The following is a 69,213-nucleotide window of genomic DNA, read 5'->3' as shown; positions in this document are numbered from 1 at the left end:
TTCTTAATTTTAAACAAATAAAAATAAAAATATTTACATTAATCACCAAATGGGCTTTCTAAATGTGTTTTTTTACCAAACAGCATTTATCTCAAAGTTGCTTTTCAAAGTATAATTTACCAAACAGTCTTTGCATTCCCTCCAAAGCCCTTTAGGCTAACTGCTTTGCATTTTCCCAAGGGGCTTTCCAAATGCCGAACCAAACGCACCCTTAAGTGTCCCCCCGTGCCAAGTTATAGCATTTGGGCTGTTCTTCTGCCCCTAAGCTTAGAATCTAATTCTTAAATGCCATATTGAGATGCCTCAAGCTACTTAGACATAATCACACCATATTTTAAGGCTTGGTGATCAAGTAAGACCCCTCTTAAATGCTTCTCAACCTAGTTTATTTGAGATAAATAATGGAGCTTCATTAAATGACCTAAGGGGAAACCGTTCATTAATTAAAGGCCGTTACGGTAGGCTAGGTGAACCAATCGGAAGCTGGCTACTTTGTCCTCACACTTTCCACCTAAGCTGCAATAATTAATGACCCATTAAGACCATTCTTGTGGGAAAGCCTTATAAATAGGAGTAAAACTCATTCACCCCAACACAAACCTCACCGAAGCCCATCCTCCTCTCCTTCTCTTTTACCATCAACCAACCTCCCTCCCTTATCTCAAAGTCGGCCTCCTCTCCCCTTAGGTGTCCTTGTCGTCGTGCTTGTCGTTGCCGTCGTTTCAAGGCTGTCAACTTAGAAAGTTGTAAGTGGAACTTACTAATATTTAGTTAGGACATTGTGTTAAGTTAATCCAAGCATGTAGCAAGTCATTGATTGAAATTATTTGAGACTTGTTCTTCTTTGCTTGAGGTTCAGTTTGTGTTTGTTTGGATTGGTTTAGATTTTGTTCTTTGATTGAGTTCAGTTCTTGCTTATTGGGCTTTGGCTTGAATTGACTTGGAGATGACCCAGTTCTCGTGCTTGATTATTATGGGCAAAAGTACTGCAAAAATTTGGCACGATGTCAACTTTTTATTGATTTTACTCACTTACGTGGCTCACCAGAAAGTTAACTCAGCAAAGAAACGCAAAAACAACGTCATTTTGGCGTAGATTTGGATTTTAATATTAAAAAAATAATTAAATTATTTTTTTATTTAAAAAAAAAAAGAATGAAAAAGACTAATAGTGTAGGCGGTTGAGGGCTCAGCTCTCATCATCGTCGTCTCCCTACCCTCGCCGGGAAGGGCTAACGAGAATGGGAGAAGGTCGGCCGAGATCTTCCTAGCGAGCGGCAACCCTTGGCCTGACCGAGCGAGGGCCGGTGACCCTCGCCCTAGATCTGGGTGAGGGCCCTACGAGCCCTCGCCTTAGGTCGGCCGGGGTCACCAAACCCCGGTCCTCCCCCACCATCACCAGCCCTTCCTAGTGATGGGTGGGAGGCTGCTGCGTGGCAAAGGCCGAGCCCTTGGCCACTTGCAACTGTTCATCATCTTCCTTTTTTTTTTTTTCAATTTTTTTAGTTTGGTATTAAATTTAATTTAATTAATTTTTATATTAATTATTTACCCATGTCGGTAACAAAACAACGTTGTTTTTGCATTTGTCTAGCTACGTCAACGTGCAAAACGACGTTGTTTTGCATTTGCCTCGTTGGAAAATCATCACATCAGCAATTTGGCCGGATTTTCTTGCTGTTGGCACTTAAAGACCTATTTGTTATAAAAAATTATGTTCCCCGGAACAAAAATTTCTATCCGTTTGTTTAAACGAAAAAGAATAAAAATGTGTTTGGTAAAACTTTTGTTCAGGGAACAAAAATATATTCAGGGAATAGATTTAGAACAGAAACAAGAAGTAGAAAAAAATAGCTTCTTGTTCTCGAGAATAATTTTTATAATCAAGTTTTCTCTCTTCTTTTTTCGTCTCTTTTCTTCTTCTCTTTATTTTCTTCTTCTTCTTCTTCCTTTTACCTATTGCCGGCCTTGGCCATGGCTGGCGTTGGTGACCAGCTAGACAAGGGCCGGCGACCTTGCCGGAGCATCACTAGCCCTCTGAGACGACGAGCCATGGCGAGGCTCGTTGGCCTGAGCCTCACCATGGCCGTGCAAGGCTCGGCCTAACCTAGGCTGGGCAAGGTCAACCTCACCTAGATCTGGCAAGGCCGAGCTTGTCCAGCCACTAAGCCTCACCAGGCCACCTTCAGGACGACATTGCCTAGCGGTGGCCCAATGAGGCCAAGCCTCACGAGGCCACAGCGAGGCTCGGCCTCCCTAGCCGGCACAAGGCTCGTGTGGCCACTAGTGAGACTCGGCCTCACCTAGATTTGGCGAGGCCGAGGCTCGGCGGGGCGGGTTGGCCTCCGGCAAGCATGTCGGACATCACCCGGCCGGTCGGGGCACAATGCTTCTTAGCTAGAGAAGAGTTTTTTTTGAAATAGTTATTTTCTATTTCTATTCCTATGAACAATTTCGAGTAAAAGAACCCGTTTGGTAACTACACAAAATTTCTACTCTTGGAATAGAAAAAGAATAGAAATGTGTTTGGTAATAGTTTCTTTTTGTATTTATTAGTTTTTATTATTGTTCATGGATCGCGGCCGTTGCCACCTGCCGCTCACCGGTCTCCACCGCTGCCACCACCCGCCCGCCCGCCGCTGCACGACTGCCGGCCGCTAAAGGCGAACGGGCGACCGATGGGCTATGCGGTAGCGGTCGCAAGTGGTGACGATCGACGGCCAACGGACTAGTGGCGACAGGCAGCGGCGGCGTCAACGGGCAACAGTGGCCGGCGATCAGCGGCCGACGGTCGTGCAGTGGCGAACGAGCAGGCGGCGACGGGCGGCAACGGCCGACGATCGGCAGCGGCCGAGTCGTGCGGCCGCCACGGCGGCGAGCGACCAGCAGTAGTAGCGGCAGCAACGGTAGCGACCGGCGGCGGCGGGCGGTGGCGGCAGCAGCGGTGGCGGCGGGCAACCGGCGGTAGCAGCGACCGCGACCAACGGCAGGCGGCGACAACGACGACGACGACAACCGGCGGCGACTGCGAAGGCGATCGGTGGCGACGGCCGATAGTCGGCGGTGGCTTCGAGCGGTTGAAGGTGGCCGCGGCAAGAGAGAAGAATAAAAGAAAAAAAAATTGACTTATTTCTAGAAATTGTTCTCAAGAAGAGAAGCAATTTTTTTTTTGTTTTCGTTTACGCTCCAAATCTATTCATTGGCTAACTTTCTATTCCCCGGAATAGAAAAACAATTTGGTGTTACCAAACGGGTTTCTGTTCTTTTTTTGTTCCGGGGAATAAAAGAATAGAAATTCTAAGAAACAGAAATGTTACCACCGGCCTCACCGGCCACGGCGATGGCCCACGACCGGCCAAAGAGAGAAAAGAAAAAGGAAAAAAATTAAAAAAATTAAAAAAAATTAAAAGAAATAAAAAAATCTAAGAATTTTACCAAACGCATTTCTATCATTGGAATAGAAATTTTGGTAAGTTACCAAACACGTTCTTTTGCTCAAAAAAATTTTCGCAAGAATAGAAACAGAAAAAATCATTTCTCATTAAAAATTGTTTCCCGAAACAGAATGGTTACCAAATATGCCTTAACTAACCAATTTTACTCAGAGTTTGGACTTAAGTGTCACTTTCCAAACTTTTGACATAAGGCAGCGCATGGTAACGTTTCTATTCCTCTGAATTTCTGTTCTTTTGTTTCCCGGAACAAAAAAAAAAAGAACATAAATCCGTTTGGTAACGCTAAGTTGTTTTTCTATTCCTTGGAATAGAAAGTTAGCCTGGGAATAGATTTGGAGCAAAAACAAGAAGCAAAAAAAAGTTTCTTCTTGTTCCCAAGAACAATTCCTAGAAATAAGCCAATTTTCTTTTTTATTTTTCTTTTATTCGTCTCTCTTGCCACGGCTACCTCCAGCTGCTCGGAGCCACGCCAACCGCCACCCGTGGCCACCGCCTGCCGTCGCTGACCGCCGCAGCGGGCGGCGGGCGGTTGGCGGTCGGCGATCCATGAGCAAGAATAAAAAACGAATAAATACAAAAAAAGAAACTGTTGCGTTACCAAATGCATTTCTATTATCTATTCCAATAGTAGAAATTTTGTGTAGTTATCAAACGAGTTCTTTTATTCAGAAATTATTCCTCGGAATAGAAATAGAAAAGAACTATTTTTGAAAAAAAAAAACTCTTCCCCAACCAAGAAGTGTTGTCATGCACAGCCTAAGTGTCCCCCCATGCCAAATTTTGGCACTTCAAGTGTCCGGCACTCAATTATTATGCCTTGGCTTGCCCTTTGGTTTGAGTTGAATTTGATGTGGCTTAGTTCTTATGATTGTTTTATTATGCATTGACTTTACCTCAATCCTAACCATTTTTAAAGATGTTTAGTAAAAGCTCATTAGTGTTTTATAAAACCACTTTAAACCAATTTCTACAAGCGCATGTTCTATTTCATGCCTTGAGCTCTAAAAATGGGTTTCATAATCCTTGAACGCACATGAGATCATGACAGATCAGTCCTCTCTTAGTCTCGATGCGATTTTGAGGCATATTGTTACCAAACCAATTTTGGTACTAGATTGGTGAACATATCATGACAAGTCGGTCTTTTCATGGTCTCAATGCGATATTGATGTGCATTCCCGAGACAAGTCTGGTATTAGGTCGGTGATCATGTCATGACAAGCTAGTCCTATCATGGTCTCAGTGTGATATTAAGACGTATAGTTCCCGAGTCAAGCTGGGTTCTAAATCAGTGCTCAAATGTGTCAGATCAAGTCGCAACCCTTGATTCGCACTTAGCATGATCAACATCTCTGTTTTGGTAAGTCGTTTCACATACTTATGCATGACATGCCTTCGGACGTTTGAACTAAAAGTGAAGATAAGAATCAAATTGTGATGCTTGATACATAGTCACATAAGGGAGTAATGTCTAGTTGTCGACCAACAGATTTTGGCGGCGTTGCCCGACATACTTATTGTCAAAAGATTGCCATCACCCTCGAATTAAGGGATATTGCTCGATTAAGTTTGGATGCATAGTTGGAGGATCGTTGTCACCCTTAGATTAAGTAACGTATCCTAATAGATTTCAGATGCCCGATGGATTCCGGAAGAGTGAATGGATTTTGGCTATCAATTAATGAATCCAGTATGCATGAATTCCTTATGCTTACATATTATTGAGTGAGACATGAGTTCCTCATGTTGTGAGATGAATTTTAATTTATGCTTGCATATTATTAAGTGGGGAATGAGTTCCTCATATTATGTAAAGGATCTTGTTAATGTTTGCATATTATAGAATGAGGATTTCTCATATTACTTACTAATACATAGCTTTTGTTTTGCTATTAATCTGCTATCGACACATGTTTGGGATAAGTTATGTGCTTGTTAACGGGTGAGGCATCTTTCCACCCAAAAAGTAGTGGGTTTTACTTATTGAGTTTATAACTCATCCTATTTATTTTCAAAATTATAGGTATAGAGGTCACACACTAGTTCAGAAGTTGCAGTCTTGCTAGAGTAACTAAGGTTTAACCCCGCCTTTTAAGCATAAAAGATGTAATGGTTGTAAATATAATGGTCCGTGATAGAAATGCTTGTAAATGTAATTGATGTAATTATGTGTTTGCAAATTATTGTTTTCCTGGCTACTTATTGTTGTCTGGGTATTATATGTACGTTTTCGCTTTTTTTTTTATGACCTAGGGAAGCCCCGTACACCACGGGCAGCTGGAGTAAACCCTAGAGCCCTATGGGAGGACCCACCACCCCCGTAGAATGGATAAGACGCCAAGCGTCTCTGCGGCGAGTCGAACCCTCACCCTCCGAGAAGGGGTCAATGGGTCCCCCCATGATGGAGAAGACTTACCAGCGAAGCCACCGCGGCCGGTGGTCATATTCTTAATGAAAAGATTAAAAAAAAAAAAAAGGGAGGGGGGGACGGCAACGCGCCCCAGATGTTGCGAAAATAACACCGGTCGCTCGTGACTCTAAAGATGTAGTTGGGGTCGCTACAGCATGAATAGCTAAATTACATGGAAAGCTTAGTGATTTCCCTGTTACTACGGCCCCATTTGGTTCGGCATTCCAAATGAACTCTAAAATCCTTTGGACAAATGTAAATAATGTTTGGTTCATTTTTTGCTCAACTTTAAGGAAATGCAATTTATTCCCAAAGGCCTCTAAAGGCTTTTAGCCCAAAATTGATCCAAAGGTTTTCTGGGAAGTAACATTCTCGAAATGCAAATCTTGGCCATATTCCCTATTCACGTTCATTGTTCATCTTCTCCACGGTTTGCATGGAGGAGCCGAATAGAGGACAATGATTGTCGCCTGAGGTCACATGACCCCAGCAACTGCCACTTGAGTCACAAGACCTAGGTTAACATTGGCCTAAGTATCTTGTGACCCAAGCATCGCTTGAGATCACCCAACCTCAGGTGAGGTTATCCAACAGCTATTTTGGCCCACTAATGGTAGCTCCACTAGAAACAGTTTGAAACTTTTATTTAAAAAAAAAAAAACAAAAGTCCTTTACAAAATGTAGTTTTTACCGAACGGCATTTAAGATAAAGTTGCTTTCTAATGCACTTTACAATTATAATTTATCAAACAATATTTGCATTTCGAAAAACTTCCTTAGCTTAAAAGTATTTGTATTTTCTTAAGAACATTTTCCCAAATCTCAACCAAATAGGCTCTAATGTTTCCTTCTTAATCTCTAACAATGAAATCCCAAGCTCCTCGTTTCTTCTCTGATAAATAAGCCCCATCTACATTTCTCCAAGTTTTGCTGCTTTTCCATCCGTTTGATTGGGATGTTGAATTGTAGTGCCTTCTCGAGTGCAACTGTTCTTGGGCTTTGTTAAAAACCACCAAGATTGAGGATGCAAGCTTGAATCACCCCATAAGAGAACCGTTTCACATGACAAGAGATGAGATCTATTAAGATCTATTAAGTTCCTTCCAAATTTGCCAGAAGATTCTAGAATTTCTTCTTTGAGTCGGCAATTATTAGTGTTTTGACTGATTGATTATATCTTGGGAACCGATCTTCTACTCTTGTTAATATGACCGACACGTCTCGGCTATATTTCTCTCAGTCTTGACCAAGCAACTATCATTAGGGGTTAATTTCCACCTTTTGAAGAGTGCAGCAGGAAAAACTTCGCTATTCTCCATGATTCAATGGACGTTATTAGCGCACACCTCATTACTCGGGCAGTATAGAAACAATTAAAAAATGTAAAACTAACGGAAAGAGTACGAGAATAAAGCGTTTCACGTGATATAGTGAGTGTAGAGTAGGCATAGAGTAGGACTGACCAAAAAAAAAAAAAAACAAAAAAGCGAAGGGCAGTACTTATGAGTTATGAGGGAATCAGAAATAATGTCTAAATTGAGAAATTATCTAAAATTAAATGAGAAAAATGGCTACCTAAATTCAAACGTTAAATCAGATCCCGAAAAAACAAAAACTCCATACGTTGACAGAACAGAGTTCAATGGACTGGTTTTACTAACTTGGCGATGGATAATAAAGAAAAATTAACGAAAACAGCCTATAATTTTTTTTTTTCTACAACAAATTCTGTCGTGGTCTTTACTCTTAAAAAAAAAAAAAGGACAGACGCAGGAGCGGTGCGTTCTAGATCCTTCTGGAATCGGAGCTCATAAACGAGCGCTTGCTCTACCGATAACACCGTGGACACGAGCTCCTCGCGACTGTGCCCGAACCCCCGCGACCTCCTCCCGAACCCCCAAGTCCTCTCTCGGCACGACTCGCCCACGCGCCGCCGCGCCGCCCCGCCGTCGCCCCGCCGCGTCGTTTCCTCCCGGCGATCGGGATCGGGGAACTCCCGCCTCGTCTCTTTCTCCTCCGTCTCCCCCGCAAGATCGGCGCCTCCTCTCGCCGGACGTGGTTCTCTCCAGGTACGGTTCACGTCCGCCTGCGCGTTTTTTTTTTTTTTTTGTGCGATTCGGATTCCGTTCGATGGTGCTACCGTGAGGGGTTTCTCGGAGCATTGATTCGGGAGAAGAAATGTTTGTCATTTTCTGGTTGTTGATCGGTCGATCGAGGTGTTTAAGCATGGTCCAGCGGAGAAATGGTGTATCGGCTTTGCATGAGGGAATTTGCTGGCTTCAGTTTCGTGAGGTTTTAGTCGGAACGAAGCCCTAGTTCTGGCTTGATCGGTTTTAAGGGGTTTTTTGTACGGCCATCCCGAGCGAGGCTATTGGCTTTAGGCGTCGGAATCGATTGTGGCCAGTTTTAGTATGGCATTGGCCGAGAATGAAGTCCTCAAAAGCAACCGATTTCGATCATTTCCGCAACTAGTGTACAGTCATTTAATGATTGGGGGATTGCAACACGTTAACACTGTTTGATTATTGATGTCCACTGTAAGATTTTGGGCCACACGGAATGCTTTTTGCTTTTTCTTTATGTGCGTAGCCAGTGCTTGGGATGCGCTATATACGTTATGTCAATTCTCGTGGTTTATTGAAAGAAATTATCGTTGAGCTATCCTTTCGAGGCGGAGATTTTTTATTGTCTGCATTGTCAAGCTTCATAAACTTTTCGGCATAGATTGCTTTGTATTATGCATTAAAGATACTGCCTTCCCTTCTCTTTCCTTGTCACTCTCTTAATACTTACGTGGGTTTTGCTCTCCATTTATGGTATCTTCATTACTTTGGCACAGTTCAATTTTTCATCAAACGACTTCTTGCCATCATTACTTTTTGTGAGTGACTAGGAGTACACTAATTAATTATTATTAATCCACTCATACCCATTAGTTTCTCTATTCTCGCTGGCTGTTGTCCATAGCATGACGTAACTCCCGTATTAATTTCTTGTTACTCTGGTGACGTTTTGTCCTTGTGGAATTTCTTGTTATGCTGTTTGTGATTGGGTTCTGTTGCTTCACAGGTAGCATGGCTGAACAATTCAGTGGTGAGGGTTCCTCCAGCACCAGTTTTTCCTCAGGGGAAAGTTCGGATTCAAATATTGAGCTGAACATAAAGACTCTAGATTCACGAATCTTCAAATTTCAGGTGGACAGAAATGTAAGCGACCAAAGATCAACTCTGTCTGCTTTCACTGACTTGTTTTGTGTGACGATATGCTAGTTGCACTTGCTGTTAAACTTCTGTTCTCGACATTATGTATATACGCAATTTAATCATAGCGCAAAAACACGATTTAAGGTTTTGACCCATGGTCAATGTAGGACTTAAGGTTTTTTATTTCTGATCAACTGAAGACTTAAGTTTTTCAAAAAGCCACAAGCAGATCTCTAGTTTGCTGTTGGTGGAGTTCAGCTATCAGAAGTGACTCATGGCAAATGATCAAATATTCCATGTGGAAGGCATGCCAAATTTCCAACGCCTGAAATCTAGCGATGGCGAGCTCAAGACCTGATTTGGGATATTTTTACCTTAAGTCTTCGATTGACTAAAATAAATCCTTAATTGCTGGATTGACAAACGACCTAAACCTTATGTTCTGTACTTATCCCATTTTCAAGTGGACATTGTCTGCTTCACTAGGTTTTTTTGTGTGACAATATGCTAGTTGCATCTTGCTTATACACTTCCAATCTTGAGGTTATGCATTTATGTAATTTGATTAAGTTTTCCATGTATGCATTTTTCATAACCAAAATTTGGCCTGAAAACACTCTGATAACTGCCTGGTGTGAGAGTTGTATGGTTCATCCATCATCTCATGATAATTATTGTGGAGCTGTTCCAGGTGCCGGTTTCAGCATTCAAGGAAAAAATAGCCAATGCAATGGACATCTCGGTAGGTCAGCAGAGGTTGATTTTCAGGGGAAAGGTTTTGAAGGATGAGCATCCTCTTTCTGAGTACCGTATCCTACTTTGCATCAAACTTAAATGACGCTCATTTAAGTTCCATATATCTCAGTATACATTAGGCATTACTTCTCATGCAATAGCAAGCAGTAGTTGGCTCATTTATTGGAAAATTGAATGTGATAGCTGCATTCATCTCGATCTGTGACAGAAGTGTTTTGGTTAAACTGTATTAGCAATAGTCTGTAACTTTTCTTCTTTACAATGGTAATGTTTATGTTTATGCTACTGTGGTTTCTGCATTTGCAATATCATGAAACTAGCTGCTGGATTTGAGTAAATACTGTTGATTCAAATGCATAGATTATTGTCAACATACCCACTTCCTCTTTTATATGGAGAATGCTGTTATGTTAGTCCTTAACACATACAAGATGTGGAAAATGGTGACACATTGCATTTAGTTGAAAGGCACCCAACACAGTCACAGCCTTCTTCTGCATCCGGGGGTGTTGAGCCTAGTGGTGGTAATGTCAACCAAGGTACTTATTTTTCATCCTTTTCTTATACATTTACGTTTGGCAAGATTCTGGAAGCTTTGTTTGCATTTCTGGGGTGCGTTTAGGTTATAATCCAAGACTTGTATCATTTGACGAGGCCGTGTAAATAGCTAAACATGTGAGGTCTGTCGCTAACCTGTTACTAAAGTGTCATGAGGGAACTGGAGCGGGTTTCCATGAGATAGAAGATCTTCTTTCTATTTTATGTGATTCTTTTTCTTTAGATACTTCTACCTGAGTGCGATTGATAGACATGTGCTTGATTTTACTAAACTTTTAAATTCAGTATGGGTTTCTCATACATCTCAAATAACAGTATGGATTTTAGAAGGGGTTGCCTTCATGGCCTCTTGTACTTAGAAATTTAGAGTATACTACTCTTACTAGAATCTTTACCAGGAGTGAGATTAGTCTGGATGGCTCTCTGATGACATAAGATGATATGTAAGCTTTTCACATTTGCCTCCCTTCTTCTCTCTTTAGTATTGATGTGATCTAGAGAAACTAGTACATTGCCAAGGTTGTAAAAATGTTAGAAGTACAAAGATAACAGCGAAGCTATTTTCCAACTCAAACCATGAGTGATAGGTGAAAAGCAGTAGAAACAAATAAATAGGTATAGGTTGATGTAGAATGTCCATAAGTACCCTAATAAGTACAGCAGTTCTATATTCTTTTCAGAATTTCTAGTGATAAGTTGAATGTTTTCCTTAATCTTAACGTCTATGTTAATGTATACCTGAAACTTCATTTTGTATCATTGAACTTGTCTTCGGATCTTTTAGTGTCATAGAGGCATTTAAGTTGTGGTTTTTCCTAAAGTATGTTAAGATCATCACAGTTACTATGCCACCTTATAGCCTATCCAGTCATTATCTGCTTGTATTCTAATACTCTTGACTTAATGTTTGTGAGCATTGTAACACGTGCCTTAATTTGTCTTTAGACGGTTGTGGAGAGCAAGATTAGAAGTATGTGTAAAGAAAGGGAACCTGACAAAAGAAAAGAAGAGAGAGGGAAAATGGATAAGAAAATGGAAAGGAAGACGAGAGAGTACTTATGGTTACAAGAAAGTATTAGCTCACTAGAGATCTGCGCTTTGCTACACACATTCTGTTTTATGGTACAGTGGTGATTTGGTAGACTTAAATGAGTGTTCCCAATGTTCCGATACAAATAATTATGTTACTTTCACATGAAATCTATTTTATGCTTAAATTTAGTATTGCAATTTCTGTTTAAAATGTTTTGTTTGATTGTGCGACTTATTGACTTAGATATGTTTGAAGTATATGATACTATCTTATTTTTCAACTAAAATATCATTTCTTATTTTAACATATAATCATAAGAAGCCTACCCCTATCATACGACACTTTGACATGTTGATGTTCCACTTCGTTTTTTTTCCATTCTGCATACTAGTGATCCATGCCTAATGTAACTTCTCAACCTATGGCATCTAGGATCCATTGTTTGGAGTATGGATGTAGATGTCTCACTGCTGAGTCATGTTGTTAGGTAGCTGTCAATAGTGATAATCACAATTTCACTAATTTCATGCACCACTTACTGCTTCATTTATTCTTGCGGACTTTAGTGTGCCCTTTTAACACAATATTTTATGCAGAGAAAATTTGGTTTGCTGTGATTTTTAGGACCTAATCTTTCTTTCAAAGTCTGCCCTTGGTTGTATAATCAAATCTTATTTCATCAACCATAGTTTTACCTAGTTCCAACTTTTTAAAACATTGTTTTAAGGAGCTTCACGTGTTTGTTACTTTTAACTGTCTTAAGACTGTCTGGACATATTTTTATGAAGAAGGGCATGAATTTACTAAGCATTTCCTGAAAATGCTACTGTGGAAAAAGTTGTTGAACTTACAAAACATTGGGTATTGTAGTATATATAGAATGTATCAAGTGAAATCAAGTGGTAAAATTTAACTTGTTGTTTGATGGGAATTTACAGGGAATGATGCAAATGCTGGTCCCCCCAGGAGTCGTATTGGGCAAATCTCCCACAGTGTAGTTCTCGGGACCTTCAATGTTGGGGATCAAGGTGAAGGTGTTGTCCCGGACGTCTCTCGGGTAAATATCTTCTTTATTTTTATTTTTTATTATTTCATCGTAGTTCATTTGTGAGAGTTTATCCTGAATTTTGTTCTTGGTTCCAATTCTTTGTATTCTTTTTGGTTTAAACTTTCAGGTCATTGGTGCTGTTCTCAATTCTATTGGACTTGGTGGTCTAAGTGCTGCAAATGGTAGCGGCAACATTCAGTCCCCGATGTCGGTGGGTAACAATTGCCTCTCTCTCTCTGTTTTTTTTTTTTTTTTCACTAACCTTATGCTGCATCAGCTATTCTCTTTGGATGGGGTGAACACGTGTGTGGATGTGAAAGTGACCAAGCATTTTATTGCTGGTGTGCTACAGAAACACTTTCCTTTCTCATGGGCTTGTTTTATGACCTTTGTAACCATCCTCGACAGCTCTTCACATTCCTTAATCATACAAGTCTTGACTGAGACAGAGCTGTGTAAAGATCCACATATTTTTTAGCCTTTTCTGTGATTCCTCTGAGGTGCTGTACATTTTTAGCATTCCTGATTCTGCACGAGTCTGTTTTCAGTGAAAATTTGTGTTGATTACCCTGGGACAGAATTCTTTATTTGGTCATTACAGCTTCCTCTTCCTTTTAGGCCAAGTCTCATTTTTTGGGTTCTAGAGCAATTTCTTTTATGCATTTTGTGGTAACTACTGCTTCCAGCTGGAAGCAAGTTAAAGAACTTGTCTTACCGTTAAAGAAAAATGTGAAGAACTAATAGAAGCGGTTTGTTTATGAGTATTCGGTGCTATAGTTTGCTTGCTGATTCTGACCATGGAACTTGATAAATCAGGTCTCTTGGGGAATATTCAATCAATGAGTAATAATCCTGCTTCTTTAAATATTTGGTTGCTCACAGTTCAATGTTCCTGGTCGAGGTCCCCATGGAAATGAGTCTGAGGCAACTGGTGCTGGCGGTCGAAACCAAGCTGGAAATCAGCCATCAAGTGGACAATCATTTTCCAATCAACCAATCCAGTCTACACCTCAAGTTGTACAAATTCCCTTAGCAGCAGCAACAGCGGCAATACCTATTCCTTCACTCAATGCGGTAATACATAAAATTTAGTTTCATTTCACGGTAGATGATTTATTTGAATGTTCTTTCTTTTTGAATTGCAGCCACTTCCTGATTCTTTGAACACGCTTTCAGAGTTCATGTCCCGCATGGAGCAGTCATTCACCCAAAATGGTATCTCTAGGACAGCCTTTCTCTCTTCTTCTTCTTGTGTTTTTTTTTTTTTTTTTTTTTTTTTTTTTTTTTTGGGTCTTTTCAAGTAAATTCAGAGTCCATAGTGAATAATTATCTGCTTTATCAGGGTATCAGCCGAATTCACCCTCTCCCAATCTGGAAGAACTAGGGCCCAATGCTCGGGGATTGCCTTCTCAAGAAGCGTTAAGCAATGTTCTGCGTCATGCTGAGCGGCTTCTTGGTGGCCAGTCCGTTGCTGCAATCTCTGTAAGCTCTTATTCAGAGCATTATCTCTTGCACTTTATTCGTGCTCATTTTGTATGAGTGGTGTTGTTGGCAATAATTTTCCATGCAATTGCCAACTGTTGCTTTGGTTGTTAGCTAGGATGTCTTACAGTTCTCTGCTCGTGTGTTATTTGGTTTCACATTCTTCCACATGTGCATGCTTTGTACATATCAATTTTTGAAGTATGTCTTTTTGCTTGTTGGCTTGAGAGGAGGAAAATATATTCTACTCAGATCTGAGGCTTATTGCTACACTGATTGGTGACCATCATTGCTTTTCGGTCATTCTTTTCACAGGCTGATGTGTGAGTTTTCATTTAGCTGACCAACAATATTAAAAAAAAAAAAAACTCTTTGGGGAAAGAGTTTCCCTTCCCTTTCCCTAGCTTTTATTCAAAGTCTTACACTGATTCTATTTTTTTCCCAACGGACATGTTTATATGTGCTCAAGGGAGGCGGCAAGATATGTGCTGTGGAGATAATGTCTCCAGATGAACTTCTTTCATTTCTCACTGAAATGCACATGAATCAATTGCATGTTGTGCCTGAATTGGCCAGTGCCTCTCAATTTCATGAAAGATTATGTAGTTTATGATAATTTGACTGAATGGGGTTTAAATGTGATTATAGTCTGTTCTATTTCTTGATGGAGATAACTTATTGTATGCTAACACTTTTGAGATGATTTAATGGATATGAGATTCCTGTTCACTTTTGTCCGCTTTTCTGATTGTGGTACTTTTAATGCTGCAACTTTGTAGCACATTGCAGGGCGCTTGGAGCAAGAGGGAGGATCTTCGGATACCTCAGTAAGGGGGCAAATACAAGCAGAGGCATCTCAAACTGGGATGGCAATGCAACATTTAGGTGCTCTTTTTCTGGAGCTTGGGCGAACTATGCTGACTCTGCGTATGGGACAATCTCCTGTATGAACTTTAAAATGCTTCATTTTATTGGATTAGTTCATTTATTAAGTTTGTCTAGAATGCCTTTTACTTTTGTCTTTTGCATAGTCAAAATCTTGTGAACTGCACACTCTGATTTTTTTTTTTTTTTAAATTCAAAACCCTTGAAACTTTCATAAAATGCAAATATTGACAAGTAGATTCCTGTTTAACTTTCTTGATCTTTAGAAATTTGAATATTATTCTAAATTTTGGTAGGAAGGAAAAGATACTTTTTGCCTTGTTTAAGCTGAAAGAAACAGGCCCTGATGTTCTATATTCTTTTCTTTTCACAGGGGCAAGCAGTTGTGAATGCTGGGCCTGCAGTGTACATCAGTCCTTCGGGTCCTAACCCTATTATGGTCCAGGTCTGGGAGTGTTGTTGGCTATATATTGTTTTGTTTAGATGTCCAGCCTGATGATTTGACATACTTTGCATCTATCAGTCCAGTTGCTGCAGTAATTAGATCTTTCAGGTTTAGGGGTAGGATTAGGAGTAAATATCTTTTCTGGCTAGTGTAGCTATTCTTCAGAAGCTCATGACTGTATTATAGCTACATTTGATTGGATGTAGTTTAAGAATGAAGTATGATGCGAAAGACTTCTAATTGTTTGACTTTCACTTTGATCAAATCGGAAAGGAAATATAAGTTGCGCTTGATGATGCTTATAGCTAGTTAAATCTTGAACAAACAGAAACAGTACAATTTAAGGAATTCCAAAATATTGTGGCAGTCCTGTCGCTGTAGCTATTCCATTTCAGTGTAGGGCTTTTGCATGCATGAATAGGAAATATGGATTCTTTCTTGTACACGAATTAAGATTTGGAAGCATAGGCACAGAGATATGCAAGTAGCATTCAAGTTCCCCTTGAATGATTATAATGCTCATGTAGTCTTGACTTTCGAAAGTTTTCTTTCAGCCTTTTTCCCTCCAGACCAACTCTCTTTTTGGGGGTCCAGTTCCCCCATCAAACCCGGTGGCCTTTGGTCCTGTTGGCATTGGGAGTCCTCCAAGGCACATAAACATTCATATTCATGCTGGTGGTAATAGTCATAAACTAGTGTTATTTGTTGCTTTTCCCATCCAACAGTCAAAGTTATTTTATGTCTTGGTTCCCAGGCTCCTCGCTTGCTCCAATTGTTTCAGCTCTTGGTAGCAGGGCGAGTAATTCAGAAGGAATGCTGGGTCAACGTGGAGATACTACTGGTTCTGGTGGTTCAGGGCCATCACATCCTGCTAGTAGTGTTGCTGCAGCATCTTTTCTTGCACGGCCTAGTGGTCTTGGAGGCTCACATGCACCAATATCCAATGTAGCTGTTTCTATGACACAGCCAAATTCTGAATCTGCTCCAGCATCATCTCTCATATCTGAAATTAACTCCCGCCTTAGAAACTTAGCTGGCAATTTACAGGAAGGGAGGAACCAGATGCAGTCAGGTAGTTTCCTGGTGATTATTTACAATTGAGGGTCATAAGACATTCAATTTCTTGAAAAGTACTGAACCTCTTTGGGTTACCTTTTGGGTCAGCGGCTCAAGCAGAGTTGAATGTGGAGAATCCAGCTGTTGGATCTGCTGAGGCTACTGTACAGTCAGATAATGTGGCAGTCGATCGAGTTGGGGAACCCACTGTTTCCTCAGGTGCATCACGTGAGGAAAGTGAACACAAGGTACAGACAACCGAAAGTTCCGCTGCAAGTATGCCCTTGTACAGGAAACTCCTTTTAGTTGTCTTGGATAGTTTTAAAGCGTTTTAATTATAAAAAAAAAAAAAAAAAAAATGTTTAGCCTTGTTACTAACATGGGACAAATCTTAAGGAGTCGATGGATGTGACTTCACGAGGTGAACCTAGCTGTCCATCAGGAAGCTCTCCGACGTGTTCAAGTGAAGATGCCATTATTGTAAAGGAAGGTGCTGCGAGCCACAATGAAGAGCCTGATGTTTGTGGGGAGTCACATGTCCCAAAGGGATTAGGGCTTGGAAGTTTGGAGAGGAAGGTTAGAATGACTTTTGACGTACATTGTCTATGATATCTTCTTGCTTATAAACAGTTCCCATCAATCCCGCTGGATGGCCTGTGATTTTTGTTCATACAAAGGACTTATCTCATAACTTTTTCTTTAAGCACAGCCCTAGATTGGTAGATGCTGATAAGTTAGATATATTTATAAGTGTCTTTTTATAGGGTCTGCACCCCCTAGGCACCATAATTGTTTTTGCTGATCAAAATTACTTGCTTGTTTGGCTGAAGGGATCATCATTTTGGGAACATTGGTTTTGCAGCATTTTGATGTCCTTGAGTCTTCTTTTGGTGGGAGGCCAATGATTGTTCATATATTTAGATCTGAAAAATATGCATGTTCAATTGGTTGAAATGTCTTAAAAATTTCTTCTTCATGTGAAAATCATCCTTTTTATTCCGTTGCAAGAAATTGTTCACACACATTCTCTGTAAACTGATATGGTGAAACACTGAACCAGCGGCGGGGGAGGCAATCAAAACCACCAGCCAAGGAAGATAGTGGATCATCAAGTGCTTCTCTTGATCAAAATCAGCTGATCAGGACAAGTGGACAACAGATTTTGCAGTCTCTGTTATCTCAAGGTTTGTCTGCAGACAGAGCAGAGGCAAATAATCAACCATTGGGAGCATCAGCTGTTGCCTCCGCGCAAGTTACGGAAAGCTTATCACAAGGACAACAAGGTCCTGATGGCCAGGTTGATATGGGTGGTCTTATGTCACAGGTTCTGCATAGTCCTGCATTAAATGGTTTGCTAGCAGGGGTTTCGGAGCAAACTGGGGTTGGTTCTCCTGATGCCTTGCGAAATATGATGCAACAGCTCACTCAGAGTCCTGTAATGATGAATGCTGTAAATCAGATTGCTCGACAGGTTGACCCCCAAGATCTCGGTAGTATGTTTGGCGGGATGGGAGGCCAAGGTGGTAGAATTGATCTGTCTAGGATGGTCCAACAGATGATGCCCATGGTATCTCAAGCTTTAGGTGGTGTCTCAAATGGCAGTTCACTGTTCCCGGAATTCGAATCTGATTTCCCGAGGCCTTCCAATGAGAATAGACCTAACAGAGACTACATGACTGGTGATTCTGTTGATCAGGTTTGTACATTGCACCTAAAGAACTAGCAACTGGGGTTAGAATGCTCTGTCTTGTTCACTCTTGATGCTCTTGTCACAGAGAGTGACGATTGTAGATAAATACCCTCCTCAGGTTTTCTCTCATAATGTTTGCTTCGATATATGCTATAGGGCTGGGGAAATTTGTTTCTTGAATTTGCCTATTTGATGGTTAGTGATTTTGCCAATGTAGACATATCATGAATCAGTCTCATGTATGTGTCACCAGAACATATTTTGTCTGTCGGTAAGGATGCTGAGTTCATGTTCCATATAGAGTTTGTCTGTCATAGTCTTACGGTTAGTTGAAGTGTGGTGTTTTGGCTGCCCTAAAACATATTTTATTTCCTGGTTACTAGAAGTCTATATAACTCATCAAGGCAGTGGACAGCCATTTACATTTAAATTAAAGGCCAAAAGTTTCAACAGAATCTAAAAGGATTTTTCCATTTGTAACAAATTAACCTCCTCCTCACCAGATTTTGGTGTCTAATTTGTCTAATATATAGTTGGAGAGCTTTTTTTGGTCTCACTTCTTCCCTTCCAAAGTTACTTTTCATAAAATAATAAGCAAAAGTTAACAAATGAACTCCATCTGCCGTGCATCAGCCACTTCCTCCACCAATCCTTTTTTGAAGTACGTCTCCCCCTTTTTTAGCCAAAGACCATCTACATGGTCAACTCTGGTATTCATTTCACTTCTAATGCTTTCAACAGATAGGCAACTCTATCTTTTTAATGACGAAATTCCAGATTCCATGTTCTTGGTCATGTCTTGTATGTTAACATGTCGTTTGCATTGGGTTCTATGTAGGTCAACATGGAACATGTAATTAGGAACATTGAAGACTTACATCCTCTGTCAGATGTATTTAACTCAATGGTTGAAAATGCAAATCGGGTGTATGGCAGCGGAAATGATTCTGAAGACATTGTAGTCGCACTTCGTGGGGATGAGAATTTAGCAAGGGTAAGTACTCTTCTGATAAGATCTGATCTTGATGCATGTACAGATCTCTGTTCTATGTTTCGTTGAGAGGATTGCCCTTGGTGAAAGGCATGCATATTTGTCCAAGCTCAAACGTTAAATACGATGGCGCATTTTGCAGGATTATATTGAGTTGCTGCGTCATGATGTGCAGCAGCGGCTGCAGGGCAGCTCAAGGCAATTGTAGGTACTGGCAATTGCTGTCAAGATCTTCAAACCTTTTGCGGATTTGATGGATTTGTGCTAGTTTTGAGGCCACCGTGGATTGTTCATGAGCTTCCATTAAAAAGACTTTGTACAGATATGTTTCAGGCTTTGTAGGAAAATACAATGTAGTCATATATAGGTGTCAGTGGACCTGACCATCTGCTTTTCTGATGTATATCTTAATTATTACGGTGGCCTTTTTCTGTTGTGCATCTTTATACATTTCCGGCATTTCATGGTTCCCTTTCGCTTTAGTTTTGTCTGTGCGAGGTTTTGGTGGGGCTTTAGATGCGTTTGGCTCTAGTTGCTCCTCTTCTCTGTTACTTCTCACGATGTTGTCTCTCTGTCGTTGGATTGGTGCTGCTAATAGGCAGTTTCGCATATGGCGCGGTAGTAGATTATGCAACATGTGGAGAATACATGCTGACATTGTCGGCATGAATTCTGCGTGCCATCTGACAGCTTCTCTTTATTGATCTCATTCGAAAGAATCGTGGGAGATGGCGCTATATAGATGGTAAAAGTATGATGTATCTGATGGGGTGTTCACTGTTACGGTCCATTGCGCTTCAGCTCCTGGTGAGTGTAGTAAACGGAGCAGTGAATTTGCAAATGATGGTCGTGCGCGCGTTCGAGATTACTTTCCTGTATTCGTTTCTGAACTCGTGGTTTGAACTGCCGATCTGGAGCCTTAGGAGATTTTGAAAGTCAAGTGCCGGAATGGAGATCCCCGAAGAGGCAGGATGCTTGATATTGTCTTCAATTGTAGGCAGGGGATTCTTGAACTGTGGAAGTCAGCTTAAGGTGCGTTTGTTTGTGTTTTTGTTCAAAAATTGTTCTCGGGAATAAAAGAGAACCGAAACACGTTTGCTAAATTTGTGTTTTTTTTTTTTTTTTCATTTAATTTTTTAATATTTTTCCTTTTTTTCTTTCTTTTTTTTTTTTTTCTTCTTTTGGCCGGTCGTCGGCCTCAACCATGGTTAGCAACCGGCCAATAAGGGCTGGTGGTCTCGCCTAGCCACGGCGAGGCCGAGCCTCACCATGGTTGGGCGAGGCTTGGCCTTGCCTTGGCTCAGTGAGCTCGGGCTTGCCTAGATCCGGCGAGGCCAAGCTCGCGCAGCCACCGGTCGCCTGGCAGTGGCCCGACGAGGCCAAGCCTCGTCAAGGGCCAGCGTGTCGCCAGCCCTCAACAGCTAGTCGCCGATCGCCGATCGCCGATCATGGCCGAGGCTGATGACCAACCAAAGAAAAAAGAAGAATAAAAGAAAAAGAAAAGAAAGAAGAGAGGGAAAATTGATTTCTCCAAATTGTTCTAGAAACAAGTTTTTTTTTATTTTTGTTCCAAATTTGTTCTCGGGAACAAAAATATATATTTGAAATGAAAATGCAAATAAATGCGTTTTGTTTCTATTCTTTCTTTATTCTCTGGAACAAAAAAACAAGAATTCTGATCATGAAAAAAAATAAGAATACAAACAAACACTAACTTAGCTTTGGTGTCTTGTGTCTTGTGTTATTGAACAAGTAACCGGTGTCTTGCACGGCGGTGTCATGAATATCTGGATCTTGTACTGTTAACAGCTTCTTAGGCAGTTAAATCTTGCTTCGACAGAGGAAATAATCATCCCTCGTGATGATGGTCAGCCGCCGTACCTCATTACTCGCATACAGGTAGTCGGTGGAAAGCAAATGCGTCGGCCGCATTGATTTCTTTTTCTAGATGAAGGCAGAATATGGTCACGAAGCATGTCGATGTCCATTAGAAGCCAGTAAATGGAGGAACGTACTGGCCTCTGGTTCCTCCTGGTTAAGTCGATGGCCGTCTGCATGGTCGCAGAGAGAGAGAGAGAGAGAGAGAAATCGAGCCTGTAGCAGCACAGCGGCAGCTGACCGAGTGGCTAGAAACTCACTCCGATTGATCGAGAGAAGTCAGGTTCCAAATTTCGAACCCTCGATTGCCTCGTGGTCTCACAAATGAGTTCCTACGGCAAAGATACGGGGTTGGTTCATCAAAGGACCCAACGCCTGATTTTGTTGCCCATCTCGTAGCTTTCGCCATGCGCATGCCGGGTCCGTTCGGGCATCAACGAGGCCCGCTAATTCCGCACGAAAGCGGGACCCTCCCCCTCGATCCAAGTACGACGAGCGGTTTTGGCGGTATATGGACGCAACATCGACGAAAGATGGGGACTCAGAAAGCGCGTCGAAGGTCGTAACATGGAAGGTTTGCTTTTGGTTTTGGTTTTTGTTCATCTGAGCACGTGGTGCGTTCGGCGTTGCCGCGTTGCGAGGGTTGGTCGTAATAACGTGGCATCGTCTGGTCCAGCAGGCGGTGCGATTATTGAGGAGACCGGATTCATGCACACTCCTTCCATGCTTCATGATGCCGCCTCAGGCTCTCAGCTCTCGCTCATCAAGTCGCATCATGGGAAAACGCGACTTTAAGTCGATTGGCTGCTTCGTGCAGTTGACCTTGTCATCGTTATTTTCTTTATTCCTTTCCCCCTGTATTAGCTTCATTTTCCTAATGGCAAATTGCACCGCCGTCTTGAGGACACTAGTGGATCGTCTGAAAACATCCTAAATCAATTGTATGTTAGGCCAATTTAATCCTAAATTTTTTATTATATTGATTTAACTCTGAAATTTTTAATAATTTATCATCAATTCAATCCTAATTGTTCTAAGGAGTTGTCAATTTAATTCTAATTTTTTATTGATTTTTTATTCCTTCTTTTCTTTTTCTTTTTTCTTTTCCAGGGCTACCGGTCACTGGCCGAGGGCCGCAAAGCCCAACCCTCCCCCCAGCCCTATGAAGAAAAAAAAAAATTAATAAAAAAATCGGAAAATTTTCTTAAAGCTAAAAAAAAATGTCTATATCGGTGCAGTTCACACCATATCAATTTTCAATCAAAATTAGCTAAAATGATTACATTAGCAAATTTTCGAGAGGGTTAAAACTAAATTGATATAATTAAAATGTTTAGAATTGAATTACCGCATGAAATAAGTTGACTTTTTGGAAAAATTTCCCCATGTATCATGGCTACACAAAATTATCATACCACATGTCGACGCATTTCGAGAACCAAACAATAAGGCCCTCTTTAGTAACCATCCAAACATGGTCAAATTTTGATTCTTTGTTCCTGGGAGTAGTTTGGGAATAAAATCATGTTTGGTAAAAATTTTGTTCCGGTAACAGATTTAGAGTAAAAAAAAAAAAATGATTCTTGTTCTGGGAACAAAAAAAAGAATTAAAAAAAGTGGAAGCCTTCTCTCCCCTCCTCTATTGACGTTCGCCACTATTTGCCACTGCTCGTCACCGCCGTCCGCCATTGCCCGTCACTGCCATTTGCCGTCCACCGCCGTCCGCCAATTTCCAGCGGCCAAGCGAGCCTCACCCAACCCCGCTGGTGGCCAGGCAAACCTCGCCTAGCTGCCAGCGAGGCTCAACCAACGAGGGCCGGCCTCACTGAGGGCCGGCGATGCTTGGTGAGGTCGCCGGCCCTTGTCTAGCCGATCGCCAATCCAGTGACCGGCTTGAAGAAGAAGAAGAATAGGAGAAAAAAGGAAAAAAGTATAAAAATTATTTATAAATTAAAAGAAATTAATTTGGAACATAAGTAATGAGCACGGTACCAAATGCAATTTTATTCTATAATCAAAAGTTTTCGATAGTTACCAAACGGCTTAAAATGCTTAGAATGTGTTCCTGGGAACATAATAAAAAAAAAATCATTTCTGATCAAAATATACTTTCGGAAATAAAATCGTTACCAAACGTGCCCTAACACATTTACAAAAAGGATTGAGCATTTCCTCCCGACCTCCCCATAACCGATGGGTTACGACCTCTAACATCGCACGCCCTTACATTTAATCAATTTTCCATGCGGCAGGGGTCCATAACTTGTCGTCCATGGATAGGAAGGGTGGTTGAACTTGAAGAATTAATGACTTCTAGCAAGTGGCTTAAGCTAACTTGTTAACATGTTTTTCCGAGTAAATCATTCTTTCCGAGTGTATCGTTATTAGTGAACCTAAACTGTAATATTAAATTATCTCAAATCTCAAGGGCCCCAATTAAGTACCTGGCTTGTCAATCAATATTTGTGTTTACCTTGAGCCACATGGAGTGGAACGTGAATAATCTATAATAAGTCATGGTGTCAGGTGAATTACAAAGGAAAAAGACTAAGGATTGTCCGACCGTGAGCAACCTCGTCATCATCACTATTTTCTAATGGCCAGATTCTCTCGGACGGCACAAGGGAAAGACCGTCTTTTGCGTGCAATCTTGTCATGATATCATTAAAATTGATCATTTCATCTAGCAATAGCCCGTTTTATTTTAAACCCGTCACACGACTCACCATTCTAATCACGCAAGACCATCGGATACAACGAGCCTCGAATGATCGTCACCTAAAATAGAGATTTAAATGACATCAATCTCTCGAATTGTGTGCAAAGATTGTCCCTAAACTAGCAAGATTGCAATGAAGATAATATGGCTGTCGTACTCTTTATATGGTAGGAGGACGATTCGAGTTACCATACATCAAAAATAGACAGAGAATCGAGAGAGATTTACTTCTGTTTATGCACCTACTTGCCCTTTAATTTTGAACTGGTTGCCACAAAATGAACGTGACTTACCTAATTAGCAAGGGGAAATATTCAACAATGGCGCATTTGATGGGCGCAAAATCCAAAGAAAGGAAAATTCATCACCTACTTTCCAATCATCTCAAAAAGGGGAAATTACTTTTTTTCCAGTCATATCTATCTCTCTCTCTCTCTCTCTCTCTCTACATCCCCAGAAAATCCAAAAAAATGGAAAAATCGCCACTTTCCCATCATCTCAAAAAAGGAAATTACCATTTTCCAGTCATCTCTCTCTCTCTCTCTCTCTCAAGAAAACAGCAGAGGACAGCCCACACCCATGTGGAAGACAAAGCGGGCGGAGTTCTAATGGCGACCTTCGCTTTTAATATAATCCCGCCTTCGCTTTGACCCCACCACCGACACGTCTTTCCCTCCTTAATTATTCATCACGAGCTTGCCCCATTTCCTCCTCCTTCCTTCCTTCCTTCCTTTGCGGCTCACCAATTGGGCTCTCCTTTCTCTTTTCGTTCGTCCTCGGTGAATCCACTCGCTTCCCCTACCCACTCCCACTCTTTTTATATCTCTCCCCCTAAGCCACGACCCTGTCACCCAGACTTAAGTACCCCCCTAGAGAGAGAGAGAGAGAGAGAGAGAGAGAGTGAGAGTGAGAGAAGGGGAAAACAGAGGGCAGAAAACAGAGGAGTGTTTTTCGTAGCTTTGGCTTTGAGTGAAAAGAGAGGATGAGGCAGGGACTGGAGGGTGCGGGCGCCCTCTTCCTGTGCGCGTGCGTCGCTTTTCTCGCCATTGCAGGAGCCGAGGACCCCTACAGGTTCTTCAACTGGAATGTCACTTACGGCGACATTTACCCGCTCGGCGTTCGCCAGCAGGTGACTCTTCAATCTCTCTCTCTCTCTCTATCATGCTGATGTGCACGCGAACCAGGAAGAAGAGGAAGAAGGAAACCGCTTCGGATCTTGAAAATGAACGACCCTATCAATCCGTGCGACGTGTAGCGATGATGGGTAGTGATGTTCTCTCTGTTTTTTTGTTCCGCAGGGCATACTCATCAATGGACAATTCCCGGGTCCCGACATCTACTCCGTCACCAACGACAACCTTATCATCAACGTCATCAACAGCCTGAACGAGCCTTTCCTCCTCTCATGGTCCGTCTCCCTCTCCCTCGTGAATTTCCCTTCTAAACGAATTTACTGAATCTGGAAAGAAATCGATGCAGAACCTTCATGAATCTATAAAAATATTCTCCCTCGACAAGGGAATGTGTGCACATTAACGGGGTTCATGTGATTAGATCCTTGTTTTTCTTTTTCTCTTGGCACATGTCAATTTCAAGAATTAAATGCAATCCAGGTGTTCCAGACATGGGACATCAAACTCCATTCTCTCCCTAGGGAGGTTGTAGATTCTCTCTGTAGATCAGATCCATTTTCCTTTCAGGGTTCTCGTTTCACACTGCCTAGATTTCAATTCAGACAGTTTTGCGTGTGAATTATCGATTTGCAAAAAGCTTTTTGCTGCTCCATTTCGGTTCACATCACGTGGATTGGCGGGATCAGCGGTGGGCCCCGCGGACCGAAACCTCACCTAAAACGCACGAATTACACCATGATTGATTCGCACTGTGGTTGGGCCTAGGCCCATTTTAAGTGAGAGAGGAGAGTCCACTCCATTCTGCTATCCGTCTCTTCACAGTGACCGGTCCCTCCAATCAGATTAAAAAGTAACGATTTTTATGGGCTGGAAGAGGAATATGTTCTATTTTCTCTTTTCCTATCTTTATGAAAAGCCGGCACTAAATGATGTGATATCACCAACCAAATCGGTGTTTTTGCAATTGGGGTCGTGTATTAATTGTCATGTTAGGGGCTGTCGGTAGCTGCTTCGTCAAACTCGTACCTCGGACAGCTTCTCCAATCTTTTTCCACATTCAAATTTGTGGTCCAGCTTCAGTTTTAGGTCTCCTCCCACTGCTACATTTCACGACAGACGAGTGGGAACTACCCCACTAACTTGCTTTCATAGCGTAGCTCACATGGTGTTCCAATTCAATAGTCATCCAATTGCAACAGCTTGTACTTTGAGCAGACAATAATGATAAGATGACTTCTATTGGAGTTTTGTCTTTTCTGTAGGAGGAAATCAAAGTTACCCAATTAGGGGATTGGACTTACAATTGAAGGAAAACTAATTGTGGTGCTGTAAAAAACATGAATGTGCAGGAATGGAATCCAGCAGAGGAGGAATTCCTTTGAGGATGGAGTCTATGGAACCACCTGCCCAATCCCTCCAGGCAAGAACTTCACCTACATCCTTCAAGTCAAGGACCAGATCGGAAGCTTCTATTACTTCCCCTCCCTCGCATTCCACAAGGCTGCCGGTGGGTTCGGGGGCATCAGGATCCTCAGCCGGCCACTGATACCGGTCCCATTCCCGCCCCCTGCTGGCGATTACACCGTCCTCATCGGAGATTGGTACAAGGCCAATCACACGGTATGTACACCTATGAACTAATCACTGTCGTCTGGAGTGTATTAGCTTATCCTTTCGATAACTCGGACAAGTCAGTAAAGTGGCTTGGTTGAGTTACTATCGGGTGGATTTAATTTGATTAAATGGTTTGTAAAGGCGACCGGTACCTACTTTTGAAGGTCATAATGGTTGTTAGTGTAACTTTTAAAAACACAAGTAGCTTTCTAGTTAAATATCCACTGTTCATGGTAATTTTTCTCCGTGGTTCCAACTCCTCTTTAAGTGAAAAGTGAGATGGGGGTTCACTGTTTGACTTGTTGATGGTATTGCAGAAGTCTATTTCAATTGAAGCTATCTTTCTTGACTCCGTCTTAATTGTCGATATGCTATTACGCCATAATCAGCGGGAATTGGTGGGGGTAGAGGATGAACAATGGAGACAAATTTAAGTTCGGATTATAGCAGCAATTTGCAAGACTTAGGAAATGAATGGTGATCCATTGATTTACTCCACGGGTCCCTGTAATAATGAAAAACATTGTTCTGTTCTTGTTGTCTTTTCCATTTCCACATCCGATGTGAGATGACTTTCACGCCACGCCGGTCACGTCCCTAGGGCAATTAGTATTCTAAATGATGGCAGTATACGAGTGTATTGAAGTAACTTCTGTACTGAGAGCATGCACTTGAACTACGAAGATAACTTTCTCGCGTGTGCAATTGCAGGATTTGAGGGCCATTCTTGACAATGGTAAGGTGCTGCCATTCCCTGACGGTATACTCATCAATGGCCGTGGAAGCGGAGCTTCTTTCACTGTGGAACAAGGTATGTTAAAGGTCTTGTCCAATGTGCTCTTTCTTTCTGATATTTCAGTGCTTTTTCCTCGAGAATGAAACAGGTTTGAATTTCTAAGGCGACATATTATCATTAGACGTCGAAGACATTGTACCTTGAGTTCTCTCAGTTTGCATGTGGTTCGGCGCATTTGGTATTCTAAGCTTGATTCCTCTGTATCTATTGCAGGAAAGACCTACAGGCTTAGGATATCTAACGTGGGGTTGATGAATTCCCTCAACTTCCGCATCCAAGGCCACAAAATGGTGCTCGCCGAGGTAGAGGGTACACATACGGTTCAAAACACTTACGAGTCGCTCGACGTGCACGTGGGCCAATCGCTGTCAGTCCTCGTAACAGCTGACCAGCCAGGAAAAGACTATTACATCGTGGTCTCCTCTCGCTTCACCACACAAGTTTTGACCACAACAGGCGTCCTCCATTACAGCAACTCTGCCGGCCCCGTCTCAGGTCCTGTTCCTGGTGGTCCGACAACCCAGATCGACTGGTCCTTGAACCAGGCACGCTCTATCCGGTAAAGCTGTGTTTCCAGGCCTATTTGTGTTGACGAAAGAATTGTCGAAAGATCTTGCCAAATCCGTCCTTCTTATCATCGCATTTGAATGGGTATGTTTCAGGACGAATCTTACGGCGAGTGGACCGAGGCCGAATCCACAAGGCTCATACCACTATGGCATGATCAACACGACGAGAACCATCAGACTTGCCAATTCTGCTGGTCCTGTCAATGGGAAACAGAGATACGCGGTCAACAGCGTGTCCTTCATCCCAGCGGATACTCCTCTAAAGCTCGCCGACTACTTCAAGATCGATGGAGTTTTTCGTGTCGGGAGCATCTCTGACAACCCTACAGGCAGCGGGATATACCTCGACACGTCGGTGATGAGAGTTGACTACAGAGCCTATATCGAGATCGTCTTCGAAAACAGTGAGGACACCATACAAAGCTGGCACCTCAATGGCTATGCTTTCTTTGTAGTCGGGTAAGAATTCCACCTATGTTTTCCTTCTGGATTGATCGGTCTATGATCATTCAACCGTCTGTTGCTTATGTCGGACTGCGATTTGCCTGATATTACAGTATGGATGGAGGACAATGGACGCCGGCCAGCAGGAACCAGTACAATCTTCGAGATGGCGTCTCTCGTTGCACCATTCAGGTGAGAAAATTCTCATGAAGCTGTTGGACTCGACCGAGTGCTTATGCGCGCGGCGAAAACCGAAAATGAAGTCTCTTTTGCAGTTCTGCGTAGTGTTTCGCCATTCCTAGACATTAACTTCAACACTCTCCTGTGCTTGCTGAATGCAGGTGTACCCCAAGTCCTGGTCGGCTATTTACATTCCGCTCGACAACGTCGGAATGTGGAACCTGCGATCGGAGTCCTGGGCGAGACAGTACCTCGGGCAGCAATTCTATATGCAAGTCTACACCACCTCGACTTCGCTGAGGGACGAGTACCCGATTCCTAAGAACGCCATTCTGTGCGGCAGGGCGAGCGGGCGGCACACGCGACCCCTCTGAGCAGCAGCATAACGACATCAGCAACATAGAAAGATAGTCCATCATTCTTCGGAGTCATTCATTATGGACCTTAGATCATTCTAAACTTCAGAACGACCTCAGCTTAAGGTCGCATTCTTTTTCATGATGGAATCATTTGTTCAAACTTTTTTATGCCAATAAATTAAATCATGGGAAAATTCCAAATTAGGGATTTAAGTGCCTTCATTTTCTCCAAAGATGGCCTAAAATTTCAATAGATCATTCTTTATTGATTGCAACAAGCGTGAATGCCTGACCAGCTAAAACCGCACCTGCAAATGGGCAAAATCCAGCATACGAAGAATTGCTTTTCCCGTGTCGTGCCAGTAGTTCACTTTCAACCACCCAAATGCGTTCCCCGGGTTCATTGCCGGCCTCGGTTTAGCGCGGCCCCACTACCAACAGCCCCATCGTTGCCATCGACGGTAGCCATTACCAGCAAGCTCGTGAGCTCCACCTTCTCCGCCTTTAATCGCACGCGCCTCCCATGCCGCCGCCATCGCCCTGGCGATCGGCGTGCTCGATCTAGGGGTTGGATCAACCCCGCACAAACCAAACAAGTTTACTACCCTTTTAGTATCTTTACTTTCTTGTACTCTATTCTCCTATTGTAGCTTTGAATTCGGGTCGTCAACTAAATTCCGGAATACTTATCTTTCCCCAGTATTGTGTTGTCCTTTAAATTCCAGCGTAACATCTTTATGTTTTCAAACTATGTTGTTAATTAAATTCCAACATAATTTGTTTGACATGGTTTGTATATGTGCAGCTCTATTCCATATAAAGTTGTAAGTTATGTTTAGTCGCAGGAGAAATTCTAGCGAAACACATGCAAAATTGGATAATATCGGTGACTTTTCAATTATTGTCAGCTTAGTACATCACTAGTCACTACGGGCTCCTAGTTGATATGTATCAACCAATGCATATTTCTATTGTTTTATCCTCCGGATTATAAGATAAACAGAATCGTTTAGTAACATTTTTGTTCAATAGAATCAAAAGTTAAAAAAAAAAATTACTTTTTAATTTCTGAAAACAATTCTAAAATCAAGTTTTTTTTTTTACTCTTCTTCTTCCTCTAACTAGTCGTTAGAGCCTTGCTACCCGGCGGCCGAGGCGAGGCTCATGCTCACCCAACCACCTTGAGGTTGAGGTTTCCAAGTTTGACAATTGACTAGAGAAGGAAGAAGAATGAAAGATGAAAAAGAGAAAATGTAATAAAATTGTTTAATTTATTAAAAAATTATAAAATTTTAAGTCGTATCAAATACATTTTTATTCCTAAAATAAAAATTTTGTATAATTAACAAATACCTTCGAATGCTTAGAAATTCATTTAGTGAATAGAATCAAGCAAAATATTTATAAGCAAAAATTATTTTCAAGAATAAAATAATTGTCAAACACGTCATACGATTACGTACGCCATCGAAGAAAAAAATCGTTCGAAACATCGGATCGCGGATCGCGCACGAAAACCGGTCTAATTTCCTCCGATTCGGCCCGGCCCCCATGCTGAACCGCTCGGCTCGCTACGGAACCGACCGGACCCCTCCAGCGCCTTCGCGACTCTTCGCCACTGCTTTCTTCGCACTGTCTCGTCGGCCGATTTCGTTCCTTTTTTTCCCTCCCGATCGCTCCGTTCGCGTCACAGCAGATTCGCCACTTCAGCTTCGAGCTGGTCTTCCAATGGCGGTACGTCGGCGCCTCAGAGCTCGACTCTATATCCGTTCGCCTTCCGGCATGGGAGTCGGTTCTGTCTTTCTACTGACTCTCGGCGGATGTTGCAGGTCCACAGAATTCTCAAGGATGAAGCGAGCGAGGAGAAAGGCGAGCGCGCCAGGATGGTGGGTTTTTTCCCGCTTTTTTTTTTTTTTTTTGGGCGTTGCTTTCTCGCTGAGAACGTGCTTTCATGCTTGTCGCGAGTGAGTGGGAATTCGGAGGATGCTTGATAACCAAGCAACCCCTGTTCCGACGAGTGAATCCCTTCTACTTTGGCTTCCCATCTCGTGTCTTCTGCTGTCGATGGTGTTTGAATGAAAAACGATTGAATTTTGATGGGAGTTCGCTTCGTTTTTGACGCAGGCCTCCTTCGTCGGAGCCATGGCTATAGCGGACCTGGTGAAGACCACGTTGGGGCCGAAGGGAATGGTAGGCACTAGTTGTTGCTTAGGTGTGTCGTTCGATGTCGGCGAGGAATTCTCGTTTGCTAAGTGAATTATTCGTCTCGAGTTGACTATGTGCCGCCTGTTTGGAGCAGGATAAAATTCTGCAATCGACTGGTCGAGGGCATCAAGTTACTGTCACTAATGACGGCGCGACGATCCTGAAATCTCTTCACGTAGACAATCCGGCTGCTAAAGTGTTGGTTGGTATCCTTGAAGTTGTAGATATTTATCGGCGGTATAGATATTTCTTCAAGAAAAGTAAAGGATGTCCTCATTTCGTAGCCAAAGATGAGATTTTGTTTTGTATAATGTGATCATCGTCCTTAATATAAATACTAGATATCTCCAAAGCGCAAGATGATGAAGTGGGTGATGGGACAACTTCGGTCGTCGTTCTGGCTGGGGAACTTTTGAGGGAGGCAGAGAAATTGGTTGCAACCAAGATCCATCCCATGACGATAATATCCGGTTCGTGTCTTTCTGTGATTTTACATTTTTTGGGGGGCCTCTATTGTCTTATTTAAATGCGCATATGCAACATGTGGTCGGTTGTCTCAAAAGTTTTGCCTGCAGTATGCAGGAAGTTCATCATGGTTGTAATTAATTGCAGTGGTATTTTTGTTCGTATAAAATTGGTGAAAATTTTATTTGTCATGTTATCTCTTTTAAATTTTGTTGAGATTCTCCTAAATTTTCAGTCGATTGGTTAATTGGTAATAGTTGATCTCCATTCTAAAAGAATTCACTTTTTACTAGTCAAAAATATAAGTTTTTGAAAATATTTACAATCTCTGTTTCTCTAGTATTGTTCTGTGAATGTGAAATCTATGTGTTTTCAAATAATGATGGTGGTTGTTCACTTTTCAATTTTAGGCTTTCGGATGGCAGCTGAATGTGCTCGTAATGCTTTGTTGCAAAAGGTTATGGATAATAAAGCGGATGCAGGTATGCCTGTCGCCTCTTGTTCTGTTTGCTTTCTTGTGTCTCTTGCATTTTTTTTGATCCATTGGCTCACCTAAGGAAGTTTTTTCCCATATTTTTATTTTAGAATTTGCTTAGTGCACACTGAATGCATGAATGAAAGTGATGATTGGTAAACAGTTTACTAGCCTGTTTATCCTTACCCCATGCAATATCCTACATCCTAGGTAGTGGATGCTTATATCTTTGAGGGATGCAGGTCACCAGTTATTTGCACCCCTTTCTGATACTATTTGTTGCCTGATGCGTTGCATGATGCAGAGAAATTTATGTCGGACTTGATGAAAATTGCAATGACTACTTTGAGTTCCAAAATTCTGTCACAAGACAAGGAACATTTTGCTAAGTTGGCTGTGGATGCCGTTATGAGGTTAAAGGTGAGCAATGTGTTTTGTCCTTAATGATAAAGGTAAAAACCAACAGTAAGCTATAATTTAAGATCCTAGTCTCTTCTTCTCTCGTGTGAATATTTTTGCATTTTTGTTTTCCTGTTTGATTTATCTGTGCATCAAAGTAATTTTGCACATATGGACTTTAGGTAGAGCCTTTTGATTGAGTTGGAAAAATCCCCTTCAAACTAGGGGCCCAAAACTGGATCGGCGAGGTTAGAGTGCAGTTAATTTCCCTATAGTTTGGGATACTAGCGATGCTTTATCAGGGATTTTCCTAAAAAAATTTGGATTTAATTTTGTTAATGGATACTCTCAAATTTATAAAATTTTGTATTTTCGGAAGCTTTTCAAACCATAGCCGTGAAAAAAGAGGATTTGTGTGCTCTCTTGATTGGGTTATTTGTATATTCACTCACTCAGTTCATTATGAGTTTCAAGCGGGTAGACATGGATATTATCAGGAATGCCCGTTCTTAACATCTGTAGGATTTCTTAAACTTAAACCACAAGATCTTAAATGTAGCAGTGTGATGAATGTTATGTTGCCCTCAGATGCTCCCTTCATAGTTAACTTTTATGATGATGAGATCGGTGATACAACATATGGATTGTTGTCTTGGTTCCACCATCTGATGCCACTTTTCTGTTGGCACTTGCAGGGTAGTACTGACTTAGAAGCTATTCAGATAATCAAGAAACCAGGAGGATCTTTGAAGGATTCTTTTCTGGATGAAGGGTGAGATTACCAAATATTCCCTTTTTTGCTTAGTTCTCATGGGGGCTCTATCAACCACACATCTAATACAGTAGGCAATAAGTTGATGAATAACTCCCTCATTTTGATGCACACATATTTGGCATTTTCTTTGGTATTGGAATGTTCCATCAAAATTCTACTGTGTATTCCAACCATCATGATCGACACTCAATCGCTGTCGTATATGGTTTAGTAACATCTTCTGTTGTTTATTTTGCATAGTACAGCCAAACCTGACATCTAAGAATGCTTAACAAAACTGATTGAGCGCTATACCTTTGTGCAGATTTATTCTTGACAAGAAGATAGGTATTGGACAACCAAGGCGCATAGAAAATGCTAAGATTTTGGTGGCAAATACTGCAATGGACACTGACAAAGTGAAGATCTATGGGGCTCGTGTTCGTGTCGATTCTATGTCTAAGGTCGCTGAGATTGAGGGGGCTGAGAAAGAGAAGATGAGGGAAAAGGTGCAGAAAATCATAGCACATGGGATTAACTGCTTTGTCAATAGACAGTTGATATACAATTTTCCAGAGGAGCTGTTTGCAGATGCAGGAATACTTGCAATTGAGCATGCTGATTTTGAAGGTATTGAGCGCCTGGCCTTGGTGACTGGTGGTGAGATTGCATCAACCTTTGACAATCCAGAGTCAGTTAAGCTTGGACACTGCAAGCTCATTGAGGAAATTATGATTGGCGAGGACAAGCTGATTCACTTTTCTGGTGTTGAAATGGGTCAGGCATGTACAATCGTATTGCGAGGCGCAAGGTATGGCATTGTACTTTTTCTGCCTTGTCTTACGAAATTCTTTCTTCCTCCTTCTCTTGTCATGTTGAGAGCTGCAAGGTGTTTCATTAAATTCCTCGGCCAATGAGTTACTTTCAAGTTATAAAACCATGCGTGACATACATAATCTTTTGTAGCTGGATTTTTCAGAATACATGATCTAGAGAAAATGTGGTGAAAATTCTGTGATTCCTTAGCTGGCTATTTCACAAATCAGAATATATATCGCTACATTCAGTGTCAAATTTCTAACTTCTAGGTTGGCATTAACTGTTCTTCTAAACTGATAGGTACTTCGAAAACAAAACTCTCTTTATGAAGTATCTTTAACAAATGTCCTAGGGACACTTGTTGGTAAGACCCTTATTTAGATTAACTTGATTTATATTACAAAATGCCTCACTTTATTCATTTCTTCGGCGAGCTTCTCATGGTGCTTGTCTGCATGTCCAAGTGAAGTGGGATGCTGTTTTACTTTGATTATTTTGACGTAACAATGTAAAATGCACATGGTTTGTGTGTATGTGTAGTCTCATATTAATTGTCTCCTACTTAGCCTGTGAAAATTACATTTGCAGTAATGTTAGGTATATAAAGTGTTGACAACGATTGGTGTACAAACTCTTATGTCATGCACGATTATTTGTTATCTGTGTAAAAATGACTGTTGTCTAGGAGAAGCGATTGCTAGAAACTTGTATAAAAATTGTATGCCTATTAGTACTTTTAGATATGTTGACAATGCTAGGTATAACAAGAATCGTATAGTATTTGGGTATATTCGGCGATGTGATAGTCTTTTTGAATGTGCAATACAATCCACATGTTTAAAGGTGCATTGGTAGTCTGTTACATCACTTCGTTGCTTACTGGTTTTAGTACACACAGCATTACTATATATGTTAATTAAGAGGATGAAATTGCAGTCACTTCTTTTCTTGACTTGTTTTTTAATTCATGTCTTCAACTGTATGGCAGCCATCATGTGCTGGATGAGGCTGAGAGATCTTTGCATGATGCCTTGTGCGTGCTCTCTCAGACAGTAAATGATAGTAGGGTTATACTTGGAGGGGGATGGCCTGAGATGGTTATGGCAAAGGACATTGATGAGCTGGCTCGTAGGACTCCTGGAAAGAAATCCCATGCTATTGAAGCATTTTCAAGGGCACTTTTGGCCATTCCAACAATCATTGCAGATAATGCCGGTCTGGATAGTGCCGAGCTGATTTCTCAGCTTCGTGCAGAGCACCACAAGGAAGGATGCACTGCAGGGATTGATGTCATTTCCGGTTCTGTAAGTTGCAGTTGCGAATTTCTGTTTCATTCTTTGACCTTTGTTTTGGATATTCTCTTGTGATGATAGGAGTTGTGCTTTACCCTTCTTATGTGGAGAAGATGGTGTAGAAATGTTTGCCAAATGAACTAGAAATTAGGCCTTAAAATGTTGTGGCTTTTTTTAGTACAGGGAGACATGTATGACATGTCTACATCATGTTTTCACCCGTTTTTTGTCCATTTAACTAATGAATGAACTCACCGACTGTCAACACATTTGGCTCCGGAATACTGAACACTCTGATCTTAACCTGCGGCAGGTGGGAGATATGGTGGAACGGGGGATCTCCGAGTCATTTAAAGTAAAGCAGGCCATACTGCTCTCTGCGACTGAGGCTGCCGAGATGATTTTGAGGGTTGATGAAATCATTACTTGTGCTCCACGTAAGAGAGAAGACAGAATGTGAAGATGGGTAAAGTTAATTTGAGAATCTACACTATGTATCTTGGTCAATTTCTGCGAATCATGTGCTGTACCAACAAGATGAAGGGGACCAAAAAGAAAGGAATGGCTAGTGACGTCTCTCATTGTGAAGGGGCGATTGTTTAATTTGATGGTATGAAGTCGCGACGCCTGGCTTCGCTTTTTGCGACATCTCATCCTGATTCCAGGCTCTCCTTGTGTAGTTTTGGAGACTAGCATGCTCGTTTCAGTACCTTGAGAACTGTTTCACGGTAAGGTCAGTTTTGGGAGCTGTTTGTAGTTTTGTCTGTACAAAACCTTGCGGTGCCGCTTTTTTGCGCATGGTCTCTTATTTTACGTACCTATAAATGTCTTGGTGGTTTAAGAGCACGGTGATGCAGCCTACCATAATTTCTTTGGTGACGTGTTGATTTTATTTTTTCGAGGTGCTTTTTTTGGTTTTTTGGGGAAACAGAAGTGAGCCTCTCTATGATAAGATCCATGCTTCTGTCGCGATCGTATGTTTCCAAAAGCTAGGCACTTGACGTGGATAATCGTATTACGAAGTCATGTTAGATCTATGTACCTTTGGAATCCTCTTCTCGCGCGATGGATCCTCGGTTGTCCTGTTGCTGGCCCGTCACAAACAAAGAATGAGGAACTCTTGCAAGGACGTGAGAAAGAAACATTAGCTAAAACGCGAAGGCGATGAGAATGTGAACGTGTTTTTCTGGGGGTAATGTTGCTGGCTTTCGTATTGGACGCTCTGGCAAAATGTCCTATCGGACTGCTAATCAGACGCCGGAATGCCAGAATGTCGAATGCGATGAGTCGGGGCGTGCTGCATTCTTGTCGGCACATATGCAGTGTTGACCTGGCTCATCGGGGCTAAGCACTGCAACATGCGATGTTGCCGTCACCAAAGCCCACGACCATCAAGCCAAAAGCCCACCACTCGCCGTGCCCGCCTTTGCACTCGCTGTTCCCGAAGCTCCGCTCGCATCCGCGAAGGCCCATCGCCATCGCCGTGGCCATCACAGTCCACGCCGCCGGGTCGCGGGTGATGGGGGACCATCACATTCGCCCTTAGCTTTTGGCCAGCAGCTCCTCCTGAGGTTATGCAAAACGGATTATCCAAACTGAAAATCACCCAAATTGGACTAGATTGGACCGATTAAATATAATTTTAAAATTTATTATTTTTTCAAAAGAATTAATATAATGTGAACTAAACACTGTATTGTTCCTATTCCAAATATTGAGAAAAAAGATAATAAAAAAAAGGTAGTGAAAAAAAAATAAATGATCAGTTCCATTTGACCAAATTAGACCTGAATTAAATTAGTGTAGTTTGGTTCTTGGTCCTAGGACCAATATAATGTGAACTAAACATTATCGATCTGATTTCAAGTATTGGGCATAAAAAAAAGGTAATGAAAAAGGTAGTGAAAAAAATAAGCGATTGATTAGTCCAAGACTTTCCTTGGACGTTTAGCCTCACTCGTTTTCAGGTCACGGTCGGTCGCAGGCTAAGCTTACCCTCAAGTCTGGGTCGTCGCATTTGGGAGTTGAATTCAGGAGCTTAAGAGGCTGCGTCGTTTGGATAGAAAGACGTGCCGTTTCGCTCCTCGTTCCGGAAGAAGAATCCAGCCGAAGCTTCTGACCGGCGGCGGCTCCTCCGAGATGGCGGAAGCCGGCTCCGAGACCGATCCTCAGCTTATACTCTCGCACAGGTTCCCCGAGGTAAGCTGCCTCCTCCCTCGTCGCCCTTTCGATTCCCGTCGCTCGACCCGTTCGCGCGCGCGCGGCTGATCGGTTCTGTTTTCCGGCCGCTCTGTCGCTGCTGCTGCTGCTGCTGCTCCTCTCTACGGCGACGGACTGCAGACGGCGTTCGCGTATACGGAGAGGTAGGCTCACGTCTCGTCCACGATCAAACATGTCGGATTCTCGACCTTTTTTTTTTTTTTTTTTTTTTTGGTCGGTAAGTTCGCGATTCGTTGAAGAACTGTGTGCTGGCCCCGTGCAGGGACGCGGCTCTATACGCCTTGGGCATCGGAGCTTGTGGACGCGATCCGCTGGATGCGGACGAGCTCAAGTACGTTTACCATGAAAACGGACAGCAGTTCATTAAGGTATTGTGCCTTGGAGGGAGAGAGGTCCAGTGTTCTATAGGTGATGAGAATTAGATTATCTTAGTTTCGCATTTTTCGGTGTCGAAACGATTTAGTTTCTGTATTACTAATCGCCTCGTGTATGTGATTCGTCCTTTATCGCTTGTGTTTCGTTTTTTTTTTTTTTTTTTTTTAAATTTCGCAGGTGTTGCCGACGTTTGCTGCTCTTTTCTCTCTGCAGGCTTTGCCGGAAGGATTGCGTTTCCCAGGTTTGCAGTAAGTGTTCTATTGTTGAGGATCTTTTTCTGTTTGGTAGAATGCGTGATCTTATGGCACCATAGGAATCTCTCTCATTGTCTTTCCAATTTTGGTTTCCCTCATTCTGGTTACTGCTTCCATTTTTCACAGATATGATCCGCGGCTTTTGTTGCATGGACAGCAATACATAGAACTGTACAAGCCATTTCCTTCCAGTGCACGTGTAAGAATCTTGCTAAAGGTCAACTGGTAATTTTCTCCAGGTGGATTGAATTGAGCCTGCTTCGTGATGAATATGGACAATCAGTTCGTCCCTGGGAATTATATTACTGAAAAGAGTCTGAGATGTCATCATTGAAGACAAAAACTTTTGGGATGAATGTGTAAGGATACTCAGCCGGCGGACCTAGAGCTCCAGTTCATTCATGAACCAAGAGCATATCTACCATAATAAAATCCTATAAATTGATCATTGTATAATTGGTTATCTGGATAGTGAGAATTGCTATCAACAAACAAAGGTGTTTGGAAGACATGGAGGTGAAATGTAGAATGCTTGCTATATGAAGAGTGAATGGATTTAGGAAACAAATATGCTGAATAATTTTTTTGAGACAAGAATGATGTGAATGCTTTTTGATTGCTGGGTTGAGTCTAACACTAGTTTCCAGATCTTCTGGGTTTGATACTTTTGAGTGTGAATTGGTTGAACGTGTCTGAACTTGATTATTCTTCGAAGGCTTCTGTTGCACTGTTATGCAAACCGATAAAGTTGATAAGGACATGCTTGCTGTTATTCCATTCATTGTGATTGTTGTCTTTTGTATACAGTTAGATGTGCAATTTCACTCTTGCTTATAATAGAACTTGGTTAATTTGTGCTTTGCAGTTACAACATAAGGTAAGTCTCGCCGGCTTGCATGATAAAGGTAGGTCTTACTAGCAGAAATACATCTTATGTAGGTGGAGTTAGGGTGATCCGAAAGTAGTGCTAGCAATCTATGTTTTGGTGTCAGTATTGGGTTGTGTCAATTTTAGATTTATCCCAAACATCATACATTATTTAATTGTGTCATAACTTTCAAATCTTGACATGACAAAGACCCATTTGTTTGTATTACATGGCACAATACGTGTAGCTCCTTAAAAATATGAACTCTCATACATAAATCTGTAGGAAACAAATGTGTTTAAATGTATCTATGTATGTTGCGTTACCAATAATAACATGTTAACCCAAATAGTTTAACATGTTTAAGCATAAGTAGGTTAAAAGGGTTACTCTTACACAGCTGTTTGTCACAAAACCGGAGTTAAGTTTAATTTGAACACACTTCACCTGTCAAAAGTTGCAAGCCCTATTTGAAAGCGTTGTCGCCCCACTAATCAGTTATAGGAATGGACTCTCTTACTAGGGACTATAGATTTAGAATTAGGACAATGGCATTTCAATGAGTGAACACAGTTTGGACTTCTGTTCTAGTGCTAGGATGACTTTAAGAACATATCAGAAGGCTCTTCTTATTAACAAGTAAAACGGTACTTTGTGAAGATATTGGGTTATTGGTCATGTGAGTGTAAAAATCTGAGTAATCTCAGCAAGTTGACAATTCATGTAAGCGCTCATTAAAGGGAAGCGCAGCTTATACTTCTCTTTATTATTTTGGTTTATACATATTTTCCCAAAATTGAGTCCAAAATTTTCGTATCTTTTTCTTTTTTTCAGCTTTCTCCAGCCTTGCAGAGAAATGATTGTTATCTTCCTTCTGTTTCTGTGCTGTAATTCGTTTTCCAGGTAAGGCAGCTGTTTTGGAGGTAGAAACCAAAAGTTTTGATCAAGCTTCGGGCGAGTTATTATGCATGAACAGGTCAGGTTTTTATTTCTCTCAAAATTCCACATATGCTGTAGCACTTCAAGCCATCTGTTCAAGTTAGGCCAGTACAAGATTTGAGTTTTCTGACTGGACAATGATAAATATTAACCTGGAAAAAGAAATTTAATTACGGTGCATTCTTGATTGCATGTGGGCATTTGCAGATACTCTTGGGTGACTTTGAGAAATTATTCTTTCAACTTAAAATTGGAGATAAAGATTGTCATTGGTTGCTAAATCACATTTTCTATGTGTAGTTTATCTCTGTGTCATAAAAATTATGTTGAGAATTTGTAGATCTGCACTCTATAGACTTATTTCAGACCTGCTATGTTTTTGTACTATATTTGACATCACATAATACAATGTTGATGAGCAGGATGACTGTTTACCTCCGTGGAGCCGGTGGCTTTTCAAAATCATCTCAACCATTCTCTTACTCAAATTATCCACCCAACCAAGTCCAAGCAGTGAAAATCCCCAAGGATAGACCCTTTTCTGTTTTTGAGGATTGTACTCAACCATCACAGGCATGTACATACTATAATTCATTTCATCATTTCAAAATGTAAAGGATTTCTACTCATTCAATTTTCAGCATTGTTTTTTTTTTTTTTTTTGGATCTATGCATTAAATCTCTTCTGGAAAGATTTGCTTCATTTTGCTTGCAATAAAAAGCTTAAGTTTCTTCTTATGCATTGATGCTGAACTCTATACCAGAATGAATCCAGTCAGTCGTGTCAAGTAAATTCTTTCTAATTTATCTTCCGGTTTCCATTAGTTTCCGTTGGGCTTTTTATTCCACATTTTCTTGTATTTTTGTCGCCAAAAAATATGTTGAATACGTCTTTTTCACATAGGCTTTTTCATGGTAAATTTGTGACTACTCCAAACAGCAAGCACTTATTACAATATGCTGATGTCAAGTACCTAGCAAGGACTGAGGAAATGAAAATTTCCTCTATTGTGGTCTACTCAGTTGATCTCAATATAAAGTAGTTTTAGTTGACTACTCTATCAGTATTTAGTCAATGACAATTTGAATTGCAATTACTACCTTTCTCTAATCAGATGTCTTTTTGGATTATTCTTCACTAACCATTTAAACACTGTTCTGTAGGCTCTGTTATATAGGCTATCTGGGGACTATAACCCTCTGCATTCTGATCCAATGATTGCCAAAGTTGCAGGGTCAGTTCCACTCTACTTCTAATCTTAATTTTTATGGCTACTGTAATTTTGATATCTTGATTAGAGCTCATTCAGTCAGTTAAGAAGTGTTGAACTTGTTATTTGGAGCAGAAGACTTCATAATATTGGGGAATAAATGTAAGACTTTCAAGTGCATTCACATTTCACTCGAGATCCTAGTTCAGAGTATTTCAGTGAGTGACTCAAGTTGGAATTCAATTCATGAGTCAGTTCCAAACCTGTGATGCAGATCAAATTTAATTGGTGTTCGTGTATCTTTTTATTTGGCTTTTATGGCATTCGGAAGGACCTTCTTATCATTCATATAGTTCCTTTGCAAGGGTGTTCTGCACTCGTGGGGTAAAGGACTGTAGGTTCTTCATATGCTACTATCTCCTCAGACATTTCCTAGCCATCTTAATACATTCTGTTTGGTAATATAAGTTTGGAGGAAAATGGAGGGAAAAGAAGAGAAATGAAATTGAAGGATATGAAGTGAATAGAAGCAATAATTTCCTCCTCCTGTTTGAGTGTGCATTGAAGGGAATTTATAAGGTGGAAATGAAAATAGTAGCAGATAATAGTATTTTTTATCCTGATCTCATCTATAATCAAAGTAAATGGTAGCTTTGGAAAAAATGATTACTTGTGGTTTTTCCTTCAATATTCCCTCCTTCAAAAGAAAAAGTAATGTGGGTCAAAGGTAATTACTTCCCATTTCCTCCCTATTTTATCAGCCAAACAAATGAGAGAATGCCGTAGGTGATTGTGTCCATTCAATTTCTTGCACTTCCCTAATCCAAGTACAATAGGGAAAAGTATACTTCACACATCACTAGTATAATTGAACCATGAAGTGTAATTGCATTTTCTCCCCTATGTTACCGACATCATCCAACATTATTGACATCTCAGATATTTGTAGGGAGAGATAGATGAGGTTACCTGAAAGAGTGCATGACGAGGGGAGTGAGCGAGTGGTGATATAGTTGCCTTCTCTAAACACTGTATATGGCAGATTGCTTCATCTATTATGAGAGTAATTTTTGGGCTTTTATTTTAGTGCACTATCTCAGTGGTAATTTTCTTAAATTTATACTGGCATCTGATTCATATCTAAACTCTCTAAAGATTCTCCCGGCCAATACTGCATGGTCTTTGCACACTGGGGTTCGCAGTCAGGGCAGTCATCAAGTGCATCTGCAAAGGAGACCCAGATATGGTGAAAAGCATATCAGGGCGATTTCTTCTACATGTGTACCCTGGGGAAACTCTGGCTACTGAAATGTGGGTTGAAGGTTCGAGGTATGAAACCTTTTCTTTGTGAAAAAGGCTTTGCTTTTCAAAGGTGTTCGGGTTCTTATTTTGGCTGCTGCAATGTGCAGAGTCATATATCAGACGAGGGTCAAAGAAAGGAATCGTATTGTGCTGTCTGGATCTGTGGAACTTCATCGTTGGACGTCATCACTGTAAACTAGGTCAGAGCGAAAATGTGTTTTATCGACGAATCAATCACTAGTGTAGCTGTCACTAGTTGTTCTTAAAGGCACTTTAAGAGGAATCAGAAATAAGATGTCTACAGACAGCTAGTAGCACCTTACAATAAACCACTTTCATTCTCGGATATTGTTTATTATAATTTAAATCCGACGCTGCTTATGATTAATTCGTTCATCTTGTGATGCTTGTCCATAAAAGCGAAAGCAGATATTTTCTTCGGCAGTACATATCGATTATTTATGACCTTTCTGGCTTGGTGGAAAACTCCCTTGTTGAGATATGAGCATGACCAATTTTGCTCAAATACATTAGTCAAGAGCGCCTAGGAAGTTCGATAATGGCGGTGCTGTCGCGAGCTAATGAGAATTCAATAAACTAGCTTTTTGATTAAGACGGTCGATCATTTCTACACGATTCTACTTGGATTCTAATGGCCTGTGATGGTACATATGCGATATAATCGTTTTATAGTATCAGACCAAAAATTTTCCATGCATAGTAATTTTCCTTGTAATTTGACAGTAGGCGGTTTCTATTTTCCAGATTATGATCTTTGTGCACTACCAAGGTGACTCCATGGACTGCAGAGACATCTCGCATATCTCCCTTGTTTCTATACTAACGTACCTAAAATGCTAATATCATATAGCTAAAATATGTGATTAGTATACTTAAGTCGAAAGACATGTGTATAAGAAAAATCAATTATGCAAAAATAAACATAATTAAGAATATGAGCCTTATCTTTGTATTTGGACAACCAAAAAAATGCATGTAGTTTGAAATTTATTGTTATTGATGCGAGGAAACAAAAATTGACGCGGGCCAACGTAAGTGGCGGCCATTTCTAGACCTATCCGTTAGGAAACTGCAGATGAATTAGGATAAAGATTATTCATAACATCTCTATTATTTGACAATGATATTATTATTTTTTATTATCACGCGTTTGATTACCAGAGATTCAAGAAAAATATAACCAATTCTCGTAATATGGATTTTTGATTTAAAAGTATTTTGAAGGTCTATCAACAAAATAAAATCACATTAAAAAGCATATTTATAAAAATAAAAAATAAAAACTCTTAATAGGTAGGTGTGCATCGCATTGTTTTATATTTCTTTGTTTTTTGTTTTACAAACCTCGCCAATCACAAGTAAGGCCCACAATTCTCTTTGCTAGTCTAGGCAAGGGCTACCACAATTCTCTTTGCTAGTCTAGGCAAGGGCTACCACACCCTCACCTATGGTGGATGAGGGCCGTGACGCCCTTGCCTAGCTTAGGTGATGGTCGATGGCTAGAGTTAAAAAAAAAAAAAAAAAACAAAGTGATAATAATAAGAAAAATTCAATAAATATTAAAAATTATCCATGCGGTTGTGATATATAGAATAATCAATGTCGATATTAGCAATTTCCAGTCGAAATATTGAAAAATTTTGAGACTCGATTGATATAATTAAAAGATTTAAAACTAAATTTAAAAATACAATAAATTGATAACTTTTAGGCTAGTTTTCACACTTAGCTTGACAAAATTTAATAGGTTCCTACAAAAGACGATATAAAGGAATTTTTTTTTTTTTTTTTTTTTTTGGGTGTATCAGCGGAGTTGTAACTCTTTCCATCTTTGACCACAACTCCAGTTGGTGGACATAATAATAAAACCCTAGACGACAAATTCTATCAAAATCACATCCCCAATTTGGCTTCCTCCCATTTATAACTTGAAAGCCCGAATTCACGTCTTTTGTGGTTAACCGTCCTCCTCAGCCATTAATGGCGGTGGTGCCACAGCCGCGTCTTGCAGTTAATGATGGCGGTGGCATCGTCAGTTTTTCCAATCATGATTTTCGTGGTCATCTTTTACTTCCTAGACTGCGGTGATCCAAATAGATTCATAAATTAAAAATTTTATCGTAAGTAAAATCAATAACAATATAAATTACGTACAAGAATTTATAATATTTTTTGGTGACTTTATATCATCATCCAAATCTATTAAATTAAGTTCATATGATAATGATTACAATAATAAGCGTAAATTTCTGAAAAGATTTGAACTCGCTCTGATCGTGCACGAATTCAAGGAGGAGGATCCGGATTCAATGAATAATTAATGCAAAAAATGATGTGAAAAATGGGCACTTCCATGCATGTGGCCTGGCTCTTTATGAACGCACCACCGCTCATTATTTTCACCTTGACCTAATCATGGTCTACCTCCTAGCTACATGGCGCGTACGGTAATCTACACAGTCAAATTACTTCATGTCAATCTATGGAAATACTTCAGTTCAAAAAAAAAAAAAAAAATCTATGGAAATACTATTTCATCTCACTTTTTTATTTTACAATCTTTATCAAAAATCATATCTAGCTAGCCAACCCTTCCGATTTTCTTCTTCTTCTTTTTTCTTACTTTTTAACTTTCTTCTGCTAAAAGAAAAACTGGGATAACCCTCGATACGAACTTGGAAGATGTGATCACAAAAAAGATATGGAAAAATAACCTATGATTATATACATAATAGTCTTGCTGGGAAAGAAACCGGGGATTTTAACTCTGGTTTTGCCACGAACGATGAAGAGATGGGGCAGGATGAACTAGGGTTCCGAGCGGACCGGTCGAAGGACCGATCGTAGAGCGACGGTCGTCACTTCTTGAAGTCATCTTCTTCTTCTCTTATCCAGGCAACCCCATGCACAAGACGTGTCGACGGCTAAATTTAAGCCCTGCAAAACAGCAGAAGAGCGGAGAAGAGAAGATCGAACCCCGACCCCGATGGAAGTATAAATATACGTCTTGTCGTCTCCTCTTTAAAGGAACCCAAAAAAAGAAGAAGAAAAAAACAGAAATTATCGGCAACGCCGAGAGATATCTCTGCAAATCTGAAAGAACCGAAGTAATGGAAACTTACAGCATCATAAATGAAAAGAGAGGTCACAACGTGAGAGAGAGAGAGAGAGAGAGAGAGAGAGAGGGAGGGAGGGACGGTTGGTTGGTGTTTACCTTGTTTTCACTTTATCAAAAAGATTGAAGAGAACAGCTAATATGAGATGAAGAAATGATTCACGAAGGGTTTCGCAGAGAGAACCTAACAGAGCTCAGTTGGCAATCTGCCCACCTCCAAGAGATCACGAGAGAGACTTGACGAAGAATCTTTCTTCCTTCCCCTTTTTCTGTTCTACTTTTTGGGGAGGGTTCTGAGGTGAAGATCGGTCGGAGGTGGACAGAATGCCAACGGACTCTGTTGGAAACCCTTTGCGATTCCCTCATGAAATAAGCACCAAATAAAACACAAGTTTCTTCTCTATCTTCCATTGTTAGGTCTCGTGCAAAGTAATGAGTATATATATATCGGGTACCTATGGGAGAGCTCTGGGTAAATGACTTTGCACGTTCCCCCAAAAATCTTTGACGTAGGATTTATTTGCTCAAAACAAATACCATTTGCTCAAATGTCTGTTGATATGTTTTTTGTAAAATAGCTTTAAAGTGTATTTATTTCACGGAAAGCTCAAAGTTTTAAAAATATATTTTGAAAAAATAATTATTTGTATGACTTATAAAAATTAATTAATAAAAAAATATTTTCATTTCTCATAAAAATAGTTAAATATAAATTGTTATCGACAATGAAAATATTTGCTATTAACTAATTTTTTAAGCTATATAACCAATCATTTCAAATGTTAAATTTCCAGCAAACAAATACACCCTTAAAGTATAAACAAAAGAGAGAGAATACAGAACAATACCCACCAAAGCAAAACTAGAGAATGTATATTAAGGAAAACAAATTCATCAAAGCAAAGTCGAAGACTTGAAAATGTGTACACAAATCTAGAATACCCATCATACTGGAATTCAGCAAGGGTGAATATGAACTCAGATCCCATGAACCCAAATCTCAATGACCACCAATTGTTGACACTCCACAACACTCAACTCTCGACAACCGTCTTCCAACAACCTTCCACCATAGGCGCGTGTCAATAGAGTCGGGAGTGACCGGTGTTGAAATGCAATTGAGAGAAAAATGAAACGCTAAATTTTTGGGAGGAAGATGTTGCAGAGTGGGATTCCCCAAAAATGAGCACAAATCGATTGAAAAACGACGGTTGTTTCACATTCTAAAGCAAATCATCTCATTGCTAGAGAGGCAAACAAAGCTCTGTCGATTCTGTTATGATAAGAGTCAAGATTGAAGCAGAGACAATGACTAGAAGAAGATGTTAGAAAGTGGGATTCCCCAAAAAGTGAGCACAAGTCGATTGAAAAACGATGTTTGTTTCACTTTTCAAAGCAAATGATCCTATCGCTAGCGAGGCAAACAAAGTTCCGTCGACTCTATTATGATGAGGGTGAAGACTGAAGCAAAGACAATGAATAGAAGAAATGAGGACCAAATAGGAATTTGAAAATATTAGTGATTGCATAATTGGAAGAAAAAAATTCATTAACCTTTAGAGAAATGACACAAGCCCAAGGCAAGATAGGTCCTGCCTTAAGTTTTAGGCTTTGCCAATGCTGCCTCTTTCCTTCAAGTGATCTAAAATGTTTTACCAAACACCTAGCTTTTACTTGAGACTTTGAAGGGCTCAAAATCCCTTAGATTAGCTTAACCAAACGTCGCAATAGTCTTTCGCACTTTTAATAAACAATAATGCAATCCTATAAACAAAGTACCGAGTATTAGTGTGCTTATTATATTCACATATTGAAACCCGCCCGGTATCAGTTAAGGAACAGACATATGTGGATTAAGCGCACATCATATGTTTGATTCCTTGCCTATGTAGATAACCTAACATAAGGATAACTTAATCGGATTTTAGCTGATAGCTTGCCTGATCTATGCAATTAGTAGGGTAATGGTTGGACCCGAAGTTCATCTAGAAGAGATGAAGATTTTTTATGCCAAGGAAAAGAAGAGAAGGTTAAATTGGATGGTTTATTAGGAACGGGAAGTTTGTTTGTGAGGTTCACGAAATCATGACAATTATATATTCCTTTCCATGATGATAATTCATTTGAGTGTTTTCCCTTTATGATTACACCATCATCACAGAAATTAGTTTGGGTGAAAATCCATAGAACATCCCACGAATCATGCAAACTGATTAAATGAAGTTTTCTGATTTATATAAGTGACATTTATACGCAAGTGGTGACATTCGAATAAAATGACTCCAACTCATGAATTGGATATCTCTTGTTCCGAAAATATCAGAGCTTATCCGGTTCAAATCATTTTTCTCGTGTATTTAGCAGCAATATCCCAACCTATGGTTCTTGCCAAAAATAAATAAATATCCCAACCTATGGTAATCCTGTGTCTCCTTCCTAGTTTTCTCAGATGTGATTTATATGAACAGGAACACTACGAATCTCAGACATACCATCGCAGAAGGCAAATCGCATCATGCAGTCCTTGTCCATGGCTAACCTGCAATCAGATGGGTGGTGTCTTTTCATGCGGTCACTTTTGTAGAAAATGCTATAAATAAAAAAAGTGTGTTCAATGGCTTAATTATGAGTGGATAGATATCTTTGTGTCTTCATCTTTTCAGCGCCTGCATCATTGCCAGTTTGGATTAGATGTGTCCTTTTTTTCTTTTGAGTTAATAAACAAATAAATAAATAAATAAATAAATAGACGTATAGTTTTAACATATATTACTCGCTAGTCTACAGTCCCAACTTAAAGTCCACGTGCTTCTAGATAACCTTACAGTCAAAATGGTAGAGATTCAAAGAAGATCCGTATAAAAAGATTTCTTCATTACGTGATGTGTCGAATATTTAAGTGGGTTACATGTTTTAAAATGATAAAGCTATTTTCCTGGCTAATAACGATAAATATATTTATCAAATAACGACGTGTACATACGGATGCATTAGACAGTCTCTTTAAAAGCAAGTGGAGCGATTAATTCCGTGGATTTTCTTACATTTTTCTGCACATCCTCTTTTGCGTCAATCCTGTTCATGGATAGTTCCATGAAATCCTTCTTTTTATGGCCCGACCCGTCCCCCTGTCACGGCTAGGACACCCCTTAAAGAGTGTACTCATAAAAGAGTCACATTAATTAAACATATTGAGAATAATTCCTTTCCAAAATAGTGCACCATTTGTGATCATCGAATAAAAGAAGTTAGTATTTTGCAAAGAAAAAAATTATAACAAGTCATATGTCTTGAGACACTCGTTAAGCACATTTAATTAAGAATATTTCAATTTTTGAAATAGAGATTGAACATGATACGAGAAAAAAAGCCGTGCATTTAGAATGGTAAACATTCCTTAATTTAACAGAATCTAATTACAGAAAATACAAATTTGTGTAATTCCCAACACACCATTTTTTCTTGTGCTTTGTATAACCAATGCGCTAAAAGTTAAAACATTTCTTTTTAGAGAATTTTGGATGGATGCTTTTCCGAACACTCGCTAGCTAGATCCATATTTCAAATCATGAATACTTTTTGTAAATGAATTTTTAGGAACGTCCAAGGTGCTCTAAACATTTACATATTCGAAATATTAATTACATGCGAAAAAATAATTGTTGTTGGATCCACGTGTTAATTTTTACTATGGCAGCCCCAAAGAATTGACTCTGGTCCATTAAATAAATAACTCTCTTCGCCCCTCTCTTCAAATTGATTGAATTTTGCAGCTCATCCATTCAAACATTCATCATTGTCAAAAGGAATATAACATTGGGATTATTGACTTTGCTCCCTGCCAAAGCTATGCCCTTGAGAAGAAAATCCCGAGCACAACGCATTTTGTTGACGAGTGCTTTTCAAATATTTATTAGTCATTAAATAACCGGTCAAAAATTCTTTTTTTTAATAATTTTTACTCTACCAACCGTCTCATGCCACATATAATTAAGACATGAAAGATAAACTAGTTTCCTTTAGACATTCTTGACAAGTCTACAAATTTTTTTAACTTATGTACTTATTTGACTCTCATATGAATCATGAAAAACTGAAAAACTCTATTTATTAGATGATTGGCAATTTAGTTTGCTGCAATGTCGTTTTTGTTATTAGAGAGTGGAAATGAAAACGTGTATGAGATAACGGAATAAAATTATAAGAAATTGGGATGGTAATTCATTTTCAAATTATCATATTTAGTTGAAAATTAGATATCACTTTTTTTTTTTTTTTTTATGGTTGTAATAAGTTTTGGTTGTGAAAAAAATGGTACTATAAAACTCAAGTAAATTTATATAATATATGCTAACAATATCAAGTCTATTCTAGTAAGTTTGATAATTTAGTCCCATATATCAATCTTATTTATATCCCCTTGAAATAACGGGCGAACTTGAAGACGCAATCGGGAATCGACGTGCCATGCAAGTGACGCCATGATTACGTGGTGCTTACGCAAGCAGCTTTTGAAGCTCTTTCTTCCACCAAATTACGTGCGCGTCTTTTAGTCAATTCTATTAATTTAATTAAACTTTCACTTATGATGGCTTGTATGAATAGTAATCTAGGGTTTCAAAATAGTGACAAATAATTCATGAATTTTTAATCTGTTCAACATGATTTCTAAATATAGTTCATTGTATAATGTCGTCATTGAACCTTTAGTTTATTCAGTATTGTTCCTGACCTTAAATTAAAGAAGGGTCATATTAAATATTTTTATTAGATTAAATATGGACTAAGGTTTAGGGATCATATCAAATAAATTAAAAGTTCAGGATTACGTTATATATTGGATCGACATTCAAAGATCACATTAAATAAATTAAAAATTTAAGAATGATAGATCATCTGCATCATTATCCCTTTAAAATAAAAGACAAGCCTGGACCGGACATTACAAGACCGGACGCATAATGGGCCGGCCCAAGGAAGACCCAATAAGTCGGCAATCCGGTTCGGCCCAAGCCCGAGGACGCTCCTCCGTCTTCTTCCTCTCGCCGCGTTCTCAGAGTTCCACCTCCCCGCCGCCGCCGCCGTTCGTTTCGAACTCCGATGTGAGCTCGGAGGTTCTCCAAATTTCCCTCCTCGTAGCACACACATGAATCATGATCTCTCAACCACCGCGCCGCCGCGTCGTGCTCCGCCGCGGGACGAGGAGTGAAACCGATGAGTCTCCTTCCTTCTCGGTACCGCTCCGTCTTCAACGCGCTCGTCGAGTGCACCCAGCAAAAGGACCTCCGGGGCGGGCAGTCCCTCCACGCCCGCCTCGTCCGGACCGGCGCCTCCGCCGTCACTTACCTCGCTAACGGCCTGATCAACTTCTACGCCAAGTGCGGCCGGTTGGACAAGGCCGAGCTCGTTTTCGACGGCGTGGCCGACAGGGACGTCGTCTCGTGGAACTGCCTCATCAATGGGTACTCTCGAAAGGGACCCGGTGGGTCGTCCCTCGTGATGGGGCTGTTGCTGCGCATGCGAGAGGAAAACGTCTTGCCCAACGCCCACACCTTCGCCGGCGTTTTCACCGCCGCTTCGAATGCTGTCGATGTCTCCGGTGGAAGGCAGGCGCATGCCTTGGCGATTAAGACTGCGAGCTTCGGCGATGTTTTTGTCGGGAGTTCTCTGCTGAATATGTATTGCAAGGCGGGGCTCGTGGCTGATGCCCGCAAGGTGTTTGATAGAATGCACGAGAGGAACTCGGTTTCCTGGGCCACGATGGTTTCTGGGTACGCCTCGCTGCGTATGGCTGCTGAGGCTGTTGGGCTGTTTCTGTTGATGCGTGAGGAAGGGGAAGATCAAAACGAGTTTGTTTTCACAAGTGTTCTTAGTGCGTTGACAGCTCCTGAATCTGTTGACTGTGGTAAGCAAATTCATTGTCTTGCTGCTAAAATGGGTTTGCTGTCATTTGCATCTGTTTGGAATGCTCTTGTGACGATGTATGCAAAATGTGGTGGCTTAGAGGATGCACTTCAGGCATTTGAATTTTCTACTGCTAAGAACTCGATTACGTGGTCGGCGATGATCACTGGTTATGCACAAAGTGGTGAATCTCATGAGGCCTTGAAGTTATTTTCTAGCATGCATTTTTCTGGGGTTGCTCCTAGCGAATTCACTCTTGTTGGTGTTATCAATGCTTGTAGTGACATTGGTGCTGTCAAAGAAGGAAGACAGGCCCATTGCTATTGCGTAAAACTAGGATTCGAGGTGCAGATATATATCATGACAGCTTTGGTTGACATGTATGCAAAATGTGGCTCCATTGATGATGCTAGGAAGGGATTTGATTATCTTCAAGAACCCGATGTTGTTCTGTGGACGTCCATGATTGGAGGGTATGTACAAAATGGGGAAAATGAAAGTGCGTTGTATTTATATTGTAGAATGCAGAGTGAAGGGATCATTGCTAATGAGCTAACAATGGCCAGTGTTTTAAAAGCTTGTGCAAGCCTTGCTGCTTTGGAGCAAGGCAAGCAAATGCATGCCGGAATTATTAAGCATGGTTTGGGTCTCAAAGTTCCCATTGGAAGTGCTCTGTCGAGTATGTATGCAAAGTGTGGAAGCCTTGAAGATGGGAACCTTGTTTTTAGGAGGATGCCGTCCCGTGATGTACTGTCATGGAACGCGATGATATCAGGGCTTGCTCAAAATGGCTTTGGCAACGCAGCCCTAGAACTCTTTGAGGAAATGCGGATGGAAGGTGTAAAGCCAGACTATGTAACGTTCGTGAACGTTCTCTCTGCCTGTAGCCATATGGGACTGGTAGATAGAGGTTGGGCTTACTACAAGATGATGTCTGAAGAATTTGGCATAGAGCCGAGAGTAGAGCACTATGCTTGCATGGTTGATCTCTTGAGCCGTGCCGGGAAGCTCAATGAAGCCAAGGACTTCATCGAATCGGCAACTGTCGATCACGGTCTATGTTTATGGCGGATATTGCTAGGTGCCTGTCGGAACCATCGTAACTACGACTTGGGAGTGTACGCTGGAGAGAAGCTAATGGAGTTAGGATCGCCGGAATCATCTGCCTACGTATTGCTGTCTAGCATCTATACCGCCTTGGGCAAGAGGGATGATGTGGAACGGGTCAGGAGGTTGATGAAAGCTCAGGGGGTATGTAAAGAGCCTGGATGCAGCTGGATCGAGCTGAAGAGCGGGGTTCATGTGTTTGTTGTTGGTGACCAGATGCACCCGCAGATACAGGAAATACGCTCGGAATTGCGAATTTTAAGCAAGCAAATGAAGGATGAAGGTTATCAACCAGCCCCTGATTCATTAAATTCAATTGTTTCGAGTTCAGACGATGAGGAGATGATGGGGGAGATGTGCTTTGCATAGTTGATGCCTCGCGCTACTCCTATCTTTCACTGATAAAAATGTTGTTTCTAGTTTCATGATTGAATCAGAAATCCCCTCGATAACGATTGGAAAAGAATATCTGATTTCATCCTGATCCATGGCGCACGTTCGGTACCTATTCTGTGAATCTTTGGATTCTTAGACAAGGATGAATTCCTACAGTCCATATCAGAACATGGGTTGAGAGTTCTCTTTAATAGTTCACCGTCTCTCAGTTAGAATCTCAGCCATACTCTCAATCATCGAATTAATGCATATCCTATCGTGGTCGTACCGAACTATCATATGAAGGCTCAACATGCAATCATCCTTTGAATTCCTAGCCATAGTTTTCTTTTTAATGATGAGGCGGGGTTGAGCCTCGCTAGTATATTTCACAAAGCGCACGAGAAATGACTCCTCTTACCTGGTAGACACGACTCGAAAAGTTCTGAGTAATGTCAATAATAAACTCTCGATGTACGTACCTATTTGTAAAATTAAACCTCGGGTTTGCACGAGAATTTTCAGACCTCATCAATTTTGAGATATCGCCGCGTCACGCGACATTGATGGACATAGAAGGCGAGGCAAGTGACGCTCCGTTGCATTCGGACGCATGCATAACTCACACGACACGTCGTTTTCAAATGTCTCCTCCATGTTGATGAATGAGATTCGGGGGACTAGGGTTTATCAGTCGCCAGACCCAATTCCTACGACTTTCCCTCGCTTAAAGAACCGCTAATGGAGCCGCCCACCAATCACGACAGTCCCTCGCTCGACCCCCCGCCGCCGCCGCCGAAGCCCCGCGATCGCCGCCGCGTCAGCAAGAGCCCGACCCGAAGAAGCCCAAGATGTCCTCCACCACCACCACCGACGACGACGACGAAGCCGCCCCCGCCCTTGCCGACGCTGCCGGCGCCGGCGACGAGACCACCAGGAAGCCCAGGTACAAGCGCCGCAAGGTCGCCATCTTCTTCGCGTACTGCGGCGTCGGTTACCAGGGCATGCAGAAGAACCCCGGAGCGAAGACCATCGAGGGCGACCTCGAGGAAGCCCTCTTCCTCTCCGGCGCCGTCTCCGAGGCCGACCGCGGCAACCCCAAGCGCTACGACTGGGCCCGCTCGGCCCGCACCGACAAGGGCGTGAGCGCCGTGGGGCAGGTCGTCTCGGGGCGGTTCTACATCGACCCACCCGGGCTCGTCGACCGGCTCAACTCCAACCTTAACCCGCAGATTCGGATCTTCGGGTACAAGAGGGCGACGGCGTCGTTCAGTGCCAAGAAGTTCTGCGACCGGCGCAGGTACGTGTATTTGATCCCGGTGTTTGCGCTTGATCCGAGCTCGCACCGCGACAGGGAGAGCGTGGCGGCGAGTTTGGGGTCTGGGAATGAGCTCCTTAAGTGCTTGGAGTGTTCGGAGAGAGGGCGGAAGGTTGTCGGCGTGATGGGTAAGCGCAATTTCGAGTTAAGGGGACATGTGAGTGATTCGAATGGGTGTGAAGAGGCCACTGTTGACTCCGTCGACGCCAAAGTTGAGTCGGGCATTACGTCGAACGACTGCTGTGCATTCATGGGAAATGAAGGTAAGGAGGGTATTGTTGATTCCTCGAGCAATGGCATTGATGATAAATCCATTTCCGATGTAATTGACAAGGTAGACACATCCACTATGGTGGACACCGTAGTCTCTGTGGACAGCGCACCTGCTGATTCGGATACGGGTTCAGTGCTTAATTTAGACGGCAAAATTGCAGAGACTATAGTAAATGGGGAGGAGAAACCAGTGAAAGGAAGTGAGTTTTGTTATGGGGAGGAGATGAAGGAGAGGTTCAATAGGATTTTGGGGTATTATGTGGGAAGTCACAATTTCCACAACTTCACCACCAGAACGAAAGCTGAGGATCCCTCAGCACAACGGTACATTCTTTCTTTCAACGGCAACACTGTAGTCACCGTTGAGGGTATGGAATTTGTCAAGTGTGAGGTCGTGGGTCAGAGTTTCATGCTTCATCAGATACGGAAAATGATGGGACTCGCGGTGGCAATCATGAGGAATTGTGCTCCGGAGACTCTGATTGTGAATGCCTTGCAGAAGTAAGTACGGTGGTTGCTTCTCCTTGGGTGAATGGGTTGTTTTTTTAGAGCAGTTCCCTTTGTTTTATTTGGCTATTTTGAACTTTTAGTTATCTTCCTCAGGGATGTTAAAGTCAACGTGCCAACGGCTCCTGAAGTTGGCCTGTACCTGGACGAGTGCTTTTTCACATCATATAATAACAAATGGAAGGATAGCCATGAAGAGCTCTCCATGAAAGACTACGAGAAAGAGGCAGAAGACTTTAAAATGAAACACATATACCCTCATATAGCCTTAACAGAGCACAAAGAAGGAGTTGTGGCTCTCTGGTTGCATTCTTTGAATCATCGTAACTATCCTGATTTACGTGCTGGTGACAAGCAAGAATTGACAGAAAATAAGAGCAGTGAGTAAGGGACATGGACGTGGTGAAATTTGTTTGTTTGACATGTCAGGATGCTTCTCGTTGAGATGCTTTTGCCAATCAGTCTTTGCCATCCATGTTCAGGTGACTTTGGTATTTGATCCTGACACTTATCCTGTGCAATGCTCTCTCGTTACTTAGAAGAGTTTGGAAACCTAAAAATCAGATTAAGCTTGTGCGATTTTGCGAAATTCTACATCTGTCCTATGTATGCTTAGGCTCTTGTTCGGCATCCGAGACGGCATGAGAAGCAGGCAAGTGAGCTGCAGTCACGTTTTTCTTTGCCATTTTTTTAAGCTAAACATGTCGTCGTGTCTATCTTGAGATTAAGACATTTATGAATGGCCGGAGATCTTTGCGCATTAATTGTGTTGCATCTAGGTTTGTAATTTGTCATTGAGGGTTTGGAGGAGGGACTGACTACTGACCTTGACAACGATGTTTTGGAGGTAAGTGATGCCAAATTCATATTGTAACCAGAAAGCATTCATATAGTGACTAAAGCCAACTCACTGACATTATATGCTCATATTAGTATTGTTTCCTGTTATCGCAAAACATCTAAGATTGAACTGGGTGCAATCATCTCTAACTGAGATTGCCATGGAAGAGCATCTACAGGTTGTTTAATTTATGCTGAGTGAGAATGACGTCTGGAATTCTGCAGTTCAGTTTGTCACTGTGCTTCCTGTTGATAGAAAATGCATGCTTAGCTGGTAGGTATTGTGATGGTAATCTGTTGTGGATGATTTTTTTGGTGTTTGAAATGGAAGTTTGTGAACTAGCTTTCTCGTACCTCCGAGTACATGGAAATTTCAGCTTTATTGATATGTAAAATTGTGTTCAATATGTCGGGAAAATTGTCCAATCAAAACCTATCGTACAAATGGCAATTTAGTCTTAAATTTTCAATTTTACCAATGTAGTTCAAAACATTTGCACGGAATTTCAATGTACTTTTGGTCAATTTTTGCCAAAAATTGCTGATGTGGCATATCTCCTCATTGATGATTTTTGATGAAAATTGATTAAAATTGATTAAAATGACTATATTAGAATTTCGGATAAAGGTTTATTAGGACTAAATTGGTAAGATTAAAATATTTAAAACTGAATTGTCATATGTATAATAGATTTAAAACTGATTGAATAATTTTCTCTCAATAGTCTCGCCCCCAACTTATTACGATAGGCTAATAAGAAAAAAATCCTATGTGTTCTTCGTTGGCTTTCTCTTTGTCCTTTTGTGTGTAAGTCATACTTATTGCTTTTCTTCTTTTCGCCATACACTTTGCCATGATCATCTTTCTTTTGGTGGAGTTGCATGTTAGAACTGAACTGGAAAACCAAATCGAATTTTCGTTCATTTTTTTTTTTTCTGGTTTGGGTTTCAATTTGGATAATAAAAAAAAAAAAATCATTTTTAGTCCGATTTGGTTCGGTTAACCAAAGCAAATTGAAAATCACTCCTCTTCTCAATATTACAATTTACATAATCTCTATCATTTTTCACTAAATTTCTTTTTGACATTTCAAAAAGAAAACTAGAAAATCTAACCGATCTAAACCGAGTCTTTAGTTTAGGTTATATTTGATTCAGTTTAAAGGTAATGCACACTCATAGTTTGGTTCAGTTCGGATTTTCAGGAGACCCGAACTGAACTGTTCACATCTCTAGTTGCTATAAGAGTGCTTTGGGGGATTTAGCAAATGGATGGAGTGATGTTAGGTTTATCTAAAGAAAATGATTTTCAAGATAAGCGAGCAGCACCGTAGCTTCTCGAGGATGCGAATCAAGAACAATATAAAACAAGATCGGTTCTGTTACTTGCGATCTGAGTAGGATTACACATTGTTCGAACAAGATTATATAAAGACTTACCATTTTTTTTTTGAACAGATACTACCAAATTATTCAATAAACATGTGTATATATTTCGGGAAAGAGAGTCCCCAACTATTGTCGATCATTATATATATATGGAACAAGATTGGTATCGTGACCACCGATCATTAATTTGTACACAGTAAAGAATAAGTGCTAGGAGAGCGTCTAAACCTAAGTCTAACCTAAAGAGCAAACCCTGATGAGGTTGACCATTGCAATGCGACCAACCATTCTGTAGGATGCGTTGAAAGAGATTATCATTTGGGAGAGGCTTTTGTGTGAACCGGATTGAATGCACCCCAATTTCGATGCAAGCGTTCCATCTATTCATGTGAACATCAAGACATCAAATTTTATGAATCTCACATAAAATTTACATGACATTGTATTAATCATGATCATGAATTTTTTTCCAATATGTGTAATTTTCATCAGGCATACCAATCCTATTCAACAGGGATACCTCCGTCGCATGGTGTACATAAATGATCACGCTAAGACCACATTCAGACGCACCCTAAGAAGCTGTTGCAACACCATTTGTCTTTCTCGTCGTTTGTCACCTTGGCGATGCCCCTGTACTCCTTAGACGTTCAATGCATTAAACTTGATTATGCAATATGTGGCCCCCAAAAGTCAACAGTCAACGGATCAAAGGGAAGGGAAAGCGATCCCGCACCTTTCTTTTGCGTTCGATACCGTCTCTCTCGACACGGCACACGACATGGCACACGACACGGCACACCGTGTCCCAAAACTGTTCTATGAAACATAAGCAGGTCCCCGAAGAGACCCGAACCCGAAAAAAAAAAAAAAAAAAAAACACAGAAAAATTGAAAATTAAATATTTACGAAAAATATCGACACCGTCGCTATGTTTTACTGTGAACCCGACTTCAGGCGATGCACCTCATGGAGTAGCAGGAGACGGCGGCGGGGTCCATGAAGGGCGCGCCGTGGGGGAGGCGGAGGTGGTCGCTCTCCGAGCCGTAGTCCGCCATGACGGGGCGGCGCTCCATCTCGTCGTCGATGTCGTACGCGAACTCCGGCAGCTCCACCTCGTTCCTCCTCACCTCCTCCCACAGGAACTCCACTCTGTTCACGTACTTTATCTTCTCATACAACCTGCCATGAGGAACAAAAAAATAAAAACCATCAATTTTATTTTCCGCCAATAAAGAATTTGTGATTTTACGTCCATAATGATTTCGAATATTCATCGCAACAGAAAATAAAAACTAAGAATTAAAAGAGGAAAATTTAAGGGCCGGACACTGATCGTAAAGAAAGGTTTTTTATTCGTTGGAAAATTATAATATTATCGTCTAGATTTTCGGGAAATTCCATGTCGAATGTCGATGTTTACGTTGCGAATGTCCGTCGATCCGAAACACGTCGTGAAAAACCGAAAGGGCAACTCACCCTCCGGCGAAGAGGAGGCGGCCGAAGGTGGCGAGGAAGAGGCGGGCCTGCAGCCCCGGGTGGACGAAGTACACGGCCTCGAGGTTGCGCTTGACGCCGGCGGGGATGGCCTCGTAGACCGACCGGAGGGCGGAGATCCCGGGGCAGTTCTCGCTCCTCCGGACGCCGCTGTGGACGTACACCACCGCGAACTTGCGGTCCTCCAGCTTGGGGAAGACCCCCTCCGCCAGGTGCTTCGTCAACGCCTCGACGCTCACCCACCGGGCTTTAATCATCCATCAGCAAAACAGAAGACGAGACAAAAAAAAAAAGAAATCAGGCAATGGGCAGAGATCACCATCGATAATCTTTCTTGAATGACGGTCGCGGGCATGTACCGGGGAAGAACTTGCCGACGACGCGGAGGACGGCGCGGCCGCGGCGGTCCCGGCCCTGGAGCCTGAAGAGGTCGAGCTTGTGGAGGAGGTGGCGCTGCTGGGAATCGGAGAGCGGGGCGGCGGCGGCGGCGGGGGTGGCGGGAGAATCCATGGGTGGCGCGAGGCTGAGGCGCGAGAAAAGAGAGAAAAGAGAGAGAGAGAGAGAGAGAGATTCTTCCTTTCTTCCGCCCCTTCGTCTATCTCGCTCTCTCTTTATCTTCTCCGGAGCGATGATGACGACGCGGTGGTGGTGGGGGGTGAGTTCTGGGAACGAGTTTCGATGCTGGTGGCTGAGTCGGGAGACCGAGTGGGACTCGGTGATTGATGGGCTTGGATTGATTTATTGTCTGGCTTTCCTGCGTGCTCCTGCTCTTCTTTGCAATCGGGGGTGGGGCCAGGGGTCCCCCAAGGGCTTTATCCCAACGCAGCCGCTTCTTGCGAACCTTCCTTCTTTGTTTTCTTTTGGGAACCTAAATCGAGTCGGATTTAAACCTGGCGATTCCCGGTACGATCCGTTCGCACGAGCTAATGCGTGGTTAAACGGGTTTGAACTCGATTTGAATAGATCTGTTCTGTCTTTTCAAATGCGAATCTGACGGGTTTTTAAATTGTGCTGATGTATATCATCGACTTCGGCATGGCATAATTCGCTCACGCTCTAAAGATTTGAATACTGGCTCTTTTTTTTTTTTAATCTTTTAAGGCTTTAGAACAACGGCACCCATGTCACGAAAAAGATAAGCAATCAGATTCAAAACACATTTCCACTCTATGGTCCTTCTATAGGATGAGACCCTATCTTTAGATTATTTCGAGGTAGTGAAATTACACATTGCCCGGAGAGGTGCCAACGAAAGTTGCTGTGTAATATTAAGATTATCGTGTTACGTATTGATTATAATTTTCAAATGGATTAGCAAGTTGTGTCGTGTCGACATTGGCACGATTCTGTAATTGTGTTGGTCACATCGTACAACCCATTTTATTAGGCGTGTCGTGTTCATGATGAGTGTAGATACTTTTAACTGGTCATATTAATGTTATATTTAAACAAAAAAATTAATTTTATATTCATGTTTAGATAGAGAGAGAATATTCCAACGCATATACCGCATTTGGACTGGAGTTTATCGTGGATTCCACCGCCCCCACTCGGTAGATTCATTTTGGAGAGGGCAAAAAAACAAAAGGAAAATACTCGGCATACCCATTTGACACGTGTCAGTGTGGGTCCCCACCTTGGCCTTTTCATCTCGGTCTTTATCCGTCCGATGCCGGGGGCGTACGATTGGGAAGCGACGGCCTGGATCGAGTGGGGCTGTGAGTCCGCGGTTTTCTTGATCAAAGATTCGTGCGGGTCAACGGCGGCGATGCGCCCCCCGCTCTGGTCAGTCCGCCCCACGACCGTGACCCGATCGCACGTGAATTGCGGATCGAGTTTATCTTTTCGATACCGTATGAAGCATGGCTAATAATGGAAAAAAAAAAAAAGGTGAATTTTTCCAAGTATTAAATTCACAATAAATATTTTTGAAGACTAGGAGGACCAAAAAAGTAAAATAATCAGTTCAGTAGGTTTGACTATCCTTTAGCCTCCTCTAGTTTCCTGAAAAAATAAATAATTTAAAAAATATTTTCTTAAAAATAATTATTCATATTAGTTAAAATAAGGGTTAATACCTTAAAAACCCCAAAACTGATACATTTGTGACAAATTTACCCCAAACTATTTTTTGACCATGAAAAACCCCAAACCTGGTATATACGTGACAAATTTACCCCAACTAACTATAAAAAAACCCTAAACCGGTACATTTAATGACAAATTTACCCCAAATTAATTTATTCGACCACAAAAACCCAAAACTGGTAAATTTGTGACTAATATACCCTCAGAAAAATTAGATTAATACCACAAAAAAATCGCAAAAATTATAAACTATGACAAACGAGTGTAAAATCTCAAATTGATATACCGGTCAATTGTCACGTGTTATTTAACTTTATAATTTAACAAGAAAATTTAACTAAAACTAATAGAGGGTAATTTGTCACAAGTGTACCGGTTTAGGGTAAATTTGTCAAAGGTATACCGGTTTGGGGTTTTTGGTGGTAAAAAAAATAGTTTGGGATAAATTTGTCGCGGGTGTACCAATTTAGGGTTTTCAAGGTATTAACCCTTAAAATAATATGTCAATGACCAATATTTTATTATCAACGACAGTTTATATCTAAATATTTTTATAAATGATGTGAAATTTTCGTATTGAATTTTTGAATTGATACGGTGATTATTTTTAAGATAATATTTTAAAATCATTAATTTTTGCTAAATAGATTTAGGCGCGTTTGTTTGTGTTTGTTTAAAAAATTGTTCAGGAGAACAGAAATAAAAAAGTATTTGTTCGGGAACAATTTTTGAACAAAAACACGCGTTTGATAAACTTGTTAGGAAATAAAAAATAAACAGAAACATGTTTGGTAAATTTGGATAATTTTTTTATTTCTTTTATTTTTTCTATTTTTTTCTTATTTTTCCTTTTTTTCTTTTTTCTTTTTCATTTTTTTTTTCTTCTTTTGGCCGGTCGCCGGCCAAGGCCTTGGCCGCAACCGGCCGGCGAGGCCGAGCTCGCCAGTGGCGGGTGGCGCGGCCTTGCCGGGCCACCGCCGCGGGGCCGAGGCTCGCCCGCCGGGCGAGCTCGGCCTCGCCCGAATGGCAGGCGGCTCGAGCTCGCCCGCCCCATGGCGAGGCGACCTCGCGCCGGCACGGGCGAGCTCGATCTCGCCCCGATCCGGCGAGGCCGAGCTCGCCCGGCGGCGAGCCTCGGCCTCGCCGAGCCACCGCCAGTCGGCGTCGCTCAGCGGTGGCTCGGCGAGGCCGAGGCTCACCGGCCTCGGGCGAGGTCGGCCTCGCCGATTTGGGGCGAGCTCGAGCTCGCCCGGCCATGGCGAGGCAGACCCTCGCCCGGCTACGGCGAGCGTCGGCCTCGGGGGACGAGCGTCGGCCTCGCCGGGCGGCGAGCCTCGCCGTGGGCCAGGCGAGGCCGCCGCCCTCGTCGGCGGTCGCCGGCCATGGCCGAGGCGGCGACCGCCAAAAGAAAAAGAACAAGAAAATAAGAGAAAAAAAGAAAAAGAAAAAAAAGTGTTTCTCGTTTGTGTTAGAAGCAAAACACAAAATTTGTGTTTTCTTGTTTACGTTTCATTTTTTTGTTCCTGGGAGCGAAAAAAGAAAAAAAAGGAACAGAAACGCACCCAAACGCGTTTGTTCCTTTTTTGTTCCGAAACAAAAAACAGAAAAACTGTTTAAAAAAAAAAAAGAAACGCAAACAAACGGGGCCTTAGCCTCACGGCGAGGGCATCGTGGGCCCTACCCGTTTCGTCCCTAGTTTTATAGGAGAGAAGAGGATGAGATAAAAAAATTTAAAGAGAATGAAAGAGAAACAAGGGAAGGCCCATCATGGGTCATGTCGTCTCGTGGTCCATAGCATCACGTGCGTGCACATCAGAAGGTTTTAGATAGAGTTCGCCCACTATTGATATTTATGTATATCCACCAAATTCTTAATCATTGGCATTTTTTTTTTAATTTCAATCTATACTTATATGTATTATGTATTATATATATATGGGGAACTTTCGAATTTTGGTGCCCGCCCCACATTTCAAATCATGCCCTCTCATCCATATTAAGTTAGTGAAGTAGTTGGAGCTTGGTATTGAATTTTTACCATTTTGCGGTGACACTTGTAACCCAAAATCTCGATTACACTTGTGAAAAAATAAGTGTCAGAGGAAAGAAAGAATAGTTACATTGAGAGACAATATGATAAAATTATGCTTTGGTTATATATGCGAGTTTGACGCAGCCCAAGGGAATTGGAGGTATGGACGCTAGTATCATAGGAATAAGGTTCAACTTCTGTGTTTTGTAAAAGGGTAAAGTAAAAGCCTGAAAGAAAGAAGAGGGTTAGAGATAGGATATATATATTAATTTAGTAGACAGATTTAAAGACCTTCTAGGACAATTGTCTCTGTACGAAGACAAAACATATTTGTATGGTGAACAAGATGATGCACGTATGAAAAACAAGAACAAGCTGACATGGCATTGTGCCACAAAGAATAGCTAGCGATAATTAGACCATTGTGTAAGCGATTTTAAACAAAAATTGGATAGAAAAAACTACATTGAAATTTCATATAAAAGGTCTAAAACTAAATTGACAAAATTTAAAAATTTAAAATTGAATTAATATCCATTCAATAGATTAATAATTGACTAGATAATGTGTTACTTAAGACTGATTCTCACAAATTGAAGCTTTCAATAAGCATAATTTTATAAAAAAAAAAAAAAGCAAAGATCCGCATATATTTTTATTAAGTAATTATTCAAATTTTCAATTGATTTATAGTATGAAACACGTGCATCACGCGCGAAAAAGCTAGTTATATGTAAAAGAGAGTTCCTCTAATCACAAGTCTGTCAATGGTGGATTTTTGTGTGCATTGAATGGTTCAATGGATCATATATCATTAATAGAAAAATAAAATGTCAGATCTCATATAGAACTTAGCTTTCTGCTTGAAATCAAAAGCAGTTTTGGATTACATGAATTACCCCTTATATAAAGTGAGACTTACCGATGAAATAATTTGTTATCATGAAAAGAAGTGATTATTGAAGATAAACATAGGTGACCATTGGATATGAAAAAAAAGTGATTATTAACATGAATAGAAGTGATGATTGATCATGAAAAGTGGTAATGGTAGGGTCATGGTACCAAGTCTCTTATTCATTACTCTCTCTTCTTCACAGCACTCTTTAGTCTTCTCTTTTCTCACACGTTTGATAACACAATCAAAGTAAAATATCAAAAGGGAAGTAATTGTTGGACTCATTTTTCCATAACTTTGGCATGTATCCTTTAGGTATATTGTTGTAAACCTGATATCTATATTAGTGTTGACACCTAAAAATACCCCATTAAGCACGTGCTAGTCACAAGGAGCAGAAAATTCTAAAATTGTCCTCGTTGCTGTATGTGTGCTATAATTTACATTGGCCCAGCCCATAAATGGTGATTAAACAAAGGAAGATCAAGGATTTCGAGAACCCTTAGGCTAAATTTCAATGGGCATATATGTAAAGACATATAATTCAAAGCAATTGGTTGCCATGAGTCGAAACGAGGGTCACTATTGAAAACACAATATCGATAGCGGAATTAGGCAAGAATGGTTAAAAGGGCGCCAAAATTCAAGAAAAACAATCAATCCTTGTTGATCAAGCCATGGGAATGTTGTCGAACAAGATATGGATAAGGCAGCTCAACAAAGAATGTGGAACTACTCTTGAGGAGGAAGTAACCGACCATTGACGGTTATCAAATTAGCCTATAGACAATCCAACAAAGGACCCTTTAAATAACACACAAAATTACTTTATTTTACTTTTATCCTTAGTTAATCTTGCTTAACTGTAGCTTAAGATTCTCATCATAGATTCAATTTCGGCGAGTGTCTATATCCTATGCAGTGTTATCGATTAGATTCCAATGCTAGCCCACTATCTAATGTCGTCGATTAGATTTCGACGTTGTGTCCTCATATGCATATAGGAGCAATATGTGCCGGGTGTTAGTTACTATTGTCTAGTGTCGTCGATTAGATTTCAACATTGTATCCTTATATGCATTTAGGAGTAGTGTGTGTTAGGTGTTGTTACTATTGTCCAGCGTTACCAATTAAATTCTAACGTTGTGTCCTCATATTCATCTAGGAGTAACGTCTACTAGGTGTTATTTTCATTGTCCAACATTGTTGATTAGATTCCGACATTGTATCCTTGAACTTAGTAGAGAGTAATGCTTTCTAGGCATTCTGTTAATATCCAGCATTGTTGAAGCTTCTTCAATATTACATAAACCACTTTAATTTTAATAGGCTTTCATCATTTTGTTAAAGTGAGTTTAGATGACATCACTGATTAGGTTTCAACATTTATTATTGTTGATATTAAGCTCATGTTAAGTTAGTGACTTCTTTGAATTCGAGATTATATGGTGTATAGTCCCGTTCACATTGACCTTTTTTGTCCAAAGCTAACACAGAACTTGAGTCTCCTTTAATAAAAATCTAAATATAACACTTGATAAAAGATATTTCATTGTAGGATCCAAAATTGGCAAAATTTTTTATTTGCCATGCCTAATGGGACTAGGTGTTAGTCGAAGAGAGTGCTATGCCACGCATAAGAAGTTGCAAAAATATAGATGGAACTATAGACAAACCCTTGCCATTGATGGGGGATATCCTACATGCAAAGTCATCATCTGCGTAGCCGGCCTTGAATTAGACTCAAGTTGAGAATGTAGATGTCTCAAGGCAACAGGCGGAGGAACCAAGGAGATCAGCGAAAATTATCCCAGTCATGCTTTTGTTAATGAGGCAAGCCATTGAAGAAACTCAGAATGACTTCGCTGATTACATGGTGAGAAGGATGATTGATGTGGTGAAGTCATTGATAATTAATACATATCAAAATGTGTGTAAGGATAACATGGGATTCCAGTTGGCTTAGCCAAGCCGCGGAGTGGGAGTACTCCCATAACGTTAAGGTACGCATCTTTGCTATTACCTCTTGCGATAAGTTTTAGCACTATAAGACAGAATGTGCCACCCTTGACACCCATAAGGATCTTGCAAAGAGGGGCAATGGCTTTGACAACTCAAACTAAGGGGTCTAATCCTCAAGGAGCCTCTGATCCTAATGGCATAATTAGGCAGCAACCTCGTCAGGATATACTACCTGTTGTTAATGAAAATGCCCAATATTTTATGAGTACTCCTAGTTTTATATCCATAGTTCAACCCAATGTGCTACCTATACACATAGTTGTTGATAACCAATGAACAATGTTAGCTTCTTCGACCAGGGGCAGGAACCGGTTGCTTTAACTAGGAGGCAGGACCAACCCTTTCAACCATTGTTCCCAAATGCTAATCTAGACATTCCCAACCAGGAGTTTCAACCTATATATCCTAAACCACAACCAAATAATCCATTAGCCAACCATAACATCCCTCATGTGTATCAAGCCCTATAGTAGTTGGTGTATCAGACTCCACAATAGCTAGTATAGGTTCTACAACAACCTATATACCAGGCTCTACACTAACTAGTGTACCAAGTTCAATAGCACCTATCGTATCAGCCTTCACAGTAGAACATGAACCTAATGTTGCATCCTAATTATTGCGTTCAACAGATAACAAGATTACCTATAGTCATCCCAAGAGAGAATCAGATGGTTGTCAAACCTACCCAAAAGAATTATGTTGGTGATCTTGGTCACATGGGAAATGTCTACATAAAACTCTATCCAAATTGGATGGACACAATTCCATAACTAAGAGGTTTTAAAATGTCGAAATTCACGCTGTTTACTGGAGAAGATGACTAATCAACTTTTGAACACATTATTCATTTTATAGCCCTGTATGGTGATGCTACTCATGGTGATCATTGGAAACTTTGCTTGTTTCCACTTTCACTATCGAAAACAACCTTCACATGGTATATAATGTTGCCGGCCAATTTGATTTTCTCATGGAAGCAAATAGAATGGCTTTTACATACCCAATTCCAGCGAGCTGTCCCAAACTTATCAGTTCCTAACTTATCAACTATGAGACATATGGGAAATGAAATGGTCAACCAATCTATATCAAGATACAAAAGAGCTAGGAACAATTGCTCGGTCCCTTTGCTTGAGAAAAACATTCGTAGATTTAACCTTCAATGCTTTGAAGTTCAAAATCCAAAAAAGAATGGTAGGTCAGCCTTATTCATTCTTGTTTCAGTTATCTACTATAGCAATCAAACATGCAAGCTTACCTCGAGAAGAGGACAAAAAACATGGTCGAAGAGGAGATGTTAACTTCGTTGAGACAAATGACTTAGACGGAGAACAAATGGAGCTATCGAAAGTAGCTATTGTTAAGATGGTCATTGAAAAGCCATACATATACCAGGCGTTAAAGCTAGCTAAAACAAAGGAAAAGTTGAGCATTATGGCTAAGGCTAAAGAATCGGTCTTTTACTCTTTTGATATTAATATAATCGAAGAAATCTTTGATCTATTACTGGCAGATGGTCAAATAAAATGACAAAGGGACAAAATATTCCCTCTAAAGATGAATTAATGGGAAAGAAGTATTGAAAATTACATCACTCAAGAAGCCATAATACTTCCGATCGTGTGGTCCTAAAGAAGAACATCCAGGAGGCAATTTGGGAAGGGAAAATAAAGTTTGCTGATGACAAAAGGAAGTCCTAAATGGAGGTGGATGGAGACCCTTTTCTAGTGATGATTGTCATGATTTCAATAAGATCTCGAGGCAAGAGGTATAGATTGCCGCATATATGCACTCATTGTAGACAGATAATTGAAGATGATAATCCTCTAGACTGGAGAGGACATGAGTACCTGCCAAGGGATCGCACCATTGGCAAATATCGAAGTGCAAGAACTTCTAGACCATATCATAGTTTTCTTGGCTAGAATGAATTTGTTCATGTAGGAGATCTTTCCCCTCATCGAAAACCCCATAAATCATTTAAACAAAAATACAACGAAAGAGATCCTACCATAGACACAATGGGTCAACCCAATGGGAAGTTCGATTATTATATGAGTTACACACTCCTCTCTCTTATCCCCATAAGATCATTTCTTTCGGCTGGGGAGAAGGATTTCATGATGATGATGCCAAAGAGTATGGTCATGTGGGACAATCACACCGTCGAAGGACTTTAAAGGTGCCTCATAAACCATTGGAGGGTCAATGGTACAAATCTTAGGAGGTCCAAAGTGGTACTATGACGCAAATCTAGAAAAGAAAGGTCCAGTGAAAAAGAAGAATGTGTCAATTGCAACAGTAAGTTAATCAAATTCATATCCCCTAGGTTAAGCCAGCGATGATTGTGACAAACAAATGAAAACCCTATAAAGCCAAAAATTTGGTTTGGAAAGGGAAGCCAAATACGAAGTGGCAATAGACTCTGGAAGGGATAGAATGACCACATTGGCTAGGGATGAAGATGAAGAGTATATGCCAAGGCCGTTGTCCAGGTTAGTTTCTCCTTTAAGTTCCTATATGGTTCAAGTTAGGTTACCGGGTGAATTCCAAGTAGACTAGACTATTCCTGGTGTGATTGAGGAAGATCTGGTTCATGAAAAGGAAGGTGCACAGTTTTCTTTCGACAATGAAGAAGTGATGGAATTTGAGAAGCCACCTAAGAGCCTTTCCAATTACTTAAGGCTTTGAACATTACTGCTAAGGTGAATGGTCATCCAGTAACCAGAGTATTAATTGATGGTGCATCAACTTTGAATTTTATTCCATATAAGTTCTTTAGGAAGTTGGGCAAAAAAGATGATGAAATAATCCCATCGAACATTCAATTCTTAGACTTTACTAGAGAAGTTATTGAGGTCAAAGGAATATATATAGCCAGCCTAATGGGGGAATCTAAGACTTCGAGGACTTCCTTTTATGTCGTTACGCTAATGGGCCCTACAACTTGTTAATGGGAAGATATTGGATCAATGAAAATCAATGTGTGCCATGAACATTGCGCTAAATGTTAGCATTCTAGAATGGAGATAAAGTCAAGTATATCAAGACCAATACCAAGTCAAGTGTTATACAGACATAAGCATTAGACATGACAAAGGTTTGCTAGAGGGCATCATAGGATAGAACGTGTGTTTGTAGGCCCCTAGAGATTGATCCTAGTAGCATTGCATTCTGCCATTTCAATAAGGGAAGTGTTGAATGGGTCCCTAAAAAGGATCTAGTAGGACGTCTGGATAAGGTCATTCATGGAATATCTTATATCATCATAAGACCTCATTAGGAGGTACATGACCTACCCTAACAAGCCGAACAAACAATAGATGTTGTTGATAGCATCTTGGATTTCGATGAATCGCCAATTAAAGAAAATAATAAAGTGATACAAGCCCAAGACCCATTGAAAGAAATTAACCTCGGAGATGAATTCCATTCTCATCCCATTTATATAAGCAAGTTACTCAATGATGAGCTTAAAGCCCAACTAATAAATGTATTAAGAAATACAAAGATTGCTTCACTTGGGATTATCATGAAATGCT

The 69,213-nt window shown here is 40.9% G+C and overlaps 7 protein-coding genes and 1 long non-coding RNA gene across 9 annotated transcripts; 6 read left to right on the top strand and 2 right to left on the bottom strand.

Annotated features, from left to right (window-relative positions):
* The first annotated feature begins 7,661 nt into the window (after window positions 1-7,661).
* On the top strand, window positions 7,662-19,494 carry LOC104448898 (ubiquitin-like domain-containing protein CIP73). Of its 2 annotated transcripts, none has more exons than XM_039315251.1 (18): window positions 7,662-7,934; window positions 8,935-9,071; window positions 9,760-9,877; window positions 10,256-10,363; window positions 12,354-12,472; window positions 12,591-12,674; window positions 13,346-13,537; window positions 13,609-13,678; window positions 13,806-13,945; window positions 14,725-14,889; window positions 15,204-15,275; window positions 15,830-15,953; window positions 16,030-16,347; window positions 16,440-16,579; window positions 16,731-16,907; window positions 17,392-18,027; window positions 18,860-19,015; window positions 19,155-19,494. In XM_039315251.1, exons 2-18 carry the CDS (start codon window positions 8,940-8,942, stop codon window positions 19,218-19,220), a joined length of 2,817 nt encoding a protein of 938 aa, XP_039171185.1. In that variant the 5' UTR covers window positions 7,662-7,934; window positions 8,935-8,939; the 3' UTR covers window positions 19,221-19,494. The 2 variants fall into 2 exon arrangements, with proteins under 2 accessions (XP_039171185.1, XP_010061138.2); XM_010062836.3 differs by having other exon boundaries at window positions 7,664-7,934; window positions 16,728-16,907.
* Window positions 19,495-24,323: 4,829 nt separating this feature from the next.
* On the top strand, window positions 24,324-28,912 carry LOC104448897 (L-ascorbate oxidase homolog). The gene is made up of 8 exons (XM_010062835.3): window positions 24,324-24,738; window positions 24,908-25,017; window positions 26,092-26,362; window positions 27,068-27,167; window positions 27,366-27,711; window positions 27,815-28,180; window positions 28,279-28,357; window positions 28,507-28,912. Exons 1-8 carry the CDS (start codon window positions 24,592-24,594, stop codon window positions 28,717-28,719), a joined length of 1,632 nt encoding a protein of 543 aa, XP_010061137.2. The 5' UTR covers window positions 24,324-24,591; the 3' UTR covers window positions 28,720-28,912.
* A 1,375-nt stretch (window positions 28,913-30,287) lies between these two features.
* On the top strand, window positions 30,288-35,986 carry LOC104448896 (T-complex protein 1 subunit beta). The gene is made up of 11 exons (XM_018876714.2): window positions 30,288-30,438; window positions 30,534-30,590; window positions 30,829-30,894; window positions 31,004-31,115; window positions 31,251-31,379; window positions 31,785-31,856; window positions 32,154-32,269; window positions 32,944-33,020; window positions 33,328-33,813; window positions 34,810-35,125; window positions 35,427-35,986. Exons 1-11 carry the CDS (start codon window positions 30,433-30,435, stop codon window positions 35,571-35,573), a joined length of 1,584 nt encoding a protein of 527 aa, XP_018732259.2. The 5' UTR covers window positions 30,288-30,432; the 3' UTR covers window positions 35,574-35,986.
* Window positions 35,987-37,069: 1,083 nt separating this feature from the next.
* Window positions 37,070-42,678, top strand: LOC104448895 (enoyl-CoA hydratase 2, peroxisomal). The gene is made up of 11 exons (XM_010062833.3): window positions 37,070-37,312; window positions 37,454-37,476; window positions 37,596-37,701; window positions 37,886-37,956; window positions 38,089-38,161; window positions 38,828-38,867; window positions 39,734-39,806; window positions 40,192-40,342; window positions 40,934-41,004; window positions 42,136-42,309; window positions 42,390-42,678. The coding sequence occupies exons 1-11, from the start codon at window positions 37,253-37,255 to the stop codon at window positions 42,475-42,477; spliced, it is 930 nt and encodes a 309-aa protein (XP_010061135.2). The 5' UTR covers window positions 37,070-37,252; the 3' UTR covers window positions 42,478-42,678.
* Window positions 42,679-44,810: 2,132 nt separating this feature from the next.
* Window positions 44,811-46,039, bottom strand: LOC104448894. The gene is made up of 2 exons (XR_001988105.2): window positions 45,518-46,039; window positions 44,811-45,322 (listed from the first exon to the last, which is right to left on the bottom strand). It is a non-coding gene; the product is annotated as an uncharacterized LOC104448894 (long non-coding RNA).
* Window positions 46,040-50,448: 4,409 nt separating this feature from the next.
* Window positions 50,449-52,915, top strand: LOC104448893 (pentatricopeptide repeat-containing protein At2g33680). The gene has a single exon (XM_010062831.3). It carries the CDS (start codon window positions 50,633-50,635, stop codon window positions 52,796-52,798), a length of 2,166 nt encoding a protein of 721 aa, XP_010061133.2. The 5' UTR covers window positions 50,449-50,632; the 3' UTR covers window positions 52,799-52,915.
* A 76-nt stretch (window positions 52,916-52,991) lies between these two features.
* Window positions 52,992-55,666, top strand: LOC104451663 (tRNA pseudouridine synthase A). Its single transcript, XM_010066271.3, has 2 exons — window positions 52,992-54,896; window positions 54,999-55,666. Exons 1-2 carry the CDS (start codon window positions 53,656-53,658, stop codon window positions 55,288-55,290), a joined length of 1,533 nt encoding a protein of 510 aa, XP_010064573.2. The 5' UTR covers window positions 52,992-53,655; the 3' UTR covers window positions 55,291-55,666.
* Window positions 55,667-57,514: 1,848 nt separating this feature from the next.
* On the bottom strand, window positions 57,515-59,379 carry LOC104448892 (protein GDAP2 homolog). Its single transcript, XM_010062830.3, has 3 exons — window positions 58,988-59,379; window positions 58,611-58,875; window positions 57,515-58,313 (listed from the first exon to the last, which is right to left on the bottom strand). Exons 1-3 carry the CDS (start codon window positions 59,136-59,138, stop codon window positions 58,085-58,087), a joined length of 645 nt encoding a protein of 214 aa, XP_010061132.2. The 5' UTR covers window positions 59,139-59,379; the 3' UTR covers window positions 57,515-58,084.
* Window positions 59,380-69,213: the final 9,834 nt, after the last annotated feature.

This window comes from Eucalyptus grandis, chromosome 6 (genome assembly GCF_016545825.1).
Source record: "Eucalyptus grandis isolate ANBG69807.140 chromosome 6, ASM1654582v1, whole genome shotgun sequence".
NCBI classification, from domain to species: Eukaryota; Viridiplantae; Streptophyta; class Magnoliopsida; order Myrtales; family Myrtaceae; genus Eucalyptus; species Eucalyptus grandis.
Note: the sequence above shows the minus strand (reverse complement) of the source record. Positions and strands in the feature narration are given on the sequence as shown.

Coding starts and splice junctions, on each gene's coding strand:
- LOC104448898 (XM_010062836.3), top strand. CDS start 8,940: ATGGCTGAACAATTCAGTGGTGAGGGTTCCTCCAGCACCAGTTTTTCC. Junction 13,538..13,608: donor CTATTCCTTCACTCAATGCG/GTAATACATAAA, acceptor TTTGAATTGCAG/CCACTTCCTGATTCTTTGAA. Junction 15,954..16,029: donor CATTCATATTCATGCTGGTG/GTAATAGTCATA, acceptor CTTGGTTCCCAG/GCTCCTCGCTTGCTCCAATT.
- LOC104448897 (XM_010062835.3), top strand. CDS start 24,592: ATGAGGCAGGGACTGGAGGGTGCGGGCGCCCTCTTCCTGTGCGCGTGC. Junction 25,018..26,091: donor GAGCCTTTCCTCCTCTCATG/GTCCGTCTCCCT, acceptor ATGAATGTGCAG/GAATGGAATCCAGCAGAGGA. Junction 28,181..28,278: donor TATGCTTTCTTTGTAGTCGG/GTAAGAATTCCA, acceptor CTGATATTACAG/TATGGATGGAGGACAATGGA.
- LOC104448896 (XM_018876714.2), top strand. Junction 33,021..33,327: donor GATTCTTTTCTGGATGAAGG/GTGAGATTACCA, acceptor ACCTTTGTGCAG/ATTTATTCTTGACAAGAAGA. Junction 33,814..34,809: donor ATCGTATTGCGAGGCGCAAG/GTATGGCATTGT, acceptor ACTGTATGGCAG/CCATCATGTGCTGGATGAGG.
- LOC104448895 (XM_010062833.3), top strand. CDS start 37,253: ATGGCGGAAGCCGGCTCCGAGACCGATCCTCAGCTTATACTCTCGCAC. Junction 40,343..40,933: donor ATTGTACTCAACCATCACAG/GCATGTACATAC, acceptor ACTGTTCTGTAG/GCTCTGTTATATAGGCTATC. Junction 42,310..42,389: donor ATGTGGGTTGAAGGTTCGAG/GTATGAAACCTT, acceptor TGCAATGTGCAG/AGTCATATATCAGACGAGGG.
- LOC104448893 (XM_010062831.3), top strand. CDS start 50,633: ATGAGTCTCCTTCCTTCTCGGTACCGCTCCGTCTTCAACGCGCTCGTC.
- LOC104451663 (XM_010066271.3), top strand. CDS start 53,656: ATGTCCTCCACCACCACCACCGACGACGACGACGAAGCCGCCCCCGCC. Junction 54,897..54,998: donor ATTGTGAATGCCTTGCAGAA/GTAAGTACGGTG, acceptor TATCTTCCTCAG/GGATGTTAAAGTCAACGTGC.
- LOC104448892 (XM_010062830.3), bottom strand. CDS start 59,138: ATGGATTCTCCCGCCACCCCCGCCGCCGCCGCCGCCCCGCTCTCCGAT. Junction 58,876..58,987: donor CGTCGGCAAGTTCTTCCCCG/GTACATGCCCGC, acceptor GGATGATTAAAG/CCCGGTGGGTGAGCGTCGAG. Junction 58,314..58,610: donor CGCCTCCTCTTCGCCGGAGG/GTGAGTTGCCCT, acceptor TCCTCATGGCAG/GTTGTATGAGAAGATAAAGT.